We start from the raw sequence: 72,089 nt of genomic DNA on the forward strand, positions 1-72,089 counted from the left end.
GCAAAGCAGAGTTCTCATTGGGTTCTACTCATACAATTGTCTCAGTCCCAACTTACCGGTAGATGAGGCACAGAATGGGGTTGAAAACTCTTTTCAGGTATGAAGAGGGCAGCATTTATGAATGTAAATGGGAAGTACTGTGCTTACTGGAAAGAGCACAAGTCTAGTAGTCAGATGATTTGGGTTCTAATCCTGTTTCTGCCACTTGCCTGCTGTGTGACCTTGAGCAAGTCACTTAACTTCTTTTGGTGTGCCTCAGTTACCTCATCTATAAAATGGAAATTGAGACTCTGAACCCCATGTGGAATCTAGACTGTGTCCAAAATGATTATCTTATATCTACCCCAGTATTTAGTTCAGTGTCTGGCACACAGTAAGAACTTCAAAAAGATGATTTAAAAATAATCTTTACATCACTTAATGCATATTACTGGTGCATAATATTGCTAAGGGACTAATTCATTAGGCTGTGGTGTTTTCAGCAAGTTGGAGAGTCCTGGAATTGCTCAATGGAAGGTATTTATTTTAGATCATATTTTTCATTTAAGGAAGGGAGGCAGTGTTCTCAGTGGTACTATGATGTGAGGATTTAGTACTCGAAAGAATAAAAAACTCAGAATAGGGAGATGGCTGCTGCTAAATAAGATAAAATGGAAAACTTACTAGAATGAAAGATAAATGCTGGGAAAAGTAGCTTTCAGAATGATGGAGACAATAATGTACATATCCATGGAGTTTGAAAAATATGATGTAGAAGTAAGAGGAGTGTTAAGGAACTATCTTCATGAGAATGTTCAGATACATTTTTTGTGGTTTTATGTTATCATGTGAAGCTAATTTGCCCCTCACCTGGCAGGTAGACAATCAGTAGTGTACTGTCTACAAGATGACTTTTGCAAGCATGATGTGTGGTAGTAGGGTCAGAGTTTTTCTTCTCATTTTCTTTTTTCTAATGATATTTGTTAAGCACTTACTATGTGTCAGGCACTGTATTTGGGAACTGTGGTAGATACAAGCTAATCAAGGTGGAAACAGTCCATGTCCCACATGGGACTAACAGGCTAAATCCTCATTTTACAGGTGATGTAACTGAGGCACAGAGAAGTTGAGTGACTTGCTTAAGGTCACACACATGCAGTGGCAGAGCCAGAATAAGAATGTAGTTCCTTCTGATTCCCAGGCCCATGTCATATCCTCTAGGCCATGCTGCAAGAGTTAAGACTTTGTCTCAAACTAAGGCTCTGGTTGGCATTTGGCCTAGATTTCATGTTGGATTTAGATTCCAAGACAGAACTGGAATACAATGTCAATCCTGGCTTCCCTTAAGGAGCACGGGACAGCTTGTATCCACACTGTAAGCACATAAGAAATACCATAATGATTATAATAATAGTAAAGATCACTTGCTTTCCTTGTGACCTTGGGCACGTCCCTTAACTTCTCTGTGTTTTAGTTTCCTCATCCGTAAAATAGGGATTTGATACCTGTTCCTCTTCCTACGTAGACTGGGTGCCCTATGAAGGATAGGGACTGTGTCTGAGCTGATTATTTTATATCTACCTAGGTGCTCAATATGTCTGAGCTGATTATTTTATATTTATTTAGGTGCCCAATGCAATTTTTGGCACATAGCGAGTACTTAACACATATCACATTTCTATTACTTCTCTTAGACCTCCAGTCACTATAGAGAACCTTTACAAAAGGGACAGGAATATAGGAGGGTAAGCGAGAAGTCTTTTGTTCTGTCTGAGACCTGAAGGGCTGGAGCATGGCTTAGTGAATAGAACATGGGCCTGGGAGTCAGAAGGACCTGGGTTCTAATCGCAGCACGGCTACTTGTCTGCTGTGTGTGACCCAGGGCAAGTCACATCACTTCTATGTGAAGCAGCATGGCTCAGTGGAAAGAGCTCGGGCTTTGGAGTCAGAGATCATGGGTTCAAATCCCGGCTCTGCCAGTTGTCAGTTCTGTGACTTTGGGCAAGTCACTTAACTTCTCTGTGCCTCAGTTGCCTCATCTGTAAAATGGGGACCAAGACTGTTAGCCCCCCCGTGGGACAACCTTATGACCTTGTAACCTCCCGAGCGCTTAGAACAGTGCTTTGCACGTTGTAAGCACTTAATAAATGCCATCATATTATTATGTACCTCAGTGACCTCGTCTGTCAAATGGGGATAAGAGTGTGTGTTCTATGCAGGACAGGAACTGTGTGAGACCAGATTAAATAGTTTATACCCCAGCTCTTAGAACAGTGTTTGGCACATTGTCAGCATTTAACAAGTACCATAATGATTATTAGTATTCCCTTGGGAAAGCCGTGCTGGGTGATAGTACCACAATACTTGAGCTCCGGAGGGGTGATGTTAATCAATCAAATCAATCAATTGTGTTCATTGAGCACTTATGTGCACAGCATTCATTCATTTCATTCAATTGTATTTATTGAGCGCTTACTTTGTGCAGAGCACTGTACTAGGCAACTGGAAAGTACAATATAGCAATAAAAAGAGACAATCGCTACCCACAATGGGCTTCCTTCAGTCGTATTTATTGAGCATTTAGTTTGTGTAAACCACTGTTCTATTCAGTTGGAGCACTTTACTAAGCACTTGGAAAAGTGCAATACAACAGAATTGGTAGACATTACCTCTGCCCACAGTGCACTGACAGTTTACACGGGGAGATATACACTAAAATAAAGTACAGATGGGGATACTTGAGAGCATAAGGAGATGTACTATAAATGATGGGGGCTGGGGAGAAAACCAAAGTTCTTGAGAGGTACACAGCCAAGTGCAGAGTCATTGCAGAAGGGAGGGTGGGAAAGGTAAATGAAGAGAGAACTTATTCAGGGAAGGCCTCTTGGAGGACACCTTCTCCACTCACGGCTGGTCTGTGTGTTTCGATCCACATGCTGGGGTGGGTTGTGCTCTGGAGGGAGACACAAACTCCATGAGTAAATTTCCAGTTGATTCTTTGATTCTGAAAAAAAATTAAAAACCACTTCGGAAGAGTTCTTCTGTGATTTAGAAATAGGTAAACCTGAGTTTCAATGCATGTGGTTGATGTATAATTTATTATTTCTAAAGGGTATTTTTTACCAGCTTCTCTTCAAACAAGATACCTTAGCTATATGATTTGTGAGTTGCTTCAGTGTTTTCATAACTGCATAATTCTGTAGCCAACTAGTGTAATGAAATCTTTTGAAATTTAAAGGTGAATGAACATTTATCCTTTATGTTGACCATTAGGGTTATCGTATGCTTTCTGCAACTTGCTCATAAAGCAATCAATCTATAGTATTTACTGAGTATTGACTGTATACAGAGCACAAACCTAAGCCCTTGAGTGAGTATAATAAAGATAAAAGACATGATCCCTGGTCTCAAGGAACTTACAATCTATTGGCAGTGAGAGGTACAGAATAACTTCCAATTGGATGAAAAAGAAAATTGAAATATGGTTAAATGAATCATTAAGTTCTTTAATAGTGTCTATATTGTATGGCTGGCTGTGAGTGCAGATGAACAGACTGTGTATTTGAGAGGGTATAATCTCAGGAGAAGAAAATGATCATTAAATGGTTAAATTATAATTGGAAATATGGACAAAGTTACAGAATTGATAGCAGTGCCTACGAAGATATACTCAAACTTGTTTTCAACCTGATGAAGAAAAGTTCCTGGATTTGTTCCACCACCACCTCTGATAAAGAAGATCTTCGGGGACTTTGGGAGCTGGCAGAGTCTATAGAACTTTAAAATGATTTGCTTTAATAGCTGGGTCTTTTAGGCAAAGTTTTTTCCAAAGATAGCTCTGCACAAAGCATTTATTCATTCATTCATTCAATCATATTTATTGAGCACTTACTGTTTGCCGAGCGCTGTACTAAGCTCTTGGGAAGTACAAGTTGGCAACATATAGAGACGGTCCCTACCCAACAGTGGGCTCACAGTCTAGAAGGGGGAGACAGAGAACAAAACAAAACATGTTAACAAAATAGAATGAATATGTAAAAATAAAATAAATAAATAGAGTAATAAATACCTACAAACATATATGCATATATACAGGTGCTGTGGGGAGGAGAAGGAGGTAAGGCGGGGGGATGGGCAGGGCGAGGAGGGGGAGAAGAAGGAGGGGACTCAGTCTGGGAAGGCCTCCTGAAGGAGGTGAGGTCTCAGTAGGGCTTTGAAGGTAGGAAGAGAGCTAGCTTGGCGGATGTGGGGAGGGAGGGCATTCCAGGCCAGGGGGATGACGTGGGCCGGGGGTCGACGGCGGGACAGGCGAGAACGAGGCACGGTGAGGAGATTAGTGGCAGAGGAGTGGAGGGTGCGGGCTGGGCTGTAGAAGGAGAGAAGGGAGGTGAGGTAGGAGGGGGGCGAGGTGATGGAGAGCCTTGAAGCCGAGGGTGAGGAGTTTCTGCCTGATGCGCAGATTGATTGGTAGCCACTGGAGATTTTTGAGGAGGGGAGTAACATGTCCGGAGTGTTTCTGGACAAAGACAATCCGGGCACCGGCGTGAAGTATGGATTGAAGCGGGGAGAGACAGGAGGATGGGAGAGCAGAGAGGAGGCTGATACAGTAATCCAGACGGGATAGGATGAAAGCTTGAACGAGCAGGGTAGTGGTTTGGATGGAGAGAAAAGGGCAGATCTTGGCAATGTTGCGGAAGTGAGACCGGCAGGTTTTGGTGACGGATTTACTGCGTTGAGGGGGAAAAGTTTGTAGTTGTCTTTCTTTTTTTTTATCCTCTGAGCTCAGACATAGGTGTGTGGGGTTACACGTCTCAGACATCCCCAAGGAAATAAATTTGATTCTCGGGAAACTAGAGATGACTCGAGATTCAGAACCTCCAGTGTTTTGGAAACTGCCTCCATCCAATTGTGATAGATGGACTTTCAATGAGACTTGAGTTCTGTCCTGATGGAGCCCTGAAAATCCTTTTGTTTCCCATGACTGGACATAAAGATCCAAGCACACAGAAATGTACCATTGTGGAAGACAAACAAAGGGATAAGTTTTTTTTTCTTTTTTGTAACAGAGTTTTCTCTTAATTACTCAGTTCTCAATCTTTGATTCATGGACTTTTCCCATACAGGTCCCTAGTCGTTTTAAAATATAACGAAAGCCAGATTGCAAGGATCTAGGTTTGATTTGGCTGACTCTACTTGGAAAATTGAGCATGGATTGTGAATTTTGGTCTTCATCAAAATCACAATCTTAATTCTGAAATATTGTGAGACAGATAAAATGTACTTTTTTTTAGCCCACCGTTTTCTTTTGGCAGATCTCCAGGAATGTTTAAAAAATATCTGAATAACACCCTCTTGTGATTTTTTGGTTGTAATAAAGTGGTCCTTAAAGGAATCCCATGACTGATGGGCTTTATTGTTGTTGAATGTCTTTGAGTCGTTTCTTACCCATGGTGTCTCCTTGGACATGTCTTCTCCAGAACGTCCCATTTTCTTCTGTACCTGTTCTGGTATGTAGTCCATAGCGTTTTCTTGATTAAAAATATGGAAGTCCTCTTCTATTTCCTTCTTTCCCATGCTGCTGTTGCCCAGCACAAGTGAATCAATTTTGTCTGATGCATTGGCTTTTGACCTTTCCATTGTGGGTAACCCTGATGTGAGAATAGCTCTCTAGCTCTAAGCTCTAAGCCTCATCAGAATACGCAGACTCTACTGCCACAATAAGATGTGGATTCAAAGGATAGTGGGATTTATTAGGAAAAGGAAATCAGATTGTTTGAATTCTGAAACATCCTCATGCGACAAATATGATCTCTAAAGTAATGTATTTACTGCTGGGCACTATCGCCCAATGGAAAGATGACAGGACTGGGAGTGAGAGACCTGGATATGGGAAGCAGCATGCCCTAGTGGATAGAGTACAGGCCTGGGAGTCAGAAGGAGCTGGGTTCTAATCCCGGCTCCACCACATAGCTGCTGTGTGACCTTGGGCAAGTCACTTCACTTCCCAGCACCTCAGATACCTCATCTGTAAAATGGGGATTAAGAGTGTGAACCCCATGTTAGAGAAGCAGCCTGGCTCAGCAGAAGAAGCACGAGATTGGGAGTCAGAAGTCTTGGGTTCTAATCTCGGCTCCACAATTTGTCACCTGTGTGACTTTGGGCAAGTCACTTAACTTCTCTGAGCCACAGTTACCTCATCTTTAAAATGGGGATTAAGACTGTAAACCCCACGTGGGACAACCTGATCACCTTGTGGCCCCTCTAGCGCTTAGAATAGTGCTTCACATATAGTAAGCACTGAACAAATGCCGTTATTATTATTATTATTATTATTATTATCATGTGGGACAGAGACTATGTCCAACCTCATGAACTTGTATTTACCCCAGAGCTTTGAGCAGTGCTTGGTACATAGGAAGTGCTTAACAAGTTCCCAAATTATTTCTTCTTCTTCTTCTTCTTCTTCTTCTTCTTCTTCTTCTTCTTCTTCTTCTTCTTCTTCTTCTTCTTCTTCTTCTTCTTCTTCTTCTTCTTCTTCTTCTTCTTCTTCTTCTTCTTCTTCTTCTTCTTCTTCTTCTTCTTCTTCTTCTTTTCTTCTTCTTCTTCTTCTTCTTCTTCTTCTTCTTCTTCTTCTTCTTCTTCTTCTTCTTCTTCTTCTTCTTCTTCTTCTTCTTCTTCTTCTTCTTCTTCTTCTTCTTCTTCTTCTTCTTCTTCTTCTTCTTCTTCTTCTTCTTCTTCTTCTTCTTCTTCTTCTTCTTCTTCTTCTTCTTCCCTGCTCTGCTCCTGGACTGCTGGGTGATCTTGGACAAGCCACTCAATCTCTTAATAATGATATTAATAATAATTGGGCAGGAAATGTGTGCATCAACTCTGTTATGTTGTACTCTCGAATGTGCTTAGTACAGTGCTGTGCATATAGTAAGCACTTAATAAATAGGACTGATTACTTGTTTTTTTTTAATAATTATGGTATTAAGCATTTATTCTGTGTTATACACAGGAATAAATTCAGGATAATTATTTTTGTTATTATTTTTATTTTGATATTTGTTAAGTCCTATTTGCTAAATACTGTACTAAGTACTAAGATAGATAAAAGATAATCAGTACAGACAAGTGGTGTGACCTAGTGGATAGAGCATGGGCCTGGGAGTCAAAAGGACCAGGGTTCTCATCTGGCTCCGCCACTTGTCTGCTGCTTGACCATGGGCAAATCACTTAACATAATAATAATAATAATAATAATAATAATAATGATAAAAACAATAATATTTGTTAAGTGCTTTATTATGTGCCAAACACTGTTCTAAACACATGGGTAGATACAAAGTAATCAGGTTGTACCATGTGTGGCACACAGTCTTAATCCCTATTTTACAAATGAGATAACTGAGACACAGAGAGGTTAAGTGACTTGTCCAAAGTCACACCGCTGACAAATGGCAGAGATGGGATTAGAACGCATGACCTCTGACTCCCAACCCCTTTCCACTAAGCCAGGATGCTTCAACATGTCAAGATGTGGAAAACAGACCCTGAATTAGAACCCAAATCTTGTGACTCCCAGGACTTTGCCCTTTCCATTAGGCCAGGCTGCTTCTCTTGTGTCTCAGTTTTTTCCACTGCAAAATGGAGATAAAATTTTCCCTCTCTCTACTTCTTAGACTGTGAGGTCTACATGGAAGAAGGACCATTTCCTGTCTGATTAGCCTGTATTCTGGGACTTAAAGCAATGCCTGGCATGTGCAGGCACTTACTGGTGAGCACTTAATGAATAAAAAAATATTCTTATCACCTCACTAGAAATGAAAGGGATGTATATCCAGAAAAGATATGAAGTTTCTCTTGCAGTGTTCTCATATACATTGACACAGTACTGTAAGTGATATTCAATTATTAGTAGAATGAACTGGTCACTGTAATTTTCTAAATGTTATTTACAATGTTTCATTTTGCAGTCATTTCAGGTAAATAGTCCTCATTCCCAGGATGGAAAATAGGAACAACGTAACAGAATTCGTTCTCTTAGGTCTGTCCACTGATAGAAATTTGCAGATATTCTTCTTTGGGCTGTTCCTCCCCTGTTACATTGCAATCCTCTTAGGGAATCTGGTCATACTCATCACCGTCAGAGGCAGTTTTCTAATCAAACAGCCCATGTACTTCTTCCTCTGCCACTTGCCCCTCATGGACCTCTACCTCACCTCCACGGTGACTCCCAGACTGGTCAGAGATTTGCTGTCTGAGAAGACAACCGTCTCTTTTGTCCACTGCATGATGCAATTCTTCACCCTGCACTTATTTGGTGGGGTTGAGATCTTCATTCTCCTGGGGATGGCCTAAGATCGCTATGTTGTCATCTGTAAACCCTTACATTATATGGTCATCATGAACAAGCAGCGGTGTGTCACAGTGTTTGCAGTGTGCTGGGGAGGAGCATTTCTCCATTCCACGGTCCAGTGGCTCCTTGTCATTTTTTTGCCCTTCTGTGGCCCTAAGAAGATTGATCACTATTTGTGCAATGTTTACCCTCTCCTGGAACTGGCTTGCTCAGATACTTACGTGACTGGAATTTTAGTCCACGCCAATACAGGGACAATTGTGTCGGTTTCCTTTGCAGTCTTAGTCTTCTCTTATGTCACCATTTTAGCCAGTCTGAGGACCCACTCTTTGGAAGGACGTCATAAAGCCCTCTCTACTTGCGCTTCCCACATCACTGTGGTGACATTGTTTTTCTTGCCTGGCATCTTGATTTACCTCCGACCAGGCCAGACCTTCCCCGAGGATAAGTTGTTCACTCTGTTTTACACCACCATTGCCCCCATGTTCAACCCCCTCATCTACACTCTGAGGAACAGAGAGATGAAAACGGCCATGAGAAAGGTGTGGTGTTGGAAGCCACTTTTGGAGGGAAAATTAGGCAGGTGAAATGGATGTCCACAACTCCTGTCTTCCCCTCCTGAATTTGGTTTATTTTATCCACCCAACTTTTCTCTGTACAGTCAAACCAGGTTTTCTCCTAGGCTCGGGTGAAACGAAGATTCTTATTGTTTATTGGACTGTAAACATGCCCATCACCCCCTTCAGCTATTCTGGACATTTAACTCCATCCTCAGGCCCACTGTTCCTCCCCCTCCTCCATCCCTCAGCCCCAATGAACTGGCCATCTACTTCATTAGGAAAATTAACACCATTAGGTCTGAGCTCTACAAAGTCTCCCCTCCCCCTTCTCCATTCCCCCCGCTCTCAACCCCCTCCTCTACTTTCACATCTTTCCCAGCAGTATCTTCAGATGAGATCTCCACCCTTCTCTCAAGTGCCACCCCCTCCACCTATGCTTCGACCCCATTCCCTCTCATCTTATAAAAACTCTCATCCCTTCCATCCTCCCCTCCTTAACTTCCATCTTCAACCTCTCACTCTCCAACGGCTTCTTCCCCTCTGCCTTCAAACTGGCCCACTTATCTCCTATCCTAAAAATGCCCCTCTCTTGACTCCACTGCCCCTTCCAGTTATCGCCCTATCTCCCTCCTGACCTTCCTTTCCTAACTCCTAGAGCGAGTCGTCTACACCCACTGCCTCAAATTTCCCAATTCCAACTCTCTCCTGGACCCCCTCCAATCTGGCTTCTTTCCCCTCCACTCCACCGAAACTGCCTTCTCACAGGTCACCAATGACCTCCTTCTTGCCAAATCCAATGGCTCCAACTCTATCCTAAGCCTCCTGGCCCTCTCAGCTGCCTTTGACACTATCGACCTCCTTCTCCTCAACATGTTTTCCAACCTTTGCTTCATGGACTCCATTCTGTACTCTCCTGGTTCCAGTCTTATCTCTCTGGACGTTCATTCTCAGTCTTCTTCGTGGGTTCCTCCTTCCCCTCCCATCCCCTAACTTTAGGGGTTCCTCAAAGGTCAGTTTTTGGTCCTCTTCTGTTCTCCATCTATACTCACTCCCTTGGTGAACTCATTTGGTCCCATGGCTTCAACTATCATCTCTACGCAATGGCACCCAAATCTACAACTCCTCCCCTGTTCTCTCTCCCTCCCTCCAGGTTCGCATCTCCTCCTGCCTTCAGCACCTCTCCACCTGAATATCTGCCTGCCACCTAAAACTCAAGATGTCCAAGACTGAGCTCCTTATCTTCCCTCCCAAACCTATCCTCTCCCTGACTTTCCTGTCACTATGAACAGAACTACCATCCTTCCTGTCTCACAAGTCCACAACCTTAGGTGTCATCCTTGACTCCGAACTCTCATTCACCCCATACATCCACTCCATCACCAAAACCAGCCGGTCTCACATTCACAACATCACCAAGCTCTGCCTTTTCCTCTACATCCAAGCCGCTATCTTGTTGGTACAATCACACATCATATCCCGACTTAATTACTGTATCAGCCTCCTTTCTGATCTCCCATCCTACTGTCTCTCCCCGCTTCAGTCTATACTTCACTCTGCTGCCCAGATTATCTTTCTACAGAAACTCTCTGGGCATGTCACTCCCCTCCACAAAAGTCTTCAGTGGTTGCCTATCAACTTTCGCATGAAGCAAAAACTCCTCACTATTGGCTTCAAAGCTCTCCGTCACCTTGCCCAATCCTATGTAACCTCCCTTCTCTCTTTCTACAGTGCAGCGCACAAACTCCATTCCTCTGCCACTAACCTGCTCACTGTGCCTCGTTCTTGCCTGTCCCACCATGGACTCATGGCCGACGTCCAACCTCTGGCCTGGAATACCCTCCCTTCACACAACGGCCAAATTAGCTCTATTCTTACCTTCAAAGCCCTGAGAGCTCACCTCCTCCAGGAGGCCTTCCCAGACTAAGACCCCTTTTCTTCTACTCCTGCTCCCCTCCTCATCTCCCCACCTCCTTCCAAGCCCCATAGCACTTGTGCATATTTGTACATATTTATTAATCTATTTACTTTATTAATGATGTACGTATATCTATAATTCTATTTATCTCTTTTGATGCCATTGATGCCGTCTACTTGTTTTGTTTTGTTCTCTGTCTCCCCCTTCTAGACTATGAGCCTGTTGTTGGGTAGGGATTGTCTATCTGTTGCCGAATTGTACTTTCCAAGCGCTTAGTACAGTGCTCTGCGCACAATAAGCACTCATTAAATACGTTTGAATGAATGAGTGAATCCCTTCCTCTATCTCAATGACTATATATAATACAGCCATCAATTATCCTATGCCATTTCAAATAAAATATTTTCAAGAAAAGGAATAACTACTGCCTAATGGGATGGAGAGCTAATTACAGTTTCAGTTGATGTTAAAATCAACTGTAAACTTCTAGAGAGAGAGAGAATTATGTATTTGATGTGTGCTGTGCAGCTATGGCAGATGTAGGATTTAGTAGATACAGTGTCTATGAAATGCTTATGTGCAAAACAGGGTTCTCAGTGGGTTCTACTCATACAGTTGCCTCAGTCCGTCCTTGCTGGTAGATGAGGCACAGAACAGGGGTTTAAAACTCTTTTCAGACATGGAGGGGGCAGCATTTATCATCATCATCATCAATCGTATTTATTGAGCGCTTACTATGTGCAGAGCACTGTACTAAGCGCTTGGGAAGTACAAATTGGCAACATATAGAGACAGTCCCTACCCAACAGTGGGCTCACAGGCTTAAAGAGGGAGACAGAAAACAAAACCAAACATACTAACAAAATAAAATAAATAGGAAAGATATGTACAAGTAAAATAAATAAATAAATAAATAGAGTAATAAATATGTACAATCAATCAATCAATCAATCAATCGTATTTATTGAGCGCTTACTATGTGCAGAGCACTGTACTAAGCGCTTGGGAAGTACAAACTGGCATCACATAGAGACAGTCCCTACCCAACAGTGGGCTCACAGTCTAAAAGGGGGAGACAGAGAACAGAACCAAACATACCAACAAAATAAAATAAGTAGGATAGAAATGTACAAGTAAAATAAATAAATAAATGAATAAATAGAGTAATAAATATGTACAACCATATATACATATATACAGGTGCTGTGGGGAAGGGAAGGAGGTAAGACGGGGGGATGGAGAGGGGGACGAGGGGGAGAGGAAAGAAGGGGCTCAGTCTGGGAAGGCCTCCTGGAGGAGGTGAGCTCTCAGCAGGGCCTTGAAGGGAGGAAGAGAGCTAGCTTGGCGGAGGGGCAGAGGGAGGGCATTCCAGGCCCGGGGGATGACGTGGGCCAGGGGTCGATGGCGGGACAGGTGAGAGCGAGGTACAGTGAGGAGATTAGTGGTAGAGGAGCGGAGGGTGCGGGCTGGGCAGTAGAAGGAGAGAAGGGAGGTGAGGTAGGAGGGGGCGAGGTGATGGAGAGCCTTGAAGCCCAGGGTGAGGAGTTTCTGCCTGATGCGCAGATTGATCGGTAGCCATTGGAGGTTTTTGAGAAGGGGAGTAATATGTCCAGAGCATTTCTGGACAAAGATAATCCGGGCAGCAGCATGAAGTATGGATTGAAGTGGAGAGAGACAGGAGGATGGGAGATCAGAGAGAAGGCTGGTGCAGTACTCCAGACGGGATAGGATGAGAGCTTGAATGAGCAGGGTAGCGGTTTGGATGGAGAGGAAAGGGCGGATCTTGGCAATGTTGTGAAGGTGAGACTGGCAGGTTTTGGTGACGGCTTGGATGTGAGGGGTGAATGAGAGAGCAGAGTCGAGGATGACACCAAGGTTGCGGGCTTGTGAGACGGGAAGGATGGTAGTGCCGTCAACAGAGATGGGAAAGTCAGGGAGAGGACAAGGTTTGGGAGGGAAGACAAGGATCTCAGTCTTCGACATGTTGAGCTTTAGGTGGCGGGCGGACATCCAGATGGAGATGTCCTGAAGGCAGGAGGAGATGCGAGCCTGGAGAGAGAGGGAGAGAGCAGGGGCAGAGATGTAGATCTGGGTGTCATCAGCGTAGAGATGATAGTTGAAGCCGTGGGAGCGAATGAGGTCACCAAGGGAGTGCATGTAGATTGAGAACAGAATGGGACCAAGCACTGAACCTTGGGGAACCCCCACAGTAATGGGATGGGAGGGGGAGGAGGAGCCTGCAAAAGAGACTGAGAAAGAACGACCGGAGAGATAAGAGGAGAACCAGGAGAGGACGGAGTCTGTGAAGCCAAGGTCAGATAACGTGTTGAGGAGAAGGGGGTGGTCCACAGTGTCAAAGGCAGCTGAGAGGTCGAGGAGGATTAGGACAGAGTATGAGCCGTTGGATTTGGCAAGCAGGAGGTCATTGGTGACCTTTGAGAGGGCAGTTTCCATGGAATGAAGAGGATGGAAGCCAGACTGGAGGGGGTCGAGGAGAGAGTTGTTGTTGAGGAATTCTAGGCAGCGCGTGTAGACAACTCGTTCAAGGAGTTTGGAAAGGAATTGTAGGAGGGATATGGGATTTATGATTTTGATTTTCAATGGAAAGTGGTGTGCTTAGTGGAAAAACCGCAAGTCTAGTAGTCAGAAGATTTGGGATCTAATCCTGTTTCTTCCACTAGCCTGCTGTGTGACCTTGGGCAAGTCACTTAGCTTCTTTCTGTGTGCTTCAGTTACCTCATCTGTAAAATTCATTCATTCATTCATTCATTCAATCGTATTTATTGAGCGCTTACTGTGAGCAGAGCACTGTACTAAGCGCTTGGGAAGTACACGTTGGCAACATATAGAGACGGTCCCTACCCAACAGTGGGCTCACAGTCTAGAAGGGGGAGACAGAGAAGAAAACAAAACATATTAACAAAATAAAATAAATAGAATAAATATGTACAAATAAAATAGAGTAATAAATACATACAAGCATATATACATATGGAAATTGATACTCTGAGCCCCATATGGAATCAAGACCACGTCTAAAATGATTACCTTATATCTACCCCAGCAGTTAGTACAGTGCCTGGCACACAGAAAGAACTTAAAAACGATTATTAAGAGTCATCTTTACATCACTTAGTACATTAATATTGGTGTATAATATTGCTAAGGGACTACTTCACCAGGCCGAGGTCTTTTAAACAAGTTGGGGAGGCCTGGAATTGCTCAATGGAAGGGATTTATTTGAGATCATATTTTTCACTGAAGGAAAGGGGACAATGTTCTCGGTGGTACCTTCTCCTGCAATTGAAACGATGATGTGAGGATTTAGGATTCGAAAGAAAAAGAAACTCATAATAAGGAGATGGCTTCCATTAAATAAGATGCAATGGAAAAACCACTAGAATGGAAGATAAATACTGGGAAAAGTAGTTTTCAGAATGCTGGAGATAATAAGGTGCGTATCCATGGAGTTTGAAAAATATGATGTATAATTGAGAGAACCATTAACGAGCTATCCCCATGATAATGTTCAGATACCTTTGTTGCAGTTTTATGTTATAACGTGAAGGTAATTTGCTCTTCACGTGCAGGTAGACAATCAGTAGTGAACTGTCTATAAGATGAATTTTGCAAGCATGATGCATGGTAGTAGGGTCAGAGTTTTTCTTCTTTTATCTTTTTCCTAATGGTATGTGTTAAGCGCTTACTATGTGCCAGGCACTGTACTTGGGCATTGCGGTAGATGCAAGCTAATCAAGTTGGACACAGTCCGTGTCCCACATGGGACTAACAGGCTTAATCCCCTTTTAAAAGTGATGTAACTGAGGCACAGAGAGGTTGAGTGACTTGTTCAACGTCACACACATCCAGTGGCAGAGCCAGCATAATTGTGCAGTTCCTTCCTGATCCTAAAGACATCAGTTTTTTCTTCTTATCAGTGCCTTCAGTGAAGGGATGAAGCAAACCTCCTGAACTTGGAAATTCTGCTCATTTATTCCTACTTTCATCTCCTTCCTAAAATGCTTGCCCTACTGAAGAAAACCATGCTTATCAATGTCTTCGAGACTGGTTAAAAAATTACAAATTAAAGGGCAGACTTCAAGAGTAAAAATGTATGATCAGGCTTGGTTCATATGAGCGAACACTAGAGAGCTACAGTGAAGATATGGATGTTTTGTCTTATTCACTTTGTTTCAATATTTTATCATTTCAGGCAAAGTCACGACTTCCAGGACAGCCTTTGCTGACTTCATGGAAAACCAGAACAATATTTCAGAATTTATTCACTTGGGACTTTCCCCCAAATCTTACAGTGCAGTTTTGGGCTGTTTCTGCTCCTTTATATTGGCATCGTGATGTGAACTCTGCTCATTCTCCTCACCATTCGTTTCAACCACCTAATCAATCAGCCAGTGTATTTCTTCCTCAGTTACTTGTCCCTTGTGTATCTCGGCTGCATCTCCACCATCTCCCCTAAACTCATCACTGACTTGATGGTGGAGAGGACGACCATCCAGCGCTTAGAACAGTGTTCTGCACATAGTAAGCACTTAACAAATACCAACATTATTATTATTTCCTTCCCTAACTGTATGACCCAGTTTTTTGCTTCTCACTTCTTTGGCGGTGTTGAGATCTTCATCCTGGTGTGGATGGCTTATGATAGCTTCGTGGGCATATGCAAACCACTGCATCATGACCCGGTGGACTTGTAACGGCATGCTGCTTATCGTCTGTGTCAAGGCATTCGTGCATTCAATGGCTTAGTTACTCCTCACCCTCCAGTTGTCCTTCTGTGGGCCGGATCAGATCGACCACTATTTTTGTGATGTGAATCGCTAATTGAAACTCATCTACACCTACGTTGCAGGCCATGATCACCTTTTGTTGCTCATTTCTTACATAGTTATATTAGTTTCCCTAATAACATGCTCTCCTCACAGTCGGTGCAAGGCCCTGTCCACCTGCGGTTCCCATATCACCATGGTGGTCTTATTCTTTGGGCCCTGCATCTTCATCTACATATGTCCAGCCATCACGTTCATGGCGGACAAAGTACTTGCTGTGTTTTGCACCATAATTGTCCCCATGTTCAACCCTCTCATTGACATTCTGAGAAAGACAGAGATGATAAGTGCCATCAGGAAGGTGTGGTGTAGGAGGGTGTTTTGGGGGGAGAAATAGACGTTTTCTTCCTTCTGATTCCCATCTCACGTTCCCATTAATTCTTTCAATCACATTTATTGTGAACTTACTGTGCACAGAGCACTGTACTAGGCACTTGGGAAGTACAATTCAGCAAGAAAGAGAGACAATCCTTGCCCAAAACGGGCTTATAGTCTAGAATGTCCTTCAGCATCCCCTAATCTCGTGGGTCACACCAAAACAGCATGGCTTAATGGCTAGGGCACCAGACTTTAAGTTAGGAGGACCTGCGTTCCTCTTCTGAATCCACCACTTGTCTGCTATGGGACCTTGGGCAAGTCACTTAACTTCTCTGAGCCTCAGTCACCTCTTCTGTAAAATGAGGATTAAGATTGTGAGACCCATGAGGGACATGGACTGTGTCCAACCAGATTAGCCTGTATCTGACACAGAGTAAACACCAAAAAAAACCTGTCCACTCCCTACAATCTGCAGGTCACGTGCTTTTTATTTTAATCGTTTTAACTCCTGGTCTATCATCCCGGGAAGGGCCATTGCAGGGTTCCCTCAGCTAGTATGGCACTGTACCAAAAGGAGATCTTCCCATCTCAGCTTTTAGCAACCTAGATAAACAAAGGGTCTCTTAGGGCACCTGCTTTCTTGTCTAGAGACTGAATCATTACTGGAATTGCCAGAATGGTAACCCAGGGTCATCCCAGTTGATGCCAGTTGTCCGAGGGAATCTAGGTGGGGGGGGGGGTTGTTTAGTCCTGTAATCTTCCTGACGTTTCCAATGCATTAGACTGGAAGGTTGGGAGAAAGATGAAACAGGAAACGCAGTTCACCTAATTTTACCTCTCCCTCATCAGCAGCCTCCTTTATTGCCTTTCCTTCTTCTCACTTGCTCCTTCTGAGTCTCACTGTTGACGATATTTGATATTGTTGCTGACTGTCCCAGAATATGAATTTTTAACAAATGTGTCCTGACTTCCTGCGTCTATTTCTGAAGAAAAATAGAGCAGAGAAACTTTGTCCCTGAGCAGGTTCAGGAAATTGCCGGGTTCTCAGGTTTCTGACAGCATTCCTGTGGTAGGACTGTAGGAGATTTGTCCTACCCAGAATGCATCATGTACTCTAATTTTGTTTTATTCTCCCAGGCATTTGGTGCAGTGCTCTGCCCACAGGTGCTCAGTACATGCTAATGATTGACAAGTTCGGTGCAATTGGGCATAGTTGAGAAACTGTCAGTCATTTATTGTGATATGTAGTAGCCAAGAATGGCTGGTTCAGTTTAAAGTAATTCTAGAAAAAGCAAGTAGCCACATCAGTCAAGGACTGATTTTTTATATTTTCTTTTTAATCATGCCCAACCAACTGAAAGTTAACATGAAATGCTGTCATTGAATCATCACTGGAGAGGCTTAATTAAGGGCAGAGCACAGGCTTAGCTCTGCAGTTCATTGCTCTATTCTGCCCTTCCATGTTCTCCCTCCTCAAATATATGGGCTTCTCCTTCGGGCTAGAGTTTGACCCTTAAACAAAGTAGGATATTTCTGTCCATCTTAAGTTATGCTCTCTTTTAACTATTTTATGCTGGGCAATTTCCCCAATTAATTTTCCTCTCCTTAAGTCATATACTTCCAACATTTGCATCAATACACTTGCATGCACAAGCACTAACCACCTCTATACATACTGAATTACGTTCTTTACATTTTAAAGCAGTTATTCATCTTCACATCCATCTTTCCATTTTTGTCTTCCTCCTATCTGTAAATGACTTTATATCAGCCTTCCCTTTTAGTTTGAAAGATAACCGAGAACAGGGATCCTGCCTATCATGCAGTCTTAATCCCCATTTTACAGATGAGGTAACTAAGGCACAGAGAAGTTAAGTGCCCGAAGTCACACAGCTGACAAGTGGCAGAGACGGGAGTAGAACCCAGACCTCTGACACCCAATCCCGTGCTCTTTCCACTAAGCCACACTTCTTCTCTATTGTATTCTTCCAAGAATTTAGGACAGTATTCTTCACAGAGGTAGCACTCACAAATACCAGTGATTGAATATTAGAATGAGGGGGCACCCACTGAAGTGAGGTTCAAGATTAACAAGCCACTTTTTTTTATAGAACAGGTATTGAGCATAGTGATAACAAGGTCTTTGGGGCCAGAAACCTGCATTCTAATTTCAAGGACGTTACCTTCAGATTCAGGGAGGAGGGTGATGTTGTCAATGGAGATTTAAGCACTTTGACCCTCATCCAACCCTCACCGCTACACTTACTGCACATATCCTCTTATTCCATTGCATCCCCTACCTGTACTTTATTTTAATGTATGTTTCCTTGACTGTATTGTTAACTCCTGGAGAACAAGGATCATGTTCACCAACTCTATTGTATTGTATTAAACGTTTAGTACAGTTTATCATCCTCAGTAAGTGTTCAGTAAATACCTATGATTGATTGATTGATTGTAGATGGGAAGTTCGGGAGAGAAGAGGATTAGAAGGGAAGTTGAGAAATTCTATTTTAGACTTGGACAACTGGACATGATATGGAGACAGGAGGAGACGGATTGGCTAGTGTGTGGAAGGTCAGGGCTACAGAGATAGTTTGGGACTATCAGGGAGTAGCTGAAATCATGTTTTGGATGAATTCTGTATGTGACAATAATGCAACATAAGCAGTATCTTCAACTCCTCCCTCTCCTTCAACCCCAATGTTCAGGCTGTTGCCAAATGCTTTGGTTTTACGATTACAGCATTCCCAGAAATGGCCTCTTCCTCTTCACCCTAGGGGCCACCACACTGGTCTAGGCATTTTTCTTATCCTGACATAACTATTCTACCAGCCTCCTCACTGATCTCCCAGCCTCCATTCTCTCATTCCTCCAGTCCATATTTCTCTCTGTTTCCCAGATCATTTCTCTGGGATGTTCTACCCACAGCTCTTCACTTGTCAAAGAAGATTTTAATATTAATAATGGTGATGATGACGTTTATTAAGTGCTTACTAAGTGCAAAGCACTGTTCTAAACGCTGGGGAGGTTACAAGGTGATCAGGTTGTCCAACGGAGGGTTCACAGTCTTAATCCCCATTTTACAGATGAGGTAACTGAGGCAGAGAGAATTTAAGTGACTTCCCCAAATTCACACAGCTAATTTAACCCATGACCTCTGACTCCAAAGTGCGTGCTCCTTCCACTGAGCCACGATTAATGTAAGGTTCTATCTGAAGATTCTTGCTAATAAGGCTTTTCTGAGGATGAACCTAAGTTTATTGGACAGCTCTCTCCTGCCCTGTCTCCTTTATTTCTGTCCCTTTATTTTTCTGTCTTTATGACTGCTTATGTATCTCTCTTTAACTAGCTTTCTTTTCAGCTCTGGCACCCAACCTGCACCTCAGACCTCCTCACATATGAAAATAGTAAGAGAAAATCTGCATAACTACCAACAAATGTTTACCCTGCCTCCACAATATAATAAATTGGTGAAATAAATGCATCCTGAAAATACTTGATGATAGTGAGGATGAGAAATGTTATAGAATTCAATTTATATCTTGAAATGTTTACAGAAAATTTGAAGGTTCTAAGAAATGAATTGTTGAGGATCCAATGGCCTTTCCAGGATGTTTACACTTAGACAAATGATCTCAGCAAATATTAAGGGATGAGGTATTAGTTATTAGAAAGAGTCCAGAAGTCTGGATTTTAGTCCTAGTTCTGCAATTTGTCTACTGTGGGAACTTGGGCAAGTTACCTAACTTCTCAGTGCCTCAGTTTCTTCATCTGTACAATGCAGATAAAATACCTGTATTCCCTGGAGTCCTACAGTCTAATCTAAAGAGGAAGGGGGTACAGATATCCAATCACCCTTGTGCAGGTGAAGAAATTGAGACACCGAGAAGCTAAGGGACTTGCCCAAATCTGGGCTTTCTCTGTTTTGATTACCTTGTGTCTACACCAGTGTTCCCCCTTCTAGACTGTGAGCCCACTGTTGGGTAGGGACCATCTCTATATTTTGCCAACTTGTACTTCCCTAGCGTTTAGTACAGTGCTCTGTACACAGTAAGCGCTCAATAAATACGATTGAATGAATTAATGAATCTTTAGTATAGCATTGTAAACTTCCTAATGCCTTCCTTATTACCTTGATAATCATCATGATCATCATTATTGTTATATTTTAATGAATTTTTAATAGTACAGAAGTCCCTCAATTTCTGTTCAGAGTGAGGATCTGTGTTCTGAGGTAGTGCTTCAAAATTAGTAATACTTGATATTTCTCAATTTGGCTGATTCAGGTAAATATCCATCTGCTGTACACTCATCACCTTGGCCGACCTGATGGACAATTCAAACAACTTCATAGAGTTTGTCTTAAGGGGTCTGTTCCCAAACCAAGAGGGGAAGGTAATTTGTTTTGTGTTGTTTTTACTCTGTTATCTAGCCAATTTGGTGGTCAAGCTTCTTATCCTCATCACCATCAGAAACAGCCATCTTAGTCAGCAGCCTATGCACATTTTCCTTAATTCCTTGCCTGTCATGGATCTCTGCTTCACCTCCACAGTTGTTCCTAAGATAATCGCAGACCTATTGATAGAAGGAAAAACCATCTCCTACAACTTCTGCATGGTCCAACTCTTTGGGGCTCACTTCTTCGGCGGTGCCAAGATATTCATCCTAATGGCTGTGGCTTACCATTGCTAAATCACCATCTGCAAGCCTCTCCACTATCTGATCGTTATGAGCCGGCAGGCTTGCCACACATTGTTCTTGTCCTCTTTTGTAGGGGCTTTTCTGCATTTGATCATGCAGATATTCATCATGGTGCAGCTGCCTTTCTGTAGCCCCAATCAGATAGACCACTATTTCGGGGATGTGTTTCTTCTGCTGAAGCTCGTCTATACCGAGACCTATTTTGTCAGCGTCTTAATCATTGTCATCACTGGTGTTCTGTCCCTACTAAACATTTTTGCCTAGATTGTTTCCTATGCCATTATTTTATCTACCCTGAGAAAACATTCCACAGAGGGTTGGCACAAAGCTCTCTCGTTGACACAAAGTTCTCTCTACCTGTGGTTCGCACATCGCCATGGTACTCATTTTTTTCTTGCCCCTCATCTTTACTTATATTCCGACTTATGATTCCTCCAGTGAGGATAGAGCCTCTTTTACACCATCATCGCCCCCATGTTCAACACCTTCATCTACATGCTGAGATACACCGAGGTAATGATAATAATAATAGTGATAGCATTTGTTAAGTGCTTCCTATGTGCCAAGCACTGTTCTAAGCGCTGGGTGGGATTCAAGGTAATCAGGTTGTCCCACATGTGGCTCACAGTCTTAATCCTCATTTTCCAGATGAGGGAACTCAGGCATAGAGAAGTGAAGTAACTTGCCCAAAGTCACACAGCTGACAAGTGGCAGAGCTGGGATTAGAACCCATGACATCTGATTCCCAAGCCCATGATCCTTCTTCTGAGCCATGATTGCCATGAGAAAGGTATGGTGTAGGAAAGTTTTATCAGAAAGAAAATAAATGCATAAAATTGACTTCCATTTCTCTTGTTTTCTTTACACTTCAGCAAAGCATTATGCATTAACATTAGCATGTGTTTTCTGGACACATAAGTGCACATTAGCATACTCACATCAATCAATCAATCAATCGTATTTATTGAGCGCTTACTATGTGCAGAGCACTGTACTAAGCGCTTGGGAAGTACAAATTGGCATCACATAGAGACAGTCCCTACCCAACAGTGGGCTCACAGTCTAAAAGGGGGAGACAGAGAACAGAACCAAACATACCAACAACATAAAATAAGTAGCATAGAAATGTACAAGTAAAATAAATAAACTCACATGTTGTATTTCCAGACCTCCTGCTAGTCCCAGTCAAGCAGTGGTATTTATTGACTACCTACATAGTGCAGAGCACTGTACCAAGTGCTTGGAATAGTACAATAACACAGAATTGGTAGACATGATCCTTTTATAGTGTAGATCAAATGATCATCAGCATGTCCGGTTTCTTTGTGGCAGGGTTAACATCACATGGCTATCAACCATTCTATCGTGGGCTTATGCCAAGGCTATCCCTCTTACAAAATCGTCAAGATCATGGAACTCTTCATGTCCTTCTTGAGAACAATTTTAAATGGTAGTCCGTAGGGAGCGGGGGAAGGCGATGAGACAGGCAGTATGTGCACACAAACCGTACCCAACGGCTCAAGGCCAAACAGACTCAACAACAGGAGATAAAGAGACCAGGGCAAGAAAAACAAGCTTGCACCTGCAAGGCTCGGAGGCAACCTCAAGGCCATATCCGCAGCCAGCGATGGTTGGCAACGGGTGGCTGGGGGCGAGCCAGAGCAAACGCTTCGTGACTGGACAGAGCTGTTGTTAGGCTAGTGGCTGGAGGGCGGTGTGTGCTACATGGCAAAGCCTCGATATGGCATCCCCCGAGAAAACCCTGCCCCCGGGCAACGGGGGGTATAAGAGACGAACAAGACAAGGGGGGGCGCGCCCGCTCTCTCGCACTCTCTCTCTCCCTCTCGCGCGCCTCTCTCTCTCTCTCTCTCTCTCTCCCTCTCTCTCTCGCTCTCTCTCTCTTTCAACCATGTAACCGCTGATAGCAAATAAACGGCAACCAAGCTTTGAACCTCTGGCTGACTCTTCCTGGTGTGAACGCGCGGGCCGCGTCCGGAGATGTCCGAAGACCCAGAGAGGGTAAGAACCTGAGAGTTGCCCCCGAAACCCCGGGGAGCAACGGTAGTCATTTGCATGTTTAATGGCTACTGGAACAGTCATCGTTTTGTAATTAAAAAATGAAACCAGATGTTTTGTGTGATTCGTTTCAATGTGCTTGTGGCATCATGGTTCCTCTCAGTGAGACAGTAAGTTACCTTTGCAAATAACTTTCAAAAATTTTCAGAACTGAAAAATTCCTTTACTCTGCATATTTTGCATCTGCCCTGCCTGCATTTACCATAGTTCCTCCCTCAAACTTCAGACACTGGCTCCATACAGTTAAGAGACTAGTATCCAGAGCTTAGTACAGTGCCTGGCACAGAGTAAGTGCTTAACAAATACCATAAATAATTACTATTCATCATCAATCGCATTTATTGAGCGCTTACTGTGTGCAGAGCACTGTACTAAGCGCTTGGGAATTACAAGTTGGTAACATATAGAGACAGTCCCTACCCAGCAGTGGGCTCACTGCTAAAGAATGAAAATCCCAACATGAATTCATATGAAAACTAATCTTGAAGGAAATTATTAGAGGACCATTGCTTGCTTTCTGTGTCTATTTTTCCTTTAATATTCGTAAGATTGGGCGATTTTATTCCCCCCGACTGGATGAAATGATGTAGACCCTACCTGGAAGATATCAAGACTGGAAGCCATTAATCTAATTGTGTAGCCAAATTGAAAGAAGGATGGGACTCAGTTAGGAGACCCAAGTTCAAATTCCAACTTCATCACTAACCTGAGTGACTTTCCAGAAGTTGCTTAACTGCTCTTGGCCTCACTTTCCTCATCTGAAAAGAGGAATCAGAAACCTATTTCCCAACCCCTTAGACTCTGATCCTGCCTAGAACAGGGACTATGTCCATCTGATGATCTTGTCTCTACCCCCTGCACTTAGCAGAGTATTGGACACCTACTAAACACCGAATGATGATGATGATGATTATTATTATTATTGTTATTATCCAATTTTCCAATACTACGAAAGGTGACTGCATTAAACTCTCAGGCTGATAGAGCAGAATTGGAAGCAGATAATTCATTATTTACTATTTCCCTTCTATAAACATATGTATTTATATATTTTCTGACTCCAGGAATCAATTAATCATATTTATTGAGCTCTTTATTATGTGCAGAGATCTGTACTAAGAGCTTGGGAAAGTACAGTATAACAATATAATAGGTGAGTGTGCTGCCTTTGAACCAATACCATTTCTCTTTCTCCCTCTCTCTCGTCTTCCTTCTCTCTTTCTCTTTCTCTCTCTCCTCCTTTTCTTCCCTCTCTCTCCCTCCAGCTCTACTACTACTGTGTGACTAGGCCCAGGTTTAGATTATAACTAATGTTTAGGTTAAGGCTAAAATAATGATCCTTTTTAACTTTAAACCCCAAACCCATCACATTCTAAGCCACAAATGGCCAAAAAAGATTCAAACAGCACTCAGTAATCAGCCATATGCATATGGTATTAGGCAATAATGGAGACTTGTATATAGAGATTAATCAATGAAAAAACACGTTTTCTACCTTTATGGGATGTTCTATGATGGACTCTTGCCACGGTCATCAATAACACAACATTATCAAGGGATTAAAACCAGAACAGATGCATTTGCAACAAGATTGCAACAAGTTTGCAACAAACTCCTCACTCTCTGCTTCAAGGCTCTCCATCACCTCAGCCCCTCCTACCTCACATCCCTTCTCTCCTTCTACAGCCCAGCCTGCACCCTCTGCTCCTCTGCCACTAACTTCCGCACTGTACTTTGTTCTCGCCTGTCCCACTGTCGACCTCCAGCACATGTCCTTCCCCTGGCCTGGAATGCCCTCCCTCCGCACATCCTCCCTTCAAAGCCCTAATGAGAGCTCACCTCCTCCAAGAGGCCTTCCCAGACTAAGCCTCCTTTTCCTCTCCTCCCCATCCCCACAGCCCTACCTCCTTCCCCTCCCGACAGAACTTGTATATCTATTTGTACAGATATATTACTCTATTTATTTTACTTGTACATATTTACTATACTATTTATTTTGTTAATGATAATATTAATAATAATGGCATTGATTAAGTGCTTGCTATGTGCAAAGCACTGTTCTAAGCGCAGGGGAGGTTACAAGGTGATCAGGTTGTCCTACTGGGGGCTCACAGTCTTGATCCCCATTTTACAGACGAGATAACTGGGCAAGTCACTTAACTTCTTTGGGCCTCAAAGTCAAACAGCTGACAATTGGTGGACCCGGGATTTGAACCCATGACCTTTGACTCCAAAGCCCATGCTGCTTCCACTGATCCACGCTGCTTCTCTAATGATGTGCATATAGCTTTAATTCTATTTGTTCTGACGACTTTGACACCTGTCTACATGTTTTGTTTTGTTGTCTGTCTCCCCCTTCTAGACTGTGAGCCCATTTTTGGGTAGGGAACATCTTTATATGTTGCCAGCCTGTACTTCCCTAGCGCTTAGTATAGTGCTCTGCACACAGTATCGCTCAATAAATACGACTGAATGAATGAATGAAGATATTGACTCTCCCTAACATTTGAAATCAAAGGAATAGTTTACAAAAGCAGTAACAGCATTTGCTAAGCACTCACTGTTTATGGACCACTGTATTAAGATCTGGGAGAAAATACACAGATGGGAAATAGACCCTGACCCTGTCCCTCAGGGGTTTCACAATCCAAACCCATCGGATCTTTCAAGTTAACATGGCCACTGAGCATCTGATTTTTGTTCAGTGAATGAGATGTTTGGCTCTCTCAGTGTGAACAAGCACCTCTGCAAAGAGTTTAGGGGAACACTAGATCAAAAGGACTTGAGGGGTGGATGAGTTGAGGCAAGAAGGAAGGAGCTGATCAGTAGAAAGCAGCAACAATATAGGTAGAGTAAATATGAAGGGAGCTAGAAGGGAGAAGAAAGAAGAGAAGCAGTGTTGCTTAGTGGAAAGAGCACAGACCTCGGCTCTAATCCTGACTCCTCCACTTGTCTGCTGTGTGACCTTAGGCAAGTCATTTCATTTCTCTGTGTCTTAGTTACCTCATCTATAAAACAGGGATTAAGACTGTGAGCCCCATGTAGGACAAGGACAGTGTCCTACCTGATGATCTTGAATCTACCCTAGTGCTTTGTATATTGTCTGGCACATAGTGAGCACTTAACTCATGCCATTAAGAAAAAGAGAGTGAGCGTGGAAGGGTGAGTTGGAGGAGATGCGGAGAAGAACTCATCATGCTAGCCTTTCAGTTAGCTGAGATTTGGTTACCTGAATTAGAAAGGAAGCAACTGAAAAGAAAAACAAGTAAGCTTTCTTCATCAGATGATGAAACTGATACCAGGTTCATTAGACTCATATGCTAAAGTTCACAGCTGGACAGTCCCTCGGAGACTGGTTCCCTGAGTCTTCAGATGCCTTTAAATATTTTATGGAGGATTTTTGGGCTGGTTCATCAGAGAACTTGGTGCAACCTAACAGCTTTTCTGTTCTTCCTGAGCTCATGAAGATGAGAAAGAATGACTCAGCAGGCTCAGGCCATTTTGGTGTCTAAGAGTTTATTGCTGTCCTTTAGGAGCGACGGGCACCTCAACTGGCTCTAGGGTAAGATGGACCTGTCAGTCAGTTGTATTTATTGAGTGCCTACTACTACTACTAATAAAAATGTTGGTATTTGTTTAGCGGTTACTATGTGCCAAGCACTGTCCAGAGCACTGTACCAACCACTTGGGAGAGTACAATACAACAATGAACAGACACCTTTCCTGCCCACAGTGGCTGCACTTTGAGGAAAAGAATATTAATGTTTCAGTAGTGGAGGGCAATTCAATAAAAGTCAGTAAAGGAATTTTACATGTACAGAACAGGACTCTCAAGACTTTGGCCCATAGGAAAAAGGTTTTATATTCATTCACCCACAAACACACCAGGGTGTCTTGACATGTGTCAATATTTTTGTGTGCCACATGGACTCTCACTGACTGACAGGATCCTAGGCAGAACTTTCTGGCACAGCTGCTCAGACCCACAGTTCAGGTGATGCTGTTCATGTGGATGATGACAAGGGAGAAGAGGATGCTTAAAGAACTGCCATATACTGACGATCCCCAAATACCTATTTAGAACTGACAGGTGAAGTGCTTAGAAACCTCACTGTAGGGGAATCTTATCCCCTTTCTCCCACCAGCCTTACTACCCAGGCTGGGGCATGGAAATCAACCTTCCTAGATCATTGTTTCCCCAGGAAATAAAGAAAGAAGACTGTGTACTAAACATCATTGGAATCTTCTCATCTAAAGGTAAAGTGAATTTGGAAATATGCTATCTCTCTCTTTTTTTATGTCATTCTTGTTTAGTTCAAAAGGAATTTTCAATTTACTCTCTTTTCTAGCCTTGAAAGTATTTGTAAGGGACCTCTTCCCCTTCCTCTTTCTCTTTGTCCTCTTCCAAATCTTTTCGCTTCTTTGTTCTTCGTTTTATGGTATTTTCTAAGCACTTATCATGTGCCAATCACTGTACTAAACACCGGGGTAGATACGAGGTAATCAGGTTGAACCTAGTCCCCGTTCCATATAGGGCTAACGTCTTAATTCCCATTTTACAGATGAAGTAACTGATGTAAATTGAAGTGACGTGAAATGCCCAAGGTCACACAGCAGACAAGTGACAGAGCAGGGTTTAGAACCCAGGTTCTTCTGATACCCAGGCCTGCGCTCTATCCATTAGGCCACGCTGATTCTCATTGCCAAATTCCTGGGCCAGGGGAAAGCTGTGCAAGACTGCAGATTCCATTGGGATACTCCTGGCCACAGCTGCTGACCTCGGCCATTGGGTGAGATAAGCTGCTTGGAACCAACTATCTATGTTACAGCATCATTGGGCAGTGACCAAAGTGAAGATTATGAGGAACTCAGCTGCTAGGGGTTGAATGTGTTGGGAGAGGACTAGAGGAGGCAGCCAATATGGCAGTTGGCACGAAATCAGGCCTACCCCCTTGACTTCAACAGATGCCCCAGTAACCCTTCCATGGATTGCAGATTTGAGGGTCATCTTACTCCCTCACTCTGCAGACCGATTCATCAGGTGAACACATCTGAAAGGGATCAGTACGATGAACCTCTTCTTGTATCTGGAGGGATTCCTCCTACAACATTTACCAATTGGAATATTTTTATTTCATTCTAGATTTTGCTATTTTCAGAAATGATTACAATTTGCTTTATGGTTCAGCAGTCAAACTGAATTGAAGTTCTGAATTGGAATAAAAATATTCTAACATAATCTATCTATTAATAATTGATGATGATAATTGTGGAACTTAGGCACTTACTATTTGCTGTGCTCTGTGCTAAGCACTGGGGTAAGTGAACGATAATCAGGTCCCAAGTGGGGTTCATAGTCTAAGCAGAAGGGAGAAACGGCATTAAATCCCCACTTTGTAGATGAGGAAACTGAGTCACAGAGAAGTGAAGTGACTTACCCAAGGTAACACAGCGGGTACATGATAGAGTTGGGTGTAGAACCACAGTCCACTTAGGTAAGGAATCATTTACATGAACCGGACATTGAAAACAATTGATTAATTTTGTATACTTGGTATTCTTTCAGATCATTTAAAGCTTTCCTGCACCCTTACTGATTTCACTGAACACATGGACAACAATGTCACTGAATTTGTTCTCATGGGATTTTCCCCAAACCCGGAGGTACAAACACTGTTCTCTGTCCTGTTCTTAACATTCAATCGTACTTATTGAGCGCTTACTGTGTGCAGAGCACTGTACTAAGCGCTTGGGAAGTACCAGTTGGCAACATATAAAGACGGTCCCTACCCCACAACGGGCTCACAGTCTAGAATGGGGAGACAGACAACAAAACAAAATATATTAACAAAATAAAATAAATAGAATAGTAAATATTTACAAGTAAAATAAATAGAGTGATAAATCTGTACAAACATATATACAGGTGCTGTGGGGAGGGGAAAGAGGTAGGGCAGGGGGATGGGGAGGGGGAGAGGAAGGAGGGGGCTCAGTCTGGGAAGGCCTCCTGGAAGAGGTGAGCTCTCAGTAGGGCTTTGAATGGAGGAAGAGAGCTAGCTTGGCGGTTGTGTAGAGGGAGGGTATTCCAGGCCATGGGGAGGACGTGGGTTGGGGGTCGACGTCAGGACAGGCAAGAACGAGGCACAGTGAAGAGGTTAGCAGCACAGGAGTTGAGGGTGCGGGCTGGGCTGTAGAAGGAAAGAAGGGAGGTGAGGTAGGAGCGGGTGAGGTGATGGAGAGCCTTGAAGCCGAGAGTGAGGAGTTTTTGCCTGATGCGTGGGTTGACTCGTAGCCACTGGAGATTTTTGAGGAGGGGAGTAGCATGCCCAGAGCGTTTCTGCACAAAGATGATCTGGGCAGCAGCATGAAGCATAGATTGAATTGGGGAGAGAGAGGAGGATGGGAGATCAGAGAGGAGGCTGATGCAGTAGTCCAGTCAGGATAGGATGCGAGATTGAACCAGCAGGGTAGTGGTTTGGATGGAGAGGAAAGGGCGGATCTTGGAGATGTTGCAGAGGTGAGACCGGCAGTTTATGGTGACAGATTGGATGTGAAGGGTGAACGAGAGAGCAGAGTCGAGGATGACACCAAGGTTGTGGGCTTCTGAGATGGGAAGGATGGTAGTGCCATCAACAGTGATGGGAAAGTCAGGGAGAGGGCAGGGTTTGGAATGGAGGATAAGGAGTTCAGTCTTGGACATATTGAGTTTTAGATGGCGGGCAGACATCCAGATGGAGATATCTTGAAGGCAGAAGGAGACGTGAGCCTGAAGGGAGGAAGAGAGAGCAGGGGCAGAGATGTAGATTTGGGTGTCATCAGCGTAGAAATGATAGGTGAAGCCATGGGAACGAATGCGATCACCAAGGGAGTGAGTGTAGATAGAGAACAGAAGGGGACCAAGAACTGACCTTTGAGGAACCCCTATAGTAAGGGGATGGGAGGGGAAGGAGAAACCCGCAAAACAGTCTGAGAATGAACGGTCGGAGAGAGAAGAGGAGAACAAGGAGCAGACAGAGTCTGTGAAGCCAAGGTTGAATAGCATGTTGAGGAGAAGGGGGTGGTCCACAGTGTCGAAGGCAGCTGAGAGTTCGAGGAGGATTAGGATAGAGTAGGAGCCATTGGATTAGGCAAGAAGGAGGTCATTGCTGACCTTTCTGAGGGCAGTTTCGGTGGAATGTAGGGGATGGAAGCCAGAAGCCAGATTGGAGGAGGTCGAGGAGAAAGTTTGCGTTGAGGAATTCGAAACAGTGGGTGTAGATGACTCGTTCAAGGAGTTTGGAAAGGAATGGTATGAGGGAGATTGGGCGATAACTAGAAGGTGAGGTGGGATCAAGAGAGGGTTTTTTTAGGAAGGGGAGACGTTGGCATGTTTGAAGGCAAGGGGAAGGAACAGAATGAGAGTGAGTGGTTGAAGATGGAAGTTAAGGAGGGGAGGAGGGACGGAGCGAGAGATTTCATAAGTTGAGAGGGAATGGGGTCAGGAGCACAGGTGGCCGGAGTAACACTTGAGAAGATGGAGGATATCTCATCTGAGGATACTGCTGGGATAGGAGAGTAGCAGAGAGGGCTGAGAGCCGGGGGTTGGAGAAGGGTGAGGCGTGACTTTGGGGAGCTCAGACCTGATGGAGTTAATTTTAGTAATGAAGTAGACGGCCAGATTTTTGGGGGTGAGGGAAGGAGGAAGGGGAGGAACAGCGGCCTGAAAAGGGAGTTAAATGTACGGAAGAGCTGAAGGGGATGATGGGCATGGGTGTCAATAAGAGAGGTGAAATCGTTTTGTCTGGCAGAGGAGAGGGTAGAGTTAAGGCAGGAAAAGATAAATTTGAAGTGAACGAGGTTGGCTTGGTGTTTAGAATTTCGCCAGCAGCGTTCAGCAGGTAACATGTTACCTTATAGTGTGTTTGAGAAATCTTCTCATTTTCATCACCATCAGATGTAGCCATCTGATCGACCAGCCTATGTATTTCTTCCTCAGCCTGTCGTCTGCCATGGATCTCTGCTGTACCCCCACCATTGTTCCCCAGATGAACTTAAACCTCCTTGTTGGGAGCAAAACCATTAAGTTTTCCAACTGTTTGGCTCACCTCTTTGCTGTGCATTTCTTTGACGGGGTTGAGATCTTCATTCTAGTGGGAATGGCTTATGACTGTTACATTGCTATCTGCAAACCCTTACACTTCATGGCAGTAATTAACAAGCTGACATGCTACCTATTAATCCTGGCTGCCTGTGGGTTAGCCCTTCTGCATTCATTGGCCTAAACTCTCATGGTAGCCAAATTATCCTTCTGTGGACTCCATCAGCTAGATCACTTCTTTTGCGATGTCAAGCCCCTTCTGAAACTGGTCTGTACTGACACCTATACCATAAACGTTTCAGTGGTTGCCAATTCAGGGACAGCTTCTTTAATAACTTTCTTCATCTTGGTGATTTCTTATGCTGCCATACTGTATAACCTAAGAACATATTCAGCTCAGGTCATTTACAGAGCCCTTTCCACATGCAGCTCCCATATAACTGTTGTGGTTATATATTTTGTTCCTTATATTTTCACCTACACTCTTCCTCTTAACACCATCGGTGAGGACCATATGTTTGCTGTTCTTTATACTGTGGTTGCTCCCATTCTGAATCCTTTCATCTACACCCTGAGAAAATTGGAAATGAAACTATGGTACAAGAAAGCATTCTTGGGATAAAAACAGAACCAGTGACGTCTCATTTACCTTTGTCTCCCTTCCTCCTCAAATCCAACAGACAATTACTGTCCCTCTCTTCAAAGCCTCGTTGAAGGGCCAATTCCTCCAAAGGGCCGTCCCAGGCTAAACTCCCACTTTCCTCTTCTCCCACTCCCTTCTTCATCACCCTGAGTTGCTTTCTTTGTTCTTTTCCCCTCCCACCCCCACAACACTTATGCACATATCTGTAATTTATTTATTTATTTTAATGTCTGTCTCCCCCCACTTCCGCAGATTGTAAGCTCGTTGTGGGCAAAGGATGTGTCTACATATTGTTGTATGTTACTCTCCCAAGTGCTTAGTACAGTGTTCTGCACACAGTAAACGCTCAATCAATACAATTGAATGAATGAATGAATTTTAGATTCTGCCTTAAAGGTATACAAATCACAAAATTCAATTGTTACTATTGTTGTTATTATGATCCATATCACCAGATTTAGGAGACACCACTACTGGCCACCAGGTGCAGACATTTCCATGATTATTGTCTCTCAGGGTGACGTTTCTAGTTGGCTATCTTTGTATGATGCCCAGTGGTGAGGCAAAATAAGCAAAGGCTCCTATTGTTTGGTATTTGTTAAGTGCTTACTAAGTTTCAAACATTATTCTAAGGACTGGGGAGAGTACAGTGTATCAGAGTTGGTAAACACATTCCCTGACGTGTACATGAGACCCACATCTAAATAGGAGGGACAACAGGCATTTCATTCCCATTTTACAGTTGAGGAGACTGAAGCCCAGAGAAGTTAAGTGACTTGCCCAATGTCACACAGCAGGCAAGTGGTTGGGGAAATCAGGATTAGAACACAGGTCCTCTGACTCCCAGACACATGCTGTTTCCACTGCTTCCCATTGTTTTCAAGTATGTCCAGTCGCATTAACTTAACATGTCTGGTCTCGTCACAATCACCCAGTTTATTCCTTCTGCCCCTCCCAAGCTCATCTCCAGTCCTGATATTTTTCCTTTCCCGCAGTCTTGTATTTCCTTCTGCCTTCAGGACAGCTATACTTGGGTGTCCAGCCAACATTTCAAATTTAACATGTCTGAAACAGAACTCATTATTTTCCCACCCAAATCATTTCCTCCCTATGACTTTCCCATCATTGTAGGCAGCACCATCATCCTCCCTTTTTTAGTGGTATCTATTCAACACTTACTCTGTGCCAGGCAGTGTACTAAGCACTGGGGTAGATATGAGTTTATCAGGTTGGATGCATTTTATGTCTCACACAGTAGTCACTGTCTTAATCCATATTTTGCAGATGAGGTAACTGAGACACAGAGAAATTAAGTGACTCGCCCAGGGTCACACAGCAGTCAAGTGGTTTATCCAGGAATAGAACCCAGATACTTCTGATTCCCACCCCTGTGCTTTATCTACTAGGCCATGCTGCTTCCCTGTCTTACAAAATAGCTGTAAGTTTGGTCTTCTTCTCAACTCATCTCTCTTATTCAACCCACATAGTAAATCTGTCACCAAATCCTGTAGGTTCTACCTTATCAAATTATAAAATTCTGCCATTTCCTCTCCATCCACACTGCTAATATCTTGACCCAAGCTCTTATTAATTAATTCATTAATTCATTCAATCATATTTATTGAGCACTTATTGTGTTCAGAACACTGTGCTAAGCGCTTGGGAAGTACAAGTTCCTCTCCCTCGTTGATTACTACATCAGCCTCCATGCTGGCCCCCCTTCCTCCTGCCTCTCTCCACTCTAGTCCATGCTTCACTCCGTTGCCTGGATCATTTTTCTACAAAACCATTCAGTCCATGTTTCACCACTCCTCAAGAACCCCTAGTGGTTGCCCATTCATCTATGCACCAAATAGAACCTCCTTACCATTGGCAATAGACTAGTCAACCATTTTGTCCCCTCCTATCTTACCTCCCTGATTTCCAACTAGAGCCCAGCTTGCTCACTTAGATCCTCCCACACCAACCTATTTACTGTGCTTTGATCTCATCTATCTCACCAATGACCTCTCGCCCACATCCTGCCTCTGGCCTGGAACTTCCTCCTCCTTTATAAACGACAGACTATCACTTTGCCCATCTTCAAGTCTTATTAAACTCACATCTCATGCAAGAGGCCTTCCTTGACTAAACCCTCCTTTTCCCTACTTCCTCTCATTTCTGCATCACTCTTGCACTTGGATTTGCAACTTTTACTTAGCACACCCTTAACTTTCCACCACTTCCAAGTATGATTGCTTGATTCTCATTGTGCCTTGCTCCCACCTCTCCTGCATCCACCCCTTTAATCACAACATTCTTCCTGCCTTCCTCCAGGAACTTAGATATATGGAAGAAGGATTCTCTTAAGGAGGATTTGGTTATAAACTGACTATAGGAATGAGAGAGGAAGCAAGGATAAACCCACAATTGCAGGCATTAGAAACCTCGAGGTTAGCTGTGCTGTCAGTTGTGATGGGAAGTTAGATAGGAAGAGGAGAAGATTTGGGAAGGATGAAGGTTGAATATATATTGCCCTTGGCATCTACATCTTCTAGATGGGTTTGCCAAAATAAAATATAGTAATTCAAAAAACTGGGGGAGAAAAGGATCCAAGATTATTTTTGCTGTCTTTGAATAAATTACCTCCTCAATTGACCAAAAATCTCCAGAAAAATCTCCAGTGGCTACCAATCAATCTGCACATCAGGCAGAAACTCCTCACCCTCGACTTCAAGGCTCTCCTTCATCTTGCCCCCTCCAACCTCACCTCCCTTCTCGCCTTCTACAGCCCCGCCCACACCCTCCACTCCTCTGCCGCTAATCTCCTCACCGTGCCTTGTTCTCGGCTGTCCTGCCGTCGACCCCTGGCCCACGTCATCTCCCTGGCCCACGTCATCCCTCTGACCTGGAATGCCCTCCTTCCCAACATCCGCCAAGTTAGCTCTCTTCCTCCCTTCAAGGCCATACTGAGAGCTCACCTCCTCCAGGAGGCCTTCCCAGACTGAGCCCCCTCCTTCCTCTCCCCCTCCTCCCCCTCTCCATCCCCCCGTCTTACCTCCTTCCCTTCGCCACAGCACCTGTATATATGTATATATGTTTGTACATATTTATTACTCTATGTATTTATTTATTTATTTTACTTGCACATATCTAGTCTATTGATTTTATCTTCTTAATATGTTTGGTATTGTTCTCTGTCTCCCCCTTCTAGACTGTGAGCCCACTGTTGGGTAGGGTCTGTCTCTATATGTTGCCAACTTGTACTTCCCAAGCACTTAGAACAGTGCTCTGCACACACTAGACGCTCAATAAATACGATTGATTACTTGATTGATTGACCAGAACTTCCTTGATTTCAGCTGTGTGGTTCCCAATGACTGCTTCCAATAAGACCGTTGGTAAAGGAAGAAAAATCTCTCCTTATAGTATGTTGGCCTCACTCAGAGCTCAGAAACAGAAGACTGAGAAGGAACGGTGGCAGAGGTCAAACAGTTAACTAAAATGGAAATTCAGAGCATGAGACAAAGTTTCTGGATTGATAGCACATCCACCCAAATTAGATCCAACCACCAAAAGGCACTGGCATAGAGTAAGTACTTAACAAATGCAACAAAAATAATTATTATTGTTATTTTGTTTGGTTCTGATACTATGCATACAAATACAATAATTATAATTATAATTATTATTATTATTATTATTATTGCTATTTTCTTTGGTTCTGATACCTCTGATACTACTGGGTAGAGAACGGGCCTGCGAGTGGGTTCTAATACCAGGTCCACAACTTGTCAACTATGTGAACTAGGGTAAGTCACTTGACTTTTCTGTGCCTCAGTCACCTCCTTTGTAAAATGGGAATTAATGCTGTGAGACCATGTGGGACAAGAACTGTGTCCAACCTGATTAGCTTCCATCTTCCCAATGCTTAGTAGAGTGCCTGTCACATAGTAAGAGCTTAACAAATATCTACACAGATGATGCAAGTTTTCAGACTCCCTCCCTGTAGTCTTCCCAGGAAGTCATTCCCTGTACCTCTAAGTGCCTTTAAATATACCGAGTCTGTTCAGCAAAGATTGTCCCAAGAGAGTTTCTGCCATGAGTATTACCAGAATCAAGGACAGGAACTACTGGCTTAGCCTCATTGAGTGTTTTCTTTGCTCAGACCCAACTGGATGAAGAAAAAGGTCAGAGAGACTTTTTCCCAGTCTCACTCACAAAAACCGGAAGCTACTTGATACTCAGAACCTCCGGTTTCGAAGAAGTTGCTTCTATGTAAATACTTAATTTTTTTAAGCAAGTGAAATATACAGAAGTGCTTTCTATGTTGCCTTGTAAACCTTTAATGGTTCCCAAGAAAGGAACTGCTAAACTGTCCAAAGAACCACCTAAAAATCTTTCAGTAAGGTGGTAGGGGAGTATGTTTGCTATACTGATCCTTTTTGTCTTCTAGTTCTAGGTGTTATCTATCCACAAAAAAGGGTTTTGTTCATTCCATCAATCTTATTTATTAAGCACTTACTGTGTGCAGAGCACTGTACTAAGCGCTTGGGAAGGTACAATACAAAGATCAACAGTGAGAGTGGGAGAGTGAGGGGGAGAAGCAGTGTGGCTCAGTGGAAAAGAGCATGGGCTTTGGAGTCAGAGGTCAGGGGTTCAAATCCCGGCTCTGCCAATTGTCAGCTGTGTGACTTCGGGCAAGTCACTTAACTTCTCTGGGCCTCAGTTACCTCAGCTGTAAAATGAGGATGAAGACTGTGAGCCCCCCCGTGGGCTGATCACCTTGTAACCTCCCCAGCGCTTAGAACAGTGCTTTGCACATAGTAAGCGCTTAATAAATGCCATTATCATTATTCCCAGCGCACATCGAGGTTTGTCTTTGAGTGCAAGAGAGTATTTCCCTTTAAAGCACTGGTGCATTTTCCTGGATAAGGGATATGTTCTCTAGGTATATAATTTTGTTCATTATAGCATTTATCTGCTGGAAAATTGTCATAAGGTCCTTGAAAGTCATATACGTGCTCTGGTTTTAGTACAATAGATGAATCTCTGTCAACTGTATCTTTTGCTGGGGGAAGTCATCTGGACCAAATTCACTTTTCGAGGTTTGAATCACCCCCTTTCTCTGTTAGTATGGTGTCTTGTGTCCACCATCCTCAGACTTTGTCAGAAAAAAAAACGCAAAACACTTGACACAATATCAATCACCTCTTTCTTTTTGTCATGTCCACAATCAGTCAATGATGTATCGAGAGAATTGTAAAAAATAAAATAGGATGCTTCGATAATAGCTTAGCTTCTCCCCTCAGATCAGTCTCTGAAGACACTCTGGTTCCATCAGGCAAGTTTTAAAGGAATCCCAAACAAGCCAACGCCTCTGAAGTCTAACAGTGACAGAACATGATTATTTATATGTTAATATGCAATTTTTTCCCAATTCAAATGAGAAATAGCTTCAAATGAACCAAATATGATTTGCTTCAGCTGGCTATAACTAATGGAATGAGGTATGGCACGTTAGGCTTTTATATTCATCTGAAAGGCATTGGCCATTAATTTCCTCGGTATTTTTCCCTATGGATAGGATTTTAATGGGGCTCAATTTGCAGAATGTTATCACTCGAAGGACGGAGGTGTTGAATAGGGAGGATATGAAAATTTTGATTAGAAAACTCCCAGTTTTGCCAATATGTCATCTGTTGCAGTTTGGTTATAAGGCTTAGGTAGAAATCATGTATAATAAAAGCTATTGCAACTTTCTGCATACTATTTATGGCATTTTATTTTTCAATCATTACAGATAAATGCTCCTCATTTACACGATGGAAAGTAACGGGAGCAATGTCACAGAATTTGTTCTCTTAGGTCTGTCCAGTGATAGAAATTTGCAGATATTTTGTTTTGGACTGCACCTCTCCTGTTACACTGCAGTCCTCCTAGGAAATTTCCTTATCCTCATCACTGTCAAAGGCAGCCCCATGTACTTCAAGCAACCCATGTACTTCTTCCTCTTTCATTTGTCCGTCATGGATATCTGCTACACTTCCATGGTGACTCCCAAACTGGTATGAGATCTGCTGTCTGAAAAGAAAACCATCTCCTTCGGCGACTGCATGATGCAACTCTTTGACATACATTTCTTTGGCAGTATTGAAGCTTTCATCCTTGTGGGGATGGCCTATGATCGCTATGTTGCCATTTGCAAGCCCTTGTGCTATATGATCGTCATGAACCAACAGAGATGCAACAGAATGGTGGCAATCTGCTGGGGAGTTGGATTTCTCCATTCCATGATACAGTTGCTCCTAGCAATCTCTTTGCCCTTCTGTGGACCCAATAAGCTCTATCACTATTTCTGTGATGTTTACCCTCTCCTGGAACTGGCCTATACAGATAGTCACTTAATTGGGTTTTCTCACTAAATTGGGTTCTTAATTTTTGCCAATTCTGGGATTGTTGTATAGATCTCATTTATTGTCTTGGTCTTCTCTTACATCACCATTTTAATCTTTCTGAGGACTGCTCTTTGGAAGGACGTCACAAAGCTCTCTTCACCTGCACTCCCCACATCACCGTGTTGGCATTGTTTATTTTTTTTGACCTGCATCTTCATTTACTTCTGCCTGGCCCGGACCTTTCCCGAGGATAAGGTGTTTGCTCTCTCTTACACCATCATCACCCTCACATTCAACCCTCTCATCTACATGCTGAAGAACAGGGAGATGAAAAAGGCCATGGGAATGGTGTGGTGCTGAAAGCCACGTTTGGAGGGAAAATCTGGCAGGTGAAATAAATATCCACTTCTCCTTCATCTCTTATTGCCCTGCTCCATATACCCAGCTCTTCCCCATACAATAGACCTGTTTTTTTCCATAGGCCCAGTGAAAACCTGAATTCTAACTGTTTATCAGACTATAAACTTCCCTTCCTCCATCTTAATGTCTATACAGCCATCCATTACCCCATGTCATTTAGAATAAGATAGTTTCAGGAAAAGGAACAATTCCTGCTCAATGAGATGGAAAGCTAATTATGGTCTTCAGTTGATGTTAAAATTAATTGTAAGCTTCTAGGAAGAGGCAGTTACATCTTTGATGTGTGCTGTGCAGTGGTGGCAGGTGTGGGCTTTAGGAGATATAGTTTCTATTAAATGCTTATGTACAAAGCAGGGTTCTCAGTGAGTTCTATTCATATAACTGCCTCACTTCCTCTTTACCGGTAGGTGAGGCACATAGTGCGGTTTGAAAATCCTTTTCAAACATGGGGGAATAGCATTTAGGATTTTAAATGGGAAATAGTCTTGCTTAGTGGAAACAGAAGAAGTCTAGGAGTCAGAGGACATGAGTTCTGATCCTGCTCTGCCATTTGCCTGCTGTGTGACCTTGGGCAAGTCACTTATCTTCTTTCTCTGTGCCTTAGCTACCTCACCTGTAAAATGGGAATTGAGAATCTGAGTCTCATGTGGGACCTATACTGTGTCCAAGATGATTTTCTTGTGTACACTGCGTGGCATACAATAGGCATTCAAATGGCATTAAAAAAATTCATCTTCACATCACTCGGTCTATTCGTGTATACATTCATTCAATCGTATTTATTGAGCACTTACTGTGTGCAGAGCACTGTACTAAGCGCTTGGGAAGTAGAAGTTTGCAACATATAGAGATTGTCCCTACCCAACAGCGGGCTCACAGCCTAGAAGGGGGAGACAGACAACAAAACAAAACATATAAACAAAATAAAATAAATAGAATAAATAGTTACAAGTAAAATAAATAGATAAATAGAGTAATAAATGTGTACAAGCATATATACATATATACAGGTGCTGTGGGGAGGGGAAGGAAGTATGGTGGGGGGATGGGGAGGGGGAGTAGGGGGAGAGGAAGGGTAAGGGAATAAATAATCAAGTTGAGATCATTTAAAGGAGTTGGGGAAGCCTGGAATTGTCAATGAAAGCATTTATTTGAGATCATGACTTTCATTCAAGTAAAGAGGGCAGTGTTCTAGGTGGTATTTTCTTCTGCAATTGAAACGGATGTGAGGATTTAGGACTTGAAAGAGAAAGAAGTGACGAATAGGGAGATGGCTGCTGATCAGTGGGAAAAATGGTGAACCTTCTAGAATGGAAGAGAAGTAGCTTTCAGAACACTAGAAACAATATTCATGGAGTTTGACCAATATGATGCAGAAGTCAGAGGAGCATTAAGGAACTGCCCCATGAGACTGTCCAGATATCTTTGTTACAGTTTTTTGTTATAACGTGAAGCTAATTTTCACATGGCAGGTAAACAATCAGAAGTGTACTAGCTACAAGGTGATTTTCAGAAGCATGATGGGGGTGATAGGATCAGAGGGTTTTTTTATTAAAATGGTATTTGTTAAGTGTTTACTATGTGCTAGGCACTGTACATAAGTACTGAGGTAGGTACAAGCTAATCTGGTTGGACACAGTCTGTGTCCCACATGGAGCTAATAGGCTTAATGCCCCTTTTACAGATGAGGTCATTGAGGCACATAAAATTTGAGTGTCTTCACAAATGCCACAAAGCCACAAGTGGCAGAGACGGAATTAAAACCTAGGTCCTTCTGATTCCCAGTTCATTCATTCATTCAGTTGTACTTACTGAGCACTTGCTGTGGGCAGAGCACTGCATTAAATGTTTAGAGAGTACAATACAACACTAAACGGACACATTCCCTGCCCACATTGAGTTTATAATCAAGGAGATGGACACAGACATTAATACAAATATATAAATAACAGATATGTACGTAAAAGTGCTGTGGGTTTGGGAACAGAGATGAACAAAGGGAGCAATTCAGGGTGGTGCAGGAGGGAGTATGAGAAGAGGAAAGGGGGACATAGTCAGGGAAGCCCTCTTGGAGGACACGTGCCTTCAATAAGGCTTTGAAGAGTGGGAGAGGGGGAGGCAGGACTTGCATGAGGGGTAGGCGCTGAGATAGATGAGGTCGAGGTATAGTGAAAACGTTAGCATTAAAGGAGTGAAGTGTGCAGGCTGGGTTGCGATAAGAGAGGTAGTGAGGTGAGGTAGGAGGGGGCAAAGTGATGGAGTGCTTTAAAGCAAATGGTGAGAAGTTTCTGTTTGATGCAGAGGTGGACGAGCAACCCCTGGAGTTCTTTGAGGAGTTGGGAAACATGACCTGAACGTTTTTCGTAGAAAAGTGATCTGGGCAGCAGAATGAAGTATGGACTGGAGTGGGCCCATGTTCTACCCACTAGACCACACTGCAAGAGTTATGGCTATGTCTTGAACCAGTGCTCTGGTTGGAATTTGGGCTAGATTTCAAACCAGGTTGAGATCACTGGAGGGAATTGGACTATAGACATTAACCCGGCTGTCTTAAGGAGTGCAGGGTGGCATCCTGAAGAGATGGAGCTGGGTGCAGTGGTTCACGTATAGCTGGTCTGGAGAGAGCTAGAGAGAACCGGGCATAGCTGGGCTGAACGGGAGGGACTGAGGGGAACCGGGCCGGTCTGGACCGGTCAGAGCTGAGGAAAGCCCGACAGAGCAGTGCAGACTCTGAGCGGGACTCTGCTTGGAGGCATTTTTGCCCACCCTCATTCATGCAGTCGATGGAATGGCAGGGAATGTGTCTCTTCATTGTTATACTGTACTCCCCCAAGTGCTTAGTATACTCCTTTACATATAGCAAGCTCTCAATAAATATGACTGACAATGAATGAATTGAGCACTTACCATTTGCAAGGCACTGTATTAAGTGCTTAGAAGTGTACAGTGCAACCATGTCAGGTAGATATGCTGCCTGTTTGCAGAGCATGCAATCTAGAAGGATAGAAATGAATTAAAAACAAACAAAAAAGCAAGAAAACATCATATAGAGGACCAGGTAAAGTGTAACTACATTAACATGAATTCTGTGGGGCTGGGCTATTTTAGTGCTTTAACCAGTATTGACTCAAGTACATTGGTTCAAGTGGAGCAAGGTTTGTGGTTTGGGGTGTAATAGATCGGCGAGGTGAGGTAGAATAAGCAGCTGATGGTGTGTTTTAGAGCAGATGGGTAGGACTTTCTGTTTGATGCGGAGATGAATGAACAGTGGTTTTGGAGGATTAGGAATACAAAGAGAAGCATCATGGCCTAATGGATGGAGCACGGGCCTGGGAGTCAGAAAATCCTGGATTCTAATCCCAGCTGCTGCATGTTTTCTGTGTAACCTGGGCATGCCACTTCACTTATCTGTGCTTCAGTTACCTCAACTGTAATAAGAAAATTAAGACTGTGAGCACCATGTGGGACAGGGACTGTGTCCAACCCAATTACCTTGTTTGTACCCCAGTGCTTAGTACAGTGCCTGACACATAATAAGCACTTAGCAAATACCATATGCACATTATTATTATGGACTGAAGGGACTGATCCATAGTCATGTGGATGGTGCTGCCTGGCTGTAATTTGTGCCTCTCATTGAGTCTAAACCCAGAGGTGATGGAGGTCATTGGGGACCCTAGTGTGGGGAAAACAGGGCAGTGAACTTGGGCCTGGGGAGTGACCACAGCCTCCTCCCCACCCTAGTCCATCCTGGATCTGGTAGCAGAGGGAGCCGGAGGAGTAGGGCAGTGGATGGGAGACTCTCAAGTTATGGAAATTTCTTTAGGTGATGTAGGCACATTAGGTATGGGAATTGTGTAAGGTATGTGAATCGCACTGGTACATAAATTACATGAAGCACCTGAAGTGCCTATGAATGTAGCTTATGAAAGGCTCTCCATTACTTAAGCATTCTTGCTGATTGTTTAAATATTGTTTGCAATTGGGTTTCTTTCCTTTTTTTTCCCTCTCAGCTCAGACATAGGTGGGTGAGGCGGAGTGGGTGAGGTTGCATAACTCATACAGCCCCAAGGAAATAAATTTGACTCTCGGGGAACCAGAGATGACTCGAGATGCAGAAACTCCAGTTTCTCGGAAACTGTCTCCATCTGTTGTGAAGGTTGGACTTCCACTGAGATCTGAGTTCTGTCCTGATGCAGCTCTGAAAAGCCTTTTGGTTCACATGACTGGAAATGAAGATCCAAGCACACAGAAATGTATCATTGTGTGAAGATTAACAAACAGGTAAGCTTTTTTTTAAAAAAAAAATTATAACATGAACATTCTTTCTTGATCTCTCAGTTCTCATCCTTTGGTTCATGGACTTTCCTGTGCAGGTCTCTAGTCATATTAGTATAAAATGGAAGCCAAATTGCTATGACCTAAGTTCATATTGACTGGCTCTCTTTGGAAAGTTGAGCACGGACTGTAAATTTTGTTCTTCTTTTAAATCACAAGCTTTTTTCTGAACTATCATGAGACAGACAAGACTCATTTTTTAACCATCCATTTCTATGTAGGAAGATAAAGATGGTTTCAAAAATGTCTCAATAAACACTTTCATGTGATTTCTAGGTTCTAATCAGGTGGTCCTTAAAGGAATCCCGTGAATGATGGACTTTATTACAGACAGGAAATCAGATTGTTGGAATTCTGAAACCTTCTCAACAGATAAGCTCTCCAAAGGAATAAATTTATTTTTGGTCATCATGGCCTAGTGGGAAGATCATGGCACTGCTAGTGAGACATTAATTTTAGTCCCAGATCTGCCCCTGGACTGCTGGGTGATCTTGAACCACTCAATCTGATAATAACTATTGATAATAGGCAGCGAATGTGTCTACTAATTCAGTAGTATTGTACTCTCCATAGAATTTAGTACAGTGCTCTGCAAACATTAAGCACTCAATAAATACGATTGATTGCTTGATATATAATCGTATTTGGTAGGCACTTACTCTGTGTTATATACAATAATAGGTGCAGGATAATTATTGTCACTATAATTAGTATGGTGGTACTTGTTAAGGCCATACTATATGCAAAGCACTGCACTAAGTGCTGGGGTAGATACAAGATAATAATTCCAGGAACAGTCCCTGTACCATCTGGGACTCCCATTGTAAGTAGGAGGGAGGAAGGATTTAATCCCCATTTTACAGATGAGAAAGCTGAGGCACAAAGATGGTAAATAATTTGGACAACGTCACACGATAGGGAGGTGGTAGAGCTGGAATTAGAATCCAAATATCATGAATCCCCAGATCCTGTTCTTTCCAGGCTACTTTTGTTGTACTCCAGTTTTCTCAGCTATGAAATGGGGATAGGATTCCCACTCTCCCTACTTCTTAGATTGTGAGCCGTATATGGAAGAAGAAATGTTTCCTCTCTGATTAACCAGTAGTCTGGTACTTAGCACAGTGTCCGGCACATGGTAAGGGCTTAATAATTTAAAAAATATTTTTATCATCTCACTAGAAATTAAAGGGATGAGGAAAAAGATACAAAATTTCTCTTGTACTCTCATATAAACACTATTGTATGCCATATTAAATTATATGTATAATGAAATGGCCACTGAAATTTTCTAAATGTTTTTCATTTTGAAATCATTTCAGATAAATATTCCTCAATCCCAGAATGGAAAAGAGGAACAACCTCACAGAATTTGTTCTCTTAGGACTGTCCAGTGACCGAAATTTGCAGATATTCTGCTTTGGGCTGTTCCTCTCCTGTTACATTACAATCCTTTTAGGGAATTTCCTCATCTTCATCACCCTCAGATGCAGTTCCCTCATTAAGGAGCCCATGTACTTCTTCCTCTGCCACTTGTCTCTAATGGACCTCTGCTACACTTCCACGCTGACTCCCAAACTGGTCAGAGATTTGCTGTCTGAGATGAAAACCATTTCCTTCTGTGACTGCATGATTCAGCTCTTTACCACGCACTTATTTGATGGGGTTGAGATTTTCATCCTTGTGGGGATGGCCTACGATCGCTATGTTGCCATCTGCAAGCCCTTGTACTATGTGGTTATCATGAACATGCAGCGCTGTGCCACAGTGATTGCAGTGTGCTGGGGAGGAGGATTTCTCCATTCCATCGTCCAGTGGCTTCTTGTCATTTTTTTGCCCTTCTGTGGCCCTTATGAGATCGATCACTATTTCTGTGATATTTACCCTCTCCTGGAACTGGCTTGCTCAGATACTGATGTGACTGGAAATTTAGTCCTCGCCAATACAGGGACAGTTGTGGTGGTTACTTTTACAGTCTTGAGCTTTTCTTACGTCACCATTTTAGCCAGTCTGAGGACCCGCTCTTTCGAAGGATGTCGCAAAGCCCTCTCCACCTATGCTTCCCACATCACCGTGGTGGCATTGTTTTTCTTGCCTTCCCTCTTCATTTAACTCCGGCCAGCCCAGACCTTCCCCGAGGATAAGGTGTTTGCTTTGTTTTACACCATCATTGCCCCCATGTTCAACTCCCTCATCTATACTCTGAGGAACAAAAGATGAAAACGGCCATGATAAAGGTGTGTTGTTGGAAGCCGTGTTTGAAGGGAAAATGAAATGGATGTCCACAACTCCTCTCTTCCCCTCCTGCATATGTAGTATTCTATCCACCCTCTTCTCTGTACAATCGAAGCAGGTTTTCTCCTAGGCTCAGGAGAAACGAGAATTCTTACTGTTTATCAGACTGTAAGCATCCCTTCCTCCACCTCAATGCCTGTATTTAATACAGCCTGAAAGGTTTGGAGTGCCTTCATTCTTCACATCCACCAAACTAGCTCTCTTCCCCTCTTCAAAACCCTATTGAGAACTCACCTCCTTCAGAAGGCGTTGTTCTCCGGGGTTTCGGGGGGAGCGCTCGGGTTTTTACCCTCTCCGGGTCTTCGGACATCTCCGGACACAGCCCGCGCATTCATACCAGAAAGAGTCAGCCAGAGGTTCAAAGCTTGGTTGCCGTTTATTTGCTATCAGCGGTTACATGGTTGAAAGAGAGAGAGAGCGAGAGAGAGAGAGAGAGAGAGAGAGAGAGAGAGAGAGGGATAGAGGCGAGATAGAGAGAGGGAGAGAGCGTGTGCGTGCCCCCCCCCCCCCTTTGTCTTGTTCGTTTCTTATACCCCCCGTTGCCCGGGGGCAGGGTTTTCTCGGGGGATGGCGTATCGAGGCTTTGACCGCCCTCCAGCCACTAGCCTAACAACAGCTCTGTCCAGTCACGAAGGGTTTGCTCTGGCTCGCCCCCATCCACCCGTTGCCAACCATCGCTGGCTGCGGATATGGCCTTGAGGTTGCCTCCGAGTCTTGCAGGTGCAAGCTTGTTTTTCTTGCCCTGGTCTCTTTATCTCCTGTTGTTGAGTCTGTTTGGCCTTGAGCCGTTGGGTACGCTTTGTGTGCACATACTGCCTGTCTCATCGCCTTCCCCCGCTCCCTACGTGTCCCCCTCCCGTTATGGCGGGGACCGCTAAGGGCGTCCGCACAATGGGAACATCTCGACCTTAATCTCGCGGACCACCCGGGCAACAATGGAGCAAAAGAGACGAAAGAGGCACGGGAGGCACATGAGCGAAAGCAAAACCCCCTTTTGATCCTTCCGAGGCCCATGGCCACCGGGAGGATCACATACGACCCTCCTCGGGATAACAAAGGTCTTCCGCAAAGCTGGCGCCTAAAGTAAAGGATAAGGAAAAGACAAAAATCCAGGCAAAAAGAAAAGATATAAAAATCCAACAGAAAAATTCAAGCACAACTGAGCACACACAACAATCCCCCTCCTCAGCGAAACACAGCGTCCAGACGGCACTGCATGTCTGTGACTTCAGCTTTGGACAGGTGTGTGGTCGGGGTTTGTAGAAGCATCAGGGTAGATGAAGCACATCAGAGGCAGGCCTTCAGGAGCTGAAAAACACAGCACAGCAAAAAACCAAACCAGCGGCAAGACACACAAATAAGCAACCAGACAAAATCTCACAGGACCGAGGTCCATCCGGTAGAAGTTCGACGCAGCCGTAAAGCTGGGACATGGGGTGGCTCGGAATCTTGAGAGTCAGCAGAAACCGATGGGGAAGTACAATCAGGAGGCGAAGCATCAAAAACGGCTGGCTTCACCTGGGAGTGATGGATCCATGAGGGGCGCTCGGCAACACGACCTGCAGAAAAGGAAGACAAGAGGACCTGGTAGGGCCCTTCTTAGGATAGCTTAAGTGAACCGTTGCCGACCATGCGCTTAACCCAAACCCAATCTCCAGCGATGAACGGATGCAGATGATCCGTGAGAGGGATGCGCTGATGAAGGATTTCAGCAGCCTGCAGCTCAGCTAGAATTGCCTGGAGAGACAAAACATAGGCTCGCAGGGCATCATCGCCCTTGTATGGCGCATGTAAAGAACATTCAATTCCAAGTGGTCGATTCATTCATTCATTCATTCAATCGTATTTATTGAGTGCTTACTGTGTGCAGAGCACTGTACTAAGCGCTTGGGAAGTCCAAGTTGGCAACATATAGAGACAGGTCGATAAATTTCGGATAGAACAGACTCAGTAAAATGTGATCCTTGATCAGAATCAATAACAGCAGGTGGCCCAAACTTGGGAATGACTTCCCACTAGAGACATTTCACCACCTTAAGAGCAGTTGCTCGGGAGGAAGGGAAAGCCTCCATTCACCTAGTCAGGTGATCAACAATGACTAGTAAATATCGGAAACGACCAGCCCTCGGAAGTGTCACAAAATCAACCTGCAAACCCTCAAAAGGGGAATAGACCCAAGGGCGCCCCCCCCCCCAAGGGAACCCGATGACCAGGGTGAGCATTGAAGCTCTGGCAAGTAGCACAACTGGCTGTGACACGTTTGGCAACAAGATGGATACCTGGGGCAAACCAAACTCGAAGAACTGTGGCTGCCAAGGCATCTGCACCAAAGTGAGTCTCCTGGTGAAGACCCAGACAAACTGGTCACAGTGCAGCAGCAGGCAAAATAGGGCGTCCATCAGGGACCCAAAAGAGTCCGTCCCGTTCCAGTGCCTCATATTGCCGAGGCCACTCAGCTCTTTCCTTATCAGTAATCAGGGAGGGCAACAGAGTGCCAGGCACAGACGTGAGGGCCAGGGTCATAACAGGAGCTACACATACAAGAGGGGCATGCCGAGCTGCCCAACGAGAGGCCTCGTCGGCTAGGCGATTGCCCAAACTAGGGGAATCACTTCCTCGGGTGTGGGCACGCACATGCACGACAGCCACCTCGGCTGGGAGCAAGAGGGCCTGTAATAGGCGTTCTATACGATCCCCATTAGCAACCTGACGACCCGCTGAAGTGAGGAACCCCCGACTTTGCCACAGGGCACCTGTAGCATGACAAACCCCAAAGGCATACTTAGAGTCTGTATAGATGGTCACACGCTTCCCTTTACTGAGTAATAATGCCTGTGTAAGGGCTTCAAGCTCAGCTGCCTGCGCACTGCAAGAAGCTGGGAGTGAGCCGGTCCACAGCACAGAGGTTAGGGTAACAACAGCAGCGCCGGTGAGGCGCACCCCTTGTTCCATAAAGGAGGAGCTATCTGTAAACAAAGTTAGATCAGAAGAGGACAAAGGCTCATCGCGAAGGTCAGATCGAGGAGTGACAGTTTCCCGAACTACTTCGTCACAATCGTGAATTTGGTCAGTCATGGGAGAGGACTCAAGCAGGGTAGCTGGATTCAAGGAGCCATAGCGCTCCACATGTACCTGCGGATTTTCCAATAAAGCAACTTCATATTTAGTCAGGCGTGCCACATATAAGGCTTGGGTGGCTGCTCCACGAAGGAGGAGCACAACTTCATGCGGAGTCCGAACAACAACGGGATGTCCCAAGAGAATATCCTGAGACTTTTCAAGCAGCATTACCACCGCAGCTATGCAGCGGATACAAGGTACTTGACCTAGAATGACAGGATCAAGGACCAAGGACACCTGAACAATAGGCTACTGGTCGATAGTGAGGACCGAGAGTTTGGCACAAAACACCTGAGGCCACTCCGCGGCGTTCATGAATGTACAAATAGAACGGCTCACTTTAGTCAGGGAGTCCCAGGGCAGGGGCTGAACTCAGGCATGATTTTAGTGTCTGAAAGGCTTCTACAGCCTCGGGAGTCCAGTCCAGGGGCTCTGGGGAGGTCATTTTTAGGAGCTCAAAAAGGGGTCTGGTTAACAACCCAAATTCTGGAATCCAAACTCGACAAAACCCAGCCGCACCAAGAAAACCTCTCAAGGCCCTCTTAGTGGTGGGGTGAGGCATGCATTGAATAAGGCTTGCTCGCTTGGGGGTGATTGCTCTTTCTCCTGCCCGCAACATGAACCCAAGATATTTTACCTGGGGCTGGCACCACTGCAGTTTCTCGCGACTAACTTTAAGACCAAGCTGATGCAAACATGCTAGGACCTGGAGGGAACCTGACTGACACAGATCCTTCGTGTCCCCAGCAATAAGGATATCATCCACATACTGGAACATACTGATCCCTTCGGGTAATATGAGGGGAGATAAGGCTGTGCACAATTCTCTCGAAAAGATAGTTGGGGAGTGAACAAAACCCAGGGGAAGCCTCGTCCATGTTAGTTGACGACCTTCCCAGGTAAAGGCAAAAAGGCACTGGCTCTCACAGGACACCGGGATAGTAAAGAAAGCACCGGTAAGATCAATACAAGTAAAACAGGTTGCTTTGGGGCTCATGGAGCTAACTACTGCCGTGGGACTAGGAATCACAGCATGCATAGGCAAAACATAAGAGTTAATTGCACGCAAGTCCTGGACTAACCGATAAGACAGAGGGGAGCCGAGTTTTCGCACAGGCAACACAGGAGTATTACAGGAAGACCGACATTCGACTAAAATTCCCTCGTGTCTCTTCTCTTTCTCCTTCATACATACTTACTCTAACCTTCATACACATACAATTCTTTTAACCATCGTCTCTTCTCTCTCACTAAGACGAGTGAAAAAGTCATCAGAGGTTTCCCCTTCATTCTGGGCCATCCCATGAAAGGAGTCCCAATTAGGGGGTTTACGGCCCAACTCTTGGATGGCTGCCAGAAGAGTCTCTCTGGCCCTTGAAAGGCTGCACGGAGGATACCGTGTATAAGGAAGTCCACATCCTTTAGCTCCCACGTGTGGGAGTCTTCACAAGCTGTCATCTGTTCCCCAGTAATGACCCACCGCTCCTCCGTGATCCCGGAATCAAATATCCACGGGGAGGTCATAGTTATCTTCCCTATAAATTCCCTTATTGTTTTCAGCTCAATCTTTACCCCCTTACTTCTCAATATCTTGTAACAGTGCCGGGTGTACAATTCCTTATCTTCTGGCTTATAAATGGGCAGCGATCGTGTCATCCCCATCTTCCTGCCTGACCTTTAGCTACCTGGCCTACGGGGCACTCTCCCTGGTCTTCCCAAATGGGGGTATCCGAGTCCATGTTGGGTGCCACTCGTTGCTCCCCGGGGTTTCGGGGGCAACTCTCGGGTTTTTACCCTCTCCGGGTCTTCGGACATCTCCGGACGCGGCCCGCGCGTTCATACCAGGAAGAGTCAGCCAGAGGTTCAAAGCTTGGTTGCCGTTTATTTGCTATCAGCGGTTACATGGTTGAAAGAGAGAGAGAGCAAGAGCGAGATAGAGAGAGAGAGAGAGAGAGAGAGAGAGAGGCGAGAGAGAGAGAGGGAGAGAGAGCGCGCGTGCCCCCCCTTTGTCTTGTTTGTCTCTTATACCCCCCGTTGCCCGGGGGCAGGGTTTTCTCGGGGGATGGCATATCAAGGCTTTGACCGCCCTCCAGCCACTAGCCTAACAACATCTCTGTCCAGTCACGAAGGGTTTGCTCTGGCTCGCCCCCAGCCACCCGTTGCCAACCATCGCTGGCTGCGGATATGGCCTTGAGGTTGCCTCCGAGCCTTGCAGGTGCAAGCTTGTTTTTCTTGTCCTGGTCTCTTTATCTCCTTTTGTTGAGTCTGTTTGGCCTTGAGCCGTTGGGTACGGTTTGTGTGCACATACTGCCCGTCTCATCGCCTTCCCCTGCTCCCTACGAAAAGGCCTTCCCAGGCTTAGCCGCTTTTCCTCTGCTTCTCCTCCCCTCCCCATCGCACCTACTCCCTCCCTCTGCTCAACCCGCTTCCCTGCCCCACAGCACTTGTGTACATTTGATCATATTTATTAATCTACTTATTTTATTAGTGATATATATATAGTGATATATATATATATATATATATATATATATATATATATAATTCTACTTGTCTATTTTGATGCTATTGATGACTGTCTACTTCTTTGTTTTGTTGTCTGTCACCCCTTCTGGACAGTGAGCCCGTTGTTGGTTAGGGATTGTCTGTATCTGTTGCCCACTTGTACTTTCCAAGCACTTAGCACAGTGCTCTACACACAGTAAGTGCTCAATAAATATAATGGAATGAATAAATAAATCCCTTTCTCCACCTCATTACAGCCATCCATTATCCCAGGCCCATGCTCGATCCACTAAGCCCCACCAATTCTCATTGTCAAATTCCTTGGCCAGCGGAAAGCCACTCAAGGGTGCAGATTCCACTGGGATACTCCGGGCCACAGCTGCCTACCTAGGCCATTTGGTGAGATAAGCTGATTGGAACCAAATACCTATGGTACAGCATCACTGGGCAGTGACCAAAGTGACGATGAGGAGCTCAGCTGCCAGTGGTTGAACGTTTTGGGGAGAGGACTGGGAGGAGGCAGCCAAGATGGCAGTCGGCAGGAAGTCAGGTCTTCCTCCTTGATTTCTACAGATGCCCTAGTCAACCTTCCTTGAAATGCAGACGTTGTGGGTCATCTTACTCCCTCACTCTGCAGGCCCTTCATCAAGTGAACATTACTGAAAGGGATTGGCATGACAAACCTCTTCTTGTATCTGGAGTGATTCCTCCTGCAACATTTAGTAGTTGAAATATTTTTGTTTCATTCTCGATTTTGCTCTTTGCAGAAATGGTGCAGCAGTCAAGTTGAATTGCAGTTCTGAATTGGAATAAAAATATTCTAACATAATCTATCTATTAATAATTAATTATGATAATTGTGGTACTTATGCACTTACTATTTGCTAAGCACTGTGTTAAGCACTGGGGTAAGTGCAAGATAATCAGGTCCCACATGGGATTCATAGTCTAAGCAGAAGGGAGAACAGGTATAGAATCCCCATGAACTGAGGCCCAGAGAAGTGAAGTGACTTGCCCAAGGTCACACAGCGGGTATATGATAGAGCTGGGATTAGAACCATGGTCCTCTAAGGTAAGGAATCATTTACATGAACCAGACATTGAAAACAATTGCTTAACATTCTATACTTGATATTCTTTCAGATCATTTAAAGCTTTCCTGCACCCTCACTGATTTCACTGAACACATGGACAAAACGTCACTGAACTTGTTCTAATGGGATTTTCCCCAAACCTGGAGGTACAAACACTGTGTTCTGTCCTGTTCTTAACATGTTACCTTATAGCATAGTTGGAAAATTGTTTCATTTTCATCACCATCAGATGTAGCCATCGGATCGACCACCCTATGTATTTCTTTCTTAGTCTGTTGTCTGCCATGGATCTCTGCTATACCTCCACCATCGTTCCCCACATGATCGGAAACCTACTTGTTGGAAGCAAAACAATTTATTTTTTGAACTGTAGGTCTCAGCTCTTTGCTGTGCATTTCTTTGGCGGGGATGAGATCTTCATTCTAGTGGGACTGGCTTACAACCGTTACATTGTGATCTGCAAAGCCCTATGCTACATGACAATCATGAAGAAGCTTACCTGCCACCTATGAATCCTGGCTGCCTGTGGGGTATCCCTTCTGCATTCATTGGCCCAAACTCTCATGGTAGCCAAATAATCCTTCTGTGGACTCATTCAGCTAGATCACTTTTTCTGTGATGTCAAGCCCCTTCTGAAACTGGTGTCATCCTCGACTCCGCTCTCTCATTCACCCCTCACATCCAAGCCGTCACCAAAACCTGCCGGTCTCAGCTCCGCAACATTGCCAAGATCCGCCCTTTCCTCTCCATCCAAACTGCTACCCTGCTCATTCAAGCTCTCATCCTATCCCGTCTGGACTACTGCACTAGCCTTCTCTCTGATCTCCCATCCTCGTGTCTCTCTCCACTTCAATCCATACTTCATGCTGCTGCCCGGATTATCTTTGTCCAGAAACGCTCTGGACATATTACTCCCCTCCTCAAAAACCTCCAATGGCTACCGATCAATCTGCGCATCAAGCAGAAACTCCTCACCCTGGGCTTCAAGGCTCTCCATCACCTCGCCCCCTCCTACCTCACCTCCCTTCTCTCCTTCTACTGCCCAGCCCGCACCCTCCGCTCCTCCACCACTAATCTCCTCACTGTACCTCGCTGTCGTCTGTCCCTCCATCGACCCCCGGCCCACGTCATCCCCCGGGCCTGGAATGCCCTCCCTCTGCCCATCCGCCAAGCTAGCTCTCTTCCTCCCTTCAAGGCCCTGCTGAGAGCTCACCTCCTCCAGGAGGCCTTCCCAGATTGAGCCCCTTCTTTCCTCTCCCCCTCGTCCCCCTCTCCATCCCCCCGCCTTACCGCCTTCCCCTCCCCACAGCACCTGTATATATGTATATATGGTTGTACATATTTATTACTCTGTTTATTTATTTATTTATTTATTTATTTTACTTGTACATTTCTATCCTACTTATTTTATTTTGTTGGTATGTTTGGTTCTGTTCTCTGTCTCCCCCTTTTGGACTGTGAGCCCACTATCGGGTAGGGACTGTCTCTATGTGATGCCAATTTGTACTTCCCAAGCGCTTAGTACAGTGCTCTGCACATAGTAAGCGCTCAATAAATACGATTGATTGATTGATTGATTGGTCTGTACTGACACCCATACCGTCAACATTTTAGTGGTTGCCAATACAGGGATGGTGTCTTTAGTAACTTTCATTGTCTTGGTAATTTCTTATGCTGTTATACTGTATAACCTAAGAACATATTCAGCTTCAGGTTGTTAACAGAGCTCTTTCCACATGCAGCTCCAGTTAAATCTTTTTGTTCCTCGAACACTACCTACACTCTTCCTCCTAACACAGTCAATGAGGATCAACTGTTTGCTGTGCTTTATACTGTGGTCGCTCCCGTGCTGAATCCATTCATCTATACCCTGAGAAATCTGGAAATGAAGACTGCCATAAGGAAAGTATGGTACAAGAAAGCATTCTTGGGATAAAAACAGAACCAGTAACGTCTCATTTACCTTTGTCTCCCTCCCTCCTCAAATCTGACAGACAATTACTCTCCCTCTCTTCAAAGCCTCATTGAAGGCCCAATTCCTCGAAGAGGCCTTCCCAGACTAACCCCCCCCCCTCCCTTTCCTCTTTTCCCACACCCTTCTGGGTTACCCTGAAGTGCTGTCTTTGGTCTTTTCTCCCCCCAGCCCCACAGCACTTATGTAATAATAATGATGGTGGCATTTGTTAAGTGCTTACTATGTGTGAAGCACTGTTCTGAGCTCTGGGGGTGATACAAGATGATCAGGTTATCCCACGTGGGGCTCATAGTCTTCATCCCCATTTTACAGACGAGGTCACTGAGGCTTAGAGAAGTTAAGTGACTTGCCCAAGGTCACACAGCAGACAAGTGGTGGAGCCGGGATTAGAGCCCCTGACCTCTGACTCCCAAGCTTGTGCTCTTTCCACAGAGCCATGCTGCATATCTGTAAGTTATTTATTTATTTTAATGTCTGTCCCCCCACCTCCCCAGACTGTAAACTCGTTGTGGGCAAGGAATGTGTCTATTTATTGTTGTATTATACTATCCCAAGTGCTTAGTACAGTGCTCTGCACGCAGTAAGTGCTCAATAAATATGATTGAATGAATGAATGAATTTTAGTTCCTGCTCTAAAGGTGTACAAATCACGAAAGTCAATTATTATTATTGTTGTTATTAGGATCCACATCCCCAAATTCAGGAGACACCGCTACTGACCAACCAGTCCAGAGAAGCAGCATGACTCCGTGGAAAGAGCATGGGCGTGGGAGTCAGAAGTCGTGGGTTCTAATCCCTGCTCTGCCACTTTTAGCTGTGTGACTTTGGGGAAGTCACTTAACTTCTCTGTGCCTCAATTACCTCATCTGTAAAATGGGGATTAAGACTGTGAGCCTTGTGGGACAACCTGATTACCTTGTATCCCACCCAGAGCTTAGAACAATGCTTGGCATATAGTAAGCGCTTAACAAACGCCATCATTATCATTTCCACAATTATCATCTCTCGGGGTGAAGTTTCTTGTTGGGCACCTTTGTATGATGCCCAGGCGTTAGGCTCAATAAGTAAAACCTCATTTTTTGGTAATTGTTAAGTGCTTACTATGTGTCAAACACTCTTCTAAAGACTGGGAAGAGAACAGTGTACCAGAGTTGGTAGACACGTTCCCTGACACGTACATGGGGCCCACAGTCTAAATAGGAGGGGCAATGAACATATCATCCCCATTTTGCAGTTGAGGAGACTGAGACCCAGAGAAGTGAAGTGACTTGCCCAAGGTCACACAGCAGGCAAGTAGTTGGGGAATCAGGGTTAGAACCGAGGTCCTCTGACTCCCAGACCCATGCTCTTTCCACTGCTTCCCATTGTTTTCAAGGATGTCCAGGCGCATTAACCTTATTTTACATATGAGGTAACTGTGACATAGAGAACTTAAGTGACCTGTCCAAGGTCACACAGCAACCAAGTGGCATACCCAGGAATAGAACCCAGATCCTTCTGATTCCCAGCCCTGTGCTTTATATTCTAGGCCATGCTGCTCATCTGTCTCAAAGGGCTGTGAATTTTTCCTCCTCAACTCATCTCTCTTATTCAGCCCACATATAAAATCTGTCACCTAATCCTGTAGGATCTACCTTCTCAAATTGTTGAATTCTGCCCTTTCTTCTCCATCCAAACTGCTAATATCTTGATCCAAGCATTTATCCTATCTTTCCTTTATTAATGCATCAGACTCCATGCTGACCTCCCTTCCTTCTGCCTCTCTCCACTCTAGTCCATACTTCCCTCCATTGCCTGGATAATTTTTCTACAAAATTATTCAGTCCATGTTTCCCCACTCCTCAAGAACCTCTAGTGGTTGCCCATTCACCTTTGCATCCAACAGACCCTCCTTACCATTGGCTTTAGACCACTCAACCACTTTGTCCCCTTCTAACTTGCCTCCTTGATTTCCTACTAGAGCCCAGCACACTCACTTCCAACCTCTCACACCAACCTATTTATTGTACTTTGATCTCATCTATCTCACTACTGACCCCTCTCCCACATCCTGCCTCTTGCATGGACCTAACTCCTCCTCTATATATGACAGACCATCACTTTCTCCACCTTCAAGTCTTATTAAATTCACATCTCGTGCAAGAGGCCTTCCTTGACTAAGCCTTCATTTTCCCTACTCCCTCTCATTTCTGCATCACCCTTGGACATGGATTTGCAACTTTTACTTACCTCACCCTCAGCCTTCCAACACTTGTGTATATATCCCTAATTTTTTATTTATACTAATGTCTGTCCTCCCCCCTAGAATCTATGTTCCTTGTGGGCAGGGAACAAGGCCACCAACTGTCTTATACTCTGCTTAGTAAAGTGCTCAGTACAAGATAAGAACCCAATAAATATGATTGCTTGATTGTCACTGTGCCTTGCTCTCACCTCTCCTGCATCCACCCCATTACTTACAGCTTTCTTCCTGCCTTCCTCATGGAACTTCATGAGGAACCTCCCTACATCTGCCAAGCTAGCTCTCTTCCTCCCTTCAAGGCCCTACTGAGAGCTCACCTCCTCCAGGAGGCCTTCCCAGACTGAGCCCCCTCCTTCCTCTCCCCCTTCTCAACCCTCTCCATCCCCCTGCCTTACCTCCTTCCCTTCCCCACAGCACCTGTATATATGTATATATGTTTGTACATATTTATTTCTCTATTTATTTATTTTGCTTGCACATATCTATTCTATTTATTTTATTTTGTTAATATGTTTTGTTTTGTTCTCTGTCTCCCCCTTCTAGACTGTGAGCCCACTGTTGGGTAGGGACCGTCTCTATATGTTGCCAACTTGTACTTCCCAAGCGATTAGTACAGTGCTCTGCACACAGTAAGTGCTCAATAAATACGACTGAATGAATGAATATGGAGGAAGGATTCTCTTAGGGAGGATTTGGCTAAAGACTGACTATGAGGAGTAAGAGAGGAATCATGGACAATTGTGGCATTAGAAATGGGGAGGATAGCTGTGCTGTCAGTTGTGATGGGAAGTTAGGTGGAGGAGAAGAATTGGGTTGCATATATATTTCCCTTGGTACTCTGCATCTTCTAGATGGGTTTACCAAAAGCAAATATAGTATTTCAAGAACTGGGAGAGAAAAGAATCCAAGATGATCTTTGCTATCTTTGAAGAAATTAACTCCTCAACTCCACAAATGCTCCCTGCCCAGAACTTGCCTGATTTTAACTGTGTGGTTCCCAATGTCTATTTCCAATAATCAATCAATCAATCAATAATATTTATTGAGCGCTTACTGTGTGCATAGCACTGTACTAGGCGCATGGGAAGTACAAGTTGGCAACATATAAGACCAATGGTAAGGGAAGAAAATATCATCTTATAATAAGTTGACCTCACTCAGAGCTCAGAAACAGAAGACTGAGACGGAACGGTGGCAGAGGTCAAACAGTTAACTAAAATGGAAATTAAGAGCATGAGACAAAGTTTCTGGATGGACAGCACATTCACCCAAGTTAGGTCCAACCCCCAAAAGGCACTGGCATAGACTAAATACTTAACAAATACAACAATAATTATTATTTTTGTTATCTTGTTTGGTTCTGATAGAGAATCAGCATGGCTCAATGCAAAGAGCACGGGCTTTGGAGTCAGAGAACATGGGTTCAAACCCTGGCTCTGACAACTGTCAGCTGTGTGACTTTGGGCAAGTCACTTAATTTCTCTGGGCCTCAGTTGCCTTATCTGTAAAATGGGGATTAAAACTGTGAGCCACCCCGTGGGACAACCTGATCACCTTGTAACCTCCCCAGTGCTTAGAACAGTGTTTTTCACATAGTAAACGCTTAATAAATATCATTATCATCATCATTATTATTATTACAAATACAACAATTATTATTATTATTATTGGGGTTTTTTTGGTTCTAATGCTTTATGATACTACTGGATAGAGAATGGGCCTGGAAGTGGATTCTAATGCCAGCTCCATCACTTGTCAGCTATGTAACTTTGGGCAAGCCGCTTAGTTTTTCTGTGCCTTGGTCACCTCTTTTGTAAAATGGGAATTAATGCTGTGAGCCCCATGCAGGACAAGAACTGTGACCAACCTGATTAACTTCCATCGTCCCAATGCTTAGTACAGTGCCTGTCACATAGTAAGAGCTTACCAAATATCATTGCAAATGGGGCAAGTTTCCAGACTCTCTCCCTGGAGTCTTCCCAGGAAGTTATTATCTGGTCCTTAAAGTGTCTTTAAATATATGGAGTCTATTCAGCAAAGATTGTCCCAAGACAGATTCTGCTCTGAGCATTAGCACAATCAAGGATGGGAGCTACCGGCTTATTCTCATTGAGTGTTTTCTATGCTCAGACCCAACAGAATGACGAAAAAGATCAGAGAGACTTTTTACCTATCTCTCTCATGAAAATTGGAAGCTACTTCATACTCGGGAACTCCAGTTGCTAAGAAGTTGCTTCTATGTAAGTACTTCAGTTTTTCAAACAAGTGAACAATCCAGCAGTGCTTTCTATGTAGTGCTGAAAACCTTTAATGTTTCTCAAGAAAGGAACTGGCAAACTGACCAGAGAACCACTAAGAAATCCTTCAGTAAGATGGATTATTTTTTGTCTTCTAGTTCTAGGTATTTTCTATTTATAAAACGGGTTTTGTTCATTCATTAAATCTTATTCATTAAACACTTACTCTGTACAGAGCACTGTACTAAGCGCTTTGGAAGGTACAATACAACAATAAACAGTGACATTCTCTGTCCACAATGACTTTTGTGTTTGAGTGCAACTGAGTATTTCCTTGTCAAGCACTGATGTGCTTTTCTGGATAAGAGATATAGTCTCTTGGGATAAAATTCCATTCATTCTAGCATGTATCTGCTGGGAAATTGTCACAAGGTCCTTGAATGTCACGTATATATTTTGATTATAGCACAGTAGATGAAGCTTTGTAAACTGTACCTTTTGCTGGGCAAGTCATCGGGACCAAAATCACATTTTGGGGTTTGAATTAACCTCTTTCTATGTTAGTTTGGTATCTTGTGTACACCATCCTCAGACTTTGTCAGAAAAGAACCAAAACACTTGAAACAGTATCAATCACCTTTTTTTTGTTATGCCCAAAGTCAGTCAGCTATGTACAAAGAGAGAATTGTAAAAACAAAATGCAATGCTTCTATTTTAACGGAATCCCAAAGTATATCAACTCCTCTGAAGTCTAACAGTGACAGAACAAGATAATTTATATATCACTATGTAATTTCTTCCCAATTAAAATGCGAGTTGCTTCAGATGAGCCAAAAATGCTTTGTTTCAGCTGGCTACAACTAATAGAATTAGGTAAGGCACCTGAGACTTTTATATTCATCTAAAAGACATTGGCCATTAATTTCCTTGTTATTTTTTCCTAAGTACGGGATTTGAATGGAGCTCATTTTGCAGAATGTTGTCACTAGAAGGACAGATGTGTTGAATAGGGAGGTTATGAAAATTTTGATTTGAAAGCTCCCAGTTTTGCCTATATGTCATCTGCTGCAGTTTGGCTTTTAGGCTTAGGTAAGAAATCAAGTATAATAAAAATTATTCCAACCTTGTACATATTATTTATCATATTTCCTTTTGCAATCATTACAGATAAATATTCCTCATTCACAAGATGGAAAATAACAGGAGCAGTGTCACAGAATTTGTTCTCTTAGGTCTGTCCAGGGATAGAAATTTGTAGATATTCTGCTTTGGACTGTTCCTTTCCTGTTACATTGCAATCCTCTTAGGAAATTTCCTCATCCTCATCACCGTCAGAGGCAGCCCCCTCTTCCAGCAACCCATGTACTTCTTCCGCTTCCTCTTGTCCCTCATGGATATCTGGTACACTTCCATGGTGACTCCCAAACTGGTCAGAAATATGTTGTCTGAGAAGAAAACCATCTCTTTCGGGCCACTGCATGATGCGACTCTTCATCATGAACTTATTTGGTGGGGTTGAGATCTTCATTCTCATGGGGATGGCGTACAATTGCTATGTTGCCATCTGCAAACCCTTACACTGTATGGTCATCATGATCAAACAGCGGTGTGTCACAGTGGTTGCAGTGTGTTGGGGAGGAAGATTTCTCCATTCCTTCATCGAGTGGCACCTTATTTTTTTTTTTTGCCCTTCTGTGGCCCCAATAAAATTGATCACTATTTCTTCGATATTTACACTCTCCTGGAACTGGCCTGCACAGAAACTGAAGTGATTGGGCTTTTAGTCCTCTCTGTTTCAGGGGCAGTTGCATTGATCTCATTTATAATCTTGGTCTTCTCTTACATCACCATTTTAACCAGTTTGAGGACACGCTCTTCAGAATGTCGATGCAAAGCCCTCTCCACCTGAACTTCCTGCGTCACTGTGTTGGCATTATTTTTTTTTTGCCCTCCATCTTCATTTACCTCTGGCCAGCACAGATCTTCCCTGAAGATAAGGTGTTTGATCTCTTTTATACCATCATTGCACCCATGTTCAAGTCCTTCATCTACATGCGGAGGAACAGAGAGATGAAAATGGCTATGAGACAGGTGTGGTGTTGGAAGCTGCTTTTGGAACGAAAATCAGCCAGGTGAAACAGAAGTTTACATATCCTTTCCCTCCTGTGTTTGGTTTATTCTATCTACCCAGTTCTTTTCTGTTCAATTGACATGAGTGTTCTCCTAGGCTCAGGGGAAATGTGAATTGTAATTGTTTATCAGACTGTAAATATCCCTTCCTCCACTTCAATGTCCATGTTTAATACAGCCATACATTACCTTATAATAGGAATAAATAATAATGGCATTTATTAAGCGCTTACTATGTGCAAAGCACTGTTCTAAACTCTGGGGAGGTTACAAGGTGATCAAGGTGTCCCACGTGGGGCTCACAGTCTTCATCCCCATTTTACAGATGAGGGAACTGAGGCCCAGATAAGTTAAATGATTTGCCCAAAGTCACACAGCTGACAGTTGGAGGGGTAGAGATTTGAACCCATGACTTCTGACTCCAAAGCCCGTGCTCTTTCCACTGAGCCACGCCGCTTCCCCATTTTGAATAAAATATTTCCAGAAAAAGGAATAACTCTTGCTCAATGGGATGGACAACGAATTATGGTCTTCAGTTGATGTTGCAATTAATTATACGTTTCATGGAGTGGGAATTGCATCTTTGATATGTGCTGTGCAGTGATGGCAGACGTGGATTTTAGCAGTTACAGTCTCTATTATCAGTTTATTTGCAAAGCAGGATTTTCAGTGGGTTCTACTCATAAAATTGCCTCAGTCCCTCCTTGCTGGTAGGTGAGGCACAGAGGAGGGTTTGAAAACTCTTTTCAAACATAGGGAAGGCAGCATTTAGTATTTTAAATGGAAAGCAGTGTTGCCTAGTGTAAAGAGCATGAGCATAGTAGTCAGAGGATTTGGATTCTAATCCTGTTTCTGCTGCTTGGCTGCTGTGTCACCTTAGGTAAGTCACTTATCTTCTCTGTACCTCAGTTACCTCAACTGTAACACAAGAATTGAGACAGTGAGCTCCATGTGATATATAGATTGTGCCCAAGCTGGTTATCTTGTACCTACTCCAGCACTTAGTACTGTGTCTGGCACAGAGTGGAAACTTAAATAACATTAAAAAAAGTCATCTTCACTTTGCTTCATCTCTTGGTGTATAACGTTTGCTAAGGGAATAATTCACCAGGCTGAAGTAGTTTAAAAGTGTTAGGGAGGCCTGGAATTGCTCAGTGGAAGGGATCTATTTGAGATCATATTTTTCATTTAAGGAAAGGGGACAGTGTTCTAGGTGTACCTTCTTCTGAACATGCAACTGTGACGTAAGGATTTAGGACTTGAAAGAGAAAGAAACTCAGAATGGGGAGATGGCTGTTGATAATGGGAAAAAAGGGAAAACCTACTAGACTGGATAATAAATACTAGGAAATATAACTGTCAAAAATCTAGAAACAGTAATGTGCATACCCATGGAGTTTAAAGATTAAGATATAGAAGTCAGGGGAGCAATAAGGAACTATCCCCATGAGAATATTCAGACATCTTTGTTAACATTTTACTTTATTACATGAAGGTTGTTTGCCCTCATTGTCAGGTATAATATCAGTTAATTTTCAGAAGCACGATGACGGGTGTTAATGTCAGTGTCTTTTAATGGCATCTATTAAGAGCTTACTGTGTGCCAGGCACTGTACTTTAGTGCTGGGGTAGTTACAATCTAATCAGGTTGTACACAGTCCATGTCCCATTTGGGAATCATAGGCTTAATTCCCATTTTACAGATGAGGTACCTAAGGCACAGAGAAGCTGAATGACTTTACCAACATCACATTACCAGCAATTCGCAGAGGCAGGAATAGACCCAGGTCCTTCTAACTCCCAAGCCTGTGTTCTATCCACTCAGTCACCCTGCAGAAGTTAGGACTATGACTTGAATGTGTCAGTTCATTGTTCTATTGTACTCTCCGAAGGACTTAAATAAGCATTCTGCACACACTAAGTGTTTAATAAATATGATTAAATGAACTGAATGATTGAATTTAGGATAGATTTCAAGTTGGGTTTAGATTCCAGGTGAGAATTGGGATGCAGTTGCAAACTGGCATCCCCTAAGATGTGTGGGGTGGCACCCTGAAGAGAAGGAGATGAGCATGGTGGACCAGGGTGGAGCTGGTCCCCAAGAGAGCTGAGGATACCCAGGCAGGGCCAGGCAGGACCTACAGGAGCCAAGGGGAGCCGGGCTGGCCTGGTCTCAGCTGAGGAGAGACTGATGCTGCTGGTCAGGCTTTGAGCAGGACTCAGATTGGAGGTGTCTCTACTTACTATCATTCAACCTATCAATTTTTCTTGGGAAGCAGCCACATGGTGGAGTGGCTACAGCATGGGCCTGGGAGCCAGAAGGTCCTGGTTTCTAATCCCAGCTCTGCCACTCATCTGTTCTTTGCCTTTGGGCAAATCACTTCACTTCTCTGGGCCTCAGTTACCTCATCTGGAAAATGTGGATCAAAACTTGGAGCCCCATGAGGGACAGGGACTGTGTCCAAACCCCTTTGCTTGTATCCACTCCAGTGTTTAGAATAGTGCCTGGCACGTAGTAAACGCTTAACGTAGACCATTATTATCATTATTATTACTTATTGAGTGCTTACCGTGTGCAAGACATGGTATTAAGCACTTGGAGGTGTACAGTACAACCAAGTAGTTAAACACGGTCCCTGTTCACAGAGCATACAATCTAGACAGATAGAAAGGAGTTAAAACACACACTCACAAAAACCCCAAATCAAGAAAGCATTATTTGGTGGAACAGGTAAAGCGTAAGAGCACTAACATAAATTCTGATCTACTACAAGACCCTGGCCTTCAAACCTTGGTCTACTTACACCAAGTCACTTGTGTCTATACGCGGTAAGGACTACAATGATCCAGCACCACAGGATTCATATTGCTTATTGCTTTCCTAGTTCCTCTCTCTTTGGTGTTTTCTTGTTTTTGTTTTATGAATTCCTTCAGTGTTTTCATGATTACCTTATTCTGTAGCCAACTGGTGGAATGAAGTAGGTGGACGTGAAGAATGAATGAACGTTTAATCCTTAGACTGACCGTTAGGGTTGTACATTTGCTTTCTGTTACTTGCTCATGAAACTATCAATCTGTAGTATTCACTGAGTCTGACTGTATGCAGAACAGAATTCTAAACCACTGAGGGAGTACAATAGAGGTAAAAGATGTGATCCCTGCACTGAAAGATCTTACAATCTACTGGGGGTGATTGGCAAAGAATAATTTCCAGTTGGACTAAAAGGAACATGGAAATTTGGATAAATGAAACATTAAGTAGTTAATAGCATACATTAATCTTTTTATGCCTAATTGGTATGGATAGCCACAGAGGAATCAAGTGGGTAGTTAAGAGGGTATAATCTGGGGAGAAGAAAACGATCAGCAAAGAGTTCAGTTATAGTCGAAAATATGGGCAAAGTTAAAGAATTCATAGCAGTGCCCATGAAGCTTGTTTTCAATATGATGCAGAAAAGTTCCTAGGTTTTTTCCACCACCACCTCTGATAATAATACCTATGATATTTGTTAAGAGCTGACTATGTGCCAGGCACTGTTCTAAGCACTGGGGGGGGGAATATAAGCAAATTGAGTAGGACATAGTCTTTGTCCCACGTGGTGCTCACAGTCTCAAAGAAAGTTCTTCAGGGACTTTGGGATCTGGTAGCGTCCCTGGACCTTTAATAGCTAGTTGCATCTTCTAGGCAAAACTTTTCCCAAAGATAGCTCTGAACCAAACATTTGCGGGAAAAATTTGTAGTTGCCTCTTTTTTTTTCCTCTAAGCTCAGGCATAGGTGAGTGCATGCCTCAGACAGCCCCAAGGAAATGAATTTGACTCCTGGGAAACTAGAGATGACTCGAGATTCAGAAACCCCAGTTTCTCGGAAACTGCCCCCATCCATTGTGAAGGTTGGACTTCCAACAAGATTTCAGTTTTATCCTGACACATCTCTGAAAAGCCTTTTGGTTCATATGACTGGAAATAAATATCTAAGCATACAGATATGTATCATTATGGGAAGACTAAAAAAGGAGTTTATTTTCTTTTTTATAACACGGGCATTCTCTCTTGATCTCTCAGTTCTCATGCTTTAATTCATAGACTTTTTTGTGTAGGTCCCTAGTCATTTTAGTTTAAAAAGAAAGCCATATTGCAAAGACCTAGGTTCAGATTGGCTGACTCTCCTTGGAAAGTTGAGCATGGATTGTAAATTTGGGTCTTCATTTAAATCACAATCTTAAAATAACATGAGACAGACCAGACTCATTTTTTAACCCGCATTATCTATTTTGGCAGATCTCTAAGTCTGCTTAAAAAATACCTGAATGAACACTTCATATGATTTTTTGGTCCTAATCAGGTGGTCCTTAAAGGAATCCCATGAATGAGGGGCTTTGTAAGAGAAAGAAAATCAGATTGTTGGAATTCTGAAACTTTCTCATGTGCCAGATATGATCTCTAGAGGCATATGTTTATTGCTGGCCACCATGGGTCAGTGAGAAGATCATAGGACTGTGAGTGGGAGACCTGGATTCTGGACTGCTGGGTGACCTTGGGCAAGGTGTTCAATCTCTTACTAAAAATATTGATAAGGCAGCGAATGTGTCTACCAATTCAGTGATATTGTACTCTCCTAAGTGCTTAGTACAGTGCTCTGCATACGGTAAGCACGCAATAAATACAATTGAATGAATGAATAAATAAAATTGATTGCTTGATTTATAATATTTATGGTATTTATTAAGCACTTATTCTGTGTTATGCACAGGGATAGATGAAGGATAATTATTATTTTTATTATGGTATTTGTTAAAGCCAAGCACTGCACTAAGTGGCGGGGTAGATACAAGATAATCAAAACAGACACAGTCCCTATATCATCTGGGGCTCTCAGTTTAGGTAGGAGGGAGGGAGGATTTAATCCCCATTTTACAGATGAGGAAACTGAGGCACAAAGATGTTAAATGATTTGGTTGTCACACAGCAGACAGGTGGCAAAGCTGGAATTAGAACCCAAATCTCATGATTCCCGAGTCGATGCTCTTTCCATTAGGCTAGGCTTCTCCTTGTGTGCCTCAGTTTTCTCAGCTGTAAAATGGGGATAAAAAGTTTCCCTCTCCCTACTTCTTAGATTCTGAGCCCTATATGGGAGAAGGACTGTTTCCTATCTGATAAGCCTGTATTACGGTTCTTAACACAATGCCTGGCACATGGTGAGCACTTAATAAATTAAAAAAACCTTTGCATCTCACTAGAAATAAAAGAGATGTTCAGAAAAGATATTAAATTTCTCTTCCAGTGTTCCTATACACAATGAAACAATATTGCAAGTCATACTCAATTATATGTGCAACAAACAGCAATTTTCTAAATGCTATATTCAGTGTTTCATTTTCCAATTATTTCAGATAAATAGTCCTTATTCCCAGGATGGAAAATAGGAACAATGTCACATAATTTGTTGTCTTAGGACTGTCCAGTGACAGAAATTTGCTGATATTCTGCTTTAGGCTGTTCCTCTTCTCTTACATTGCAATCTTGTTAGGGAATCTCCTCATCCTCATCACCATCAAATGCAGTTCCCTTATCAGGCAGCCCATGTACATCTTCCACTGCCACTTGTCCCTCATGGACCTCTGCTACACTTCCATGGTGACTCCCAAACTGGTCAGAGATTTGTTGTCTGAGAAGAAAACCATCTCTTTCAGCTGCTGCATGATGTAACTCTTCACGATGCACTTATTTGGTGGGTTGTGATCTTCATTCTCGTGGGGATGGACTAAGATCACTATGTAGCCATTTGCAAATCCTTACACTATAGGGTCATCATGAACAAGCAGCAATATTCCACAGTAGTTGCAGTGTGCTGGGGAGGAGGATTTCTCCATTCCATCGTTCAGTGGCTCCTTGTCATTTTTTTTTTGCCTTTCTGTGGCCCCAATAAAGTCAATCACTATTTCTGCTATGTTTTACCCTCTCTTGAAACTGGCCTGCTCAGACACTGATGTGAATGGATTTTTAGTCCTCGCCAGTTCAGGGACAATTGTAATGATCTCATTTGTAGTCTTGATCTACTCTTATGTCACTATTTTAGCCAGTCTGAAGACCCACCTCCAGCTGGCCCAGATCTTACCCGAGGATAAGTTGTTTGTTCTGTTTTATACCATCATTTCCCCCATGTTTAACCCCCTCATCTACACACTGAGGAACAGAGCGATGAAAACGGCCATGAGGAAGATGGGGTGCTGTAAACTGAATTTAGAGAGAAAATCATGCAGGTGAAACGTATTCCTGTCTCCCTCCACTGCTAGCTATCCTTGGTGTCATTCACCTACTCATTTGGGTACATTCAAAATGCACTGCAAGCAACTGCACTGCAAATACAGGTGTCTTTGTCCATAGGCTTGGAAGCAACATAACATCTACCTATGTTTCAGATTGTAATCCCTTCTTTTTATGGTATGTACTACGTGCTTACTATGTTTCAAGCACTGTTCTAAGTGCAGGGATAGGTGCATGTTAATGAGCTTGGCCACAATCCCTGTCCTGCAGAGACATCGTCTAAGTAGGAGGAAAAACAGGAGAACTGAGGTACAGAAAAGTAAAGTTGTTTGCCCAAGGTCAAACAAACAACAGGCAATTGACAGAATTGGGATTAGAGCCCAGGGTCTCTGACTCCCTGGCAAATGCTCTTTCCTTTAGGCCATGTTTTTTCCTCCAACTCAGTGACTGTACCTTACCCAGTTGTATATTTCCTTATTTAATTGGAAATGACATTGTCAGTAAAAAGAAATGTTTCTGTTTAATGAGATGAAAAATTAATTATGACGTTAAAATTAATTGTAAGCATCTAGGGAACATAAACTGTGTTTTGGTATGGGTTGTGTGGTGTCAGCAAATGTTAGTTTTCAGTGAGTTCTTCTGTGACATATGGATAAGTCACTCCCTGGTGGTAGGTGAATCACAGAAGGAGCTTCACTGACTCTTTTAGAACTTTAGGACACTATTTAGGGTTTTGCATCACCAAATCTTCTGGTGCCAACCTATGCTGTTAGATTAATTCTATAGGCTAATGAAACAGGGGGTGGGCGAGAGGGCTGGGGTTGGTTCATGCAAAATATTTCACTAGCATTTTCACAAGCATTTTAAGAAGGGGGGGATTTTAGGTGGTAACCTCTTAATTTGAGGTGGTTTGGGGAGAATATGGAACTCCAAAAGAGAAAGAGGAGCAGTTTGTTACCTATGAACTGAACCTTCAAAATATAAAGTGAGTGGACTCAGGATCTGATTTAGCTAGTATTATTAGTTGGACTAGGGTTTAGGTTATTTGTAGGTTTAGATTTCAGGCTAGGGGTAACGTTGGGGATAGGTCTGGGGCAAGACTAGCATCCATATTCTGCTATTCATTCATTCATTGAATTGTATTTATTGAGCACTCACTGTATGCAGAGCACAGTACTATGAGGTTGGGAGAGTACAATACAACAATAAACAGACACATTCCCTGCCCACAATGATCTTACAGTCTAGATGAGGGAGACAGACATTAATAAAAATAAATAAATTACAGATATTGACATAACTGCTGTGAGGGTAGGACAAAGAGAGCAAGTAAAGGTGGTACATATGGAGTGGGAGAAGAGGAAAGCTATGAACATGCATTCTATGTGGGACAGGTACTGTGTTCCACCTGATTATATTATTTCTGCCCCAGCTCTTCATCCAGAATTTGGCACATAGTAAGCACTTAACAAGTACCATAATGATTATACCAGATCTTGGCCTGACTTTCTGCTTTTAGGTTTGGTGATTCCAATTTTCGAAATTTCAAGTTAGGGACCTGATTTTTAACCCTCAGGGTGTAAAATGTGTTGATATGATCTGAACAGCATTTCAGGGAAAATACGGTTTCAGGGAAAAGAGGGCAAAACCCAGCCCCAAACTGTGTAGGAATGTATAAGAGACCCAGAGACACCCGGAGGTTGACTGCCAAGAGCTGGAGCTTGCTGGGAAAACCATGAGGAGACTGTCAGAGATGGGGGCCGGGAGGCTTGCAGTCAATCCAAGTTATCAGAATTAGATAGCAGAATGAGAAGTAAAGTCTTCTGGGTAATTGCGAATACCTAAATGGTAGAAGGTGACACAGAAAAAGACCTGTCAGAGGAGACAAATTAGAAGACTAAGGCCAGAAGGAAAAGAGAGAAGAAAATGATCATTAAGTGGGTGTAGGAAGATAGAGGGTAGAGAAAGCAAAGACGGGCAGGTGAAGAACTTTAATTTTTTCTGTTACTATTAATTCTGTTTTTACATGAAATGTTGTGTCACAATGAAGGGAATTTCATACATTTGCAAAGTAGGGATTAACAAAATATTGTTAAAATGATTTTAAAATAATTTTTAAGAACTTTGCATATGGTCTCAAAAATGTCATCAATATAATCACTGGGTGGCTCTCTGAACTTTATTTTCCTCATGCTTGTGTATCATTCTGAATGACAGTAGCTTAGGGAGGAACAATATTTCTCTGACACCTGTAGGGTTGTAGCTTATCTACTAGCAGAGGGTAAGAATAAAGGGTAAGAGAAACAAACTTTGCTCTCTAAAGTATGATTGAATTTCCTCTTGAGCGTAGTTTATCTTATTAATGGTGCTATACGTGGTTAGAATGTAAAACATTTTCTGGTAGCCATATGATGAGAATCAGTTCAAAGCTCTATTATGATTTTCTGCATCAATATCTAACTCAACATTATCATCTCAATAACTAACTTGTGTAAAGCTCCATATCAAACATTAGGGAGAATATATGAGAAGTACATTTAGACCTGGTCCCTGCTTTTCAAGTAGCTCACAACCCCAATCTGACACATGCAACACAAAGTCAACATATTCAAATTCAAAAGGTCAAGGCAACAATCAATCAAAGGCATTTACTGATACCTCACTGTGTGCAGAGTACTGGACTAAAGGTTTGGGAGAGTACAAGACAAACACCTTGATAGAAGTGACCCCTGCTCTCCCACAAGGAGGTTATAGTCTACAGTAAGAAGTTAAAGATTCAACAATTCTAAGATATGAACAGTAGATTATCTGGCAGTGCAATCCTGCCTAGATCAATCAATCAATCAGTCACTCAACAATATTTATTGAACATTCACTAACAATGACTGCTCACTACTACTAAAGCCAAAAATGTGTTGCTTCTTTTCCAAATTTTAGGTTTTGGGCAGGCTAGACCTTTGTGACTGATTGTCACTCTTAAGCTGGACAGACAGAACCCCCTCCCCAGACTGAGCCCCCTCCTTCCTCTCCCCCTCCTCCCCTTCCCCATCCCCTCCAGCTTACCTCCTTCCCCTCCCCACGGCATCTGTATATACGTATATACGTTTGTACATATTTATTACTTTATTTATTTCATTTATACATATTCATTCTGTTTATTTTATTTTGTTAAAATGTTTTGTTTTGTTCTCTGTCTCCCCCTTCTAGACTGTGTGCCCACTGTTGGGTAGGGACCGTCTCTATATGTTGCCAACTTGTACTTCCAAAGCGCTTAATACAGTGCTCTGCACACAGTAAGTGCTCAATAAATATAATTGAATGAATGAATGAATGACAGTTTGCCCCTTTTTATGCTGCAGTAATAAGTTACTCTGGCCTTCTTCTTTGTGGATTCCAGAAATGTGAAGGATTCATTCATTCATTCATTCAATCGTATTTATTGATAATAATAATAATAATGACATTTATTAAGTACTTACTATGTGCAAAGCACTACTCAAAGTGCTGGGGAGGTTACAAGGTGATCAGGTTGTCCCACAGGGGGCTTACAGTCTTAATCCCCATTTTACAGACGAGGTAACTTAGGTACAGAGAAGTTAAGTGACTTGCCCAAATTCACACAGGTGAAAACTGGTGGAGCTGGAATTTGAACCTCTGACTCCAAAGCCCGGGCTCTTTCCACTGACTGATGAACACTTGCTGTGTGCCCAGCACTATACTAAGTACTTGGAGAGTAGAATTCAGCAATAGAGACAATCCCTGTCCACACAAGGGGAGATTTGAACCATGCCTATTCACTGCAACTTGATCACGTCTATCTTGCTGCCTATACCTTGCCCACATCTTCTCTCTGGCCTGGAACTCCCTCCCTTTCATACATGACAAGGCCCTGCTGAGAGCTCAAGGCCCTGCTGAGAGCTCACCTCCTCCAGGAGGCCTTCCCAGACTGAGCCCCTTCTTTCCTCTCCCCCTCGTCCCCCTCTCCATCCCACCGTCTTACCTCCTTCCCTTCCCCACAGCACCTGTATATATGTATATATGGTTGTACATATTTATTAGTCTATTTATTTATTTATTTTACTTGTACATTTCTATCCTACTTATTTTATTTTGTTGGTATGTTTGGTTCAGTTCTCTGTCTCACCCTTTTAGACTGTGAGCCCACTGTTGGGTAGGGACTGTCTCTATGTGATGCCAATTTGTACTTCCCAAGCGCTTAGTACAGTGCTCTGCACATAGTAAGCGCTCAATAAATACGATTGATTGATTGATTGATTGATGACAGATAACCACTCTCCCAACCTTCAAAGCCCTCCAAAAATCATATATCCTCTCAGAGGATTTCCCAAACTAAACTCTCTTTTCCCCAACTCCCTCTCCCTTCTGCATCACTTGGACCTACCTCGTTAGCACTTGATAGTCACCCCACCCTCTGTCTCCGAGCCTTTATGTACAGATCCGTAATTTATTATAATCTCCATCTCCCCTCCTGGACTGCACACTTCTTATGGGCAGGGAAAATGTCTACCAAGTTCATTATTTTTTACTCTCCCAAGTTCTTAGTTCAGTGTCTTGCACCAAGTAAGCGCTCAATATATATCACTGATTGACTGATGAATTGATGCCTTACAAGGCTTCTTTGATCAACAGTTTTAAAAATTGGAATTATCAATCCCTGGGTCAGCCCCACCTTCTTGTGTTGTGTCCATTCAGCAGGCACCTTTATTATTTATGTTTATGCATCCTTGCACTATTTTACGGTGTTTGTTAATCACTTACTATGTGCTAGGCACTGTACTAAGTACTGGGGAAGATATAAGATTATCAGGTTGGACACAATCTATGTCTCACATGGGCCTTAGAGTCTTAATTCCCATTTTATAGATGAGTTAACTGAAGCACAGAGAAGTGCAGTGACATACCCAAGGTCATGCAGAAGACAAGTGGCAAAGTCAGGATTAGAGCCCGGGTCCTTATGTCACCCAGGTCCATGCTCTATCCACTAGGTCATGCTGCTTCCTCATATTATCAGCTCAGATTCATTTAAACTTATTCATTGCTCTGCCTTTAGGAACTTTTCCTATAAACAGCAGTAGCATATATGAATGGCTTGGGTCTGTCAACTGCCCTTGCTAGACTGTGAATTCTTTAAAACTAGAGATTATGTTCCTTAACCAATTGCACTCTTCCCAGGGCTTAATACAAAACACCACACAAAGTATTTGGATGAGAACTGTTGAGTGAAACACACATTCCCTGACTATCCAACACTTAGAACAGTGTTTGCCACATAGTAGGGGCTTAACAAATACCACTATTATTATACAGTTTACAGTCTAATGGTTTTAAACATAATCTGAACTTCAATCCTAGTATCAATCACAATTCTAATTTCAGGAGGATTAATTCTCTGGAGATGACGCTAATGCTAGGAAAGATCCTGGGAAAAAGTGGAAGAGGCAGAACAGCAACTAAATGGATAGAGACCATAACAACAATAATGGAAGAACCATCAATCATTCAATCATATTTATTGAGCGCTTGCTGTGTGCAGGGCATTGTACTAAGCGCTTGGGAAGTACAAGTTGGCAACAAATAGAGACAGTCCCTACCCAACAGTGGGTTCACAGTCTA

The 72,089-nt window shown here is 43.3% G+C and overlaps 1 protein-coding gene across 1 annotated transcript; it reads left to right on the forward strand.

Annotated features, from left to right (window-relative positions):
- Positions 1-21,138: 21,138 nt before the first annotated feature.
- Positions 21,139-31,439, forward strand: LOC119928876 (olfactory receptor 4P4-like). The gene is made up of 4 exons (XM_038747375.1): positions 21,139-21,177; positions 26,274-26,302; positions 30,674-30,926; positions 31,044-31,439. Exons 1-4 carry the CDS (start codon positions 21,139-21,141, stop codon positions 31,437-31,439), a joined length of 717 nt encoding a protein of 238 aa, XP_038603303.1.
- The last annotated feature ends 40,650 nt before the right edge of the window (positions 31,440-72,089 follow it).

The sequence above is a fragment of the Tachyglossus aculeatus genome, chromosome 5 (assembly GCF_015852505.1).
Source record: "Tachyglossus aculeatus isolate mTacAcu1 chromosome 5, mTacAcu1.pri, whole genome shotgun sequence".
Lineage (NCBI taxonomy): Eukaryota > Metazoa > Chordata > Mammalia > Monotremata > Tachyglossidae > Tachyglossus > Tachyglossus aculeatus.

Bases quoted from the DNA above. Each gene is read 5' to 3' on its own strand.
- LOC119928876 (XM_038747375.1), top strand. From the start codon at position 21,139: ATGTTCAACACCTTCATCTACATGCTGAGATACACCGAG. The intron at 26,303-30,673 runs GTAAGATGGACC...CATCACCATCAG, and splicing joins GCACCTCAACTGGCTCTAGG to ATGTAGCCATCTGATCGACC. The intron at 30,927-31,043 runs GTAATTAACAAG...GGACTCCATCAG, and splicing joins AACCCTTACACTTCATGGCA to CTAGATCACTTCTTTTGCGA.